Source organism: Streptopelia decaocto (assembly GCF_964273445.1).
Source record: "Streptopelia decaocto genome assembly, chromosome: 7".
Lineage (NCBI taxonomy): Eukaryota > Metazoa > Chordata > Aves > Columbiformes > Columbidae > Streptopelia > Streptopelia decaocto.
The window spans coordinates 48,646,201-48,718,289 of NC_138661.1; positions in this window are offsets into that span (position 1 = coordinate 48,646,201).

Sequence of the window (72,089 nt, forward strand, 5' to 3'; positions counted from 1 at the left end):
AGAATTTTGTTGGGGATTTAGAAAATTTCGTGAGAAAGTGAAAAGTTTCGCCAGGAATGTCAAAATGTTTGTCTGAACACTAAACATGTAAACCTTGATTTTGAGAAGCTCAACCGGACTTTCAGAGATTTTGACGTGAAAGTGTAAGAATTTTGTTGGGGATTTGGAAAATTTCTTGAGAACGTCAAAAGTTTCGTAAGGAATGCCAAAATGTTTGAGGGAACTCTAAACATGTCAACCTTGATTTTGAGAAGCTCAACCGGACTTTTAGAGATTTTGATGTGAAAGTGTAAGAATTTTGTTGGGGATTTAGAAAATTTCGTGAGAAAGTGAAAAGTTTCGCCAGGAATGTCAAAATGTTTGTCTGAACACTAAACATGTCAACCTTGATTTTGAGAAGCTCAACCAGAGTTTTAGAGATTTTGATGTGAAAGTGTAATAATTTTGTTGGGGATTTGGAAAATTTCGTGAGAACGTCAAAAGTTTCACCAGGAATGCCAAAATGTTTGAGGGAACTCTAAACATGTCAACCTTGATTTTGAGAAGCTCAACCGGACTTTTAGAGTTTTTGACGTCAAAATGTAAGAATTTTGTTGGGGATTTGGAAAATTGCGTGAGAACGTCAAAAGTTTCGCCAGGATTGCCAACATGTTCGAGATGATCGAGGGAACTCTAAACATGTCAACCTTGATTTTGAGAAGCTCAACAGGAGTTTTAGAGATTTTGATGTGAAAGTGTAAGAATTTTGTTTGGGATTAGGAAAATTTCATGAGACCGTCACAAGTTTCGCCAGGAATGCCAAAATGTCCAAGGGAACTCTAAACATGTCAACCTTGATTTTGAGAAGCTCAACCAGAGGTTTAGAGATTTTGACGTGAAAGTGTAGGAATTTTTTCGGGGATATGGAAAATTTCCTGAGAACGTCAAAAGTTTCGCCAGGATTGCCAAAACGTTCGAGGGAACTCTAAACATGTCAACCTTGATTTTGAGAAGCTCAACCAGAGTTTTAGAGATTTTGACGTGAATGTGTAGGAATTTTTTCGGGGATATGGAAAATTTCCTGAGAACGTCAAAAGTTTCGCCAGGATTGCCAAAACGTTCGAGGGAACTCTAAACATGTCAACCTTGATTTTGAGAAGCTCAACCAGAGTTTTAGAGATTTTGACGTGAATGTGTAGGAATTTTTTCGGGGATTTGGAAAATTTCCTGAGAACGTCAAAAGTTTCGCCAGGATTGCCAAAATATTCGAGGGAACTCTAAACATGTCAACCTTAATTTTGAGAAGCTCAGCCGGACTTTTAGAGATTTTGATGTGAAAGTGTAAGAATTTTGTTGGGGATTTGGAAAATTTTGTGAGAATGTCAAAAGTTTCACACGTATTGCCAAAATGTTCGAGGGAACTCTAAACATGTCAACCTTGATTTTGAGAAGCTCAACCGGACTTTCAGAGATTTTGACGTGAAAGTGTAAGAATTTTGTTGGGGATTTGGAAAATTTCTTGAGACCGTCAAAAGTTTCCCCAGGATTGCCAAAATGTTTGAGGGAACTCTAAACATGTCAACCTTGATTTTGAGAAGCTCAACCGAACTTTTAGAGATTTTGATGTGAAAGTGTAAGAATTTTGTTGGGGATTTGGAAAATTTCCTGAGACCGTCAAAAGTTTCCCCAGGATTGCCAAAATGTTCGAGGGAACTCTAAACATGTCAACCTTGATTTTGAGAAGCTCAACTGGAGTTTTAGAGATTTTGATGTGAAAGTGTAAAAATTTTGGCAGAGATTTGGAGAATTTCGTGAGAACGTCAAAAGTTTCGCAAGGAACGCCAAAATGTTCGAGGGAACTCTAAACATGTCAACCTTGATTTTGAGAAGCTCAACCGGACTTTTAGAGATTTTGACATGAAAGTGTAGGAATTTTGTCGGGGATTTGGAAAATTTCTTGAGAACGTCGAAGTTTCTCACGAATTGCCAAAATGTTTGAGGGAACTCTAAACATGTCAAGCTTGATTTTGAGAAGCTCAACCGGACTTTCAGAGATTTTGACGTGAAAGTGTAAGAATTTTGTTGGGGATTTGGAAAATTTCTTGAGAACGTCAAAATTTTCGTAAGGAACGCCAAAATGTTCGTGGGAACTCTAAACATGTCACCCTTGATTTTGAGAATCTCAACAGGAGTTTTAGAGATTTTGATGTGAAAGTGTAAGAATTTTGTTGGGGATTTAGAAAATTTCGTGAGAAAGTGAAAAGTTTCGCCAGGAATGTCAAAATGTTTGTCTGAACACTAAACATGTAAACCTTGATTTTGAGAAGCTCAACCAGAGTTTTAGAGATTTTGATGTGAAAGTGTAAGAATTTTGTTTGGGATTTGTAAAATTTCGTGAGAACGTCAAAAGTTTCGCCAGGATTGCCAAAATGTTCGAGGGAACTCTAACGATTGTCCACCTTTATTTTGAGAAGATCAACCTGAGTTTTAGAGATTTTGATGTGAAAGTGTAAGAATTTTGTTTGGGATTTGGAAAATTTCGTGAGAACGTCAAAAGTTTCACCAGGAATGCCAAAATGTTTGAGGGAACTCTAAACATGTCAACCTTGATTTTGAGAAGCTCAACCGGACTTTTAGAGTTTTTGACGTCAAAATGTAAGAATTTTGTTGGGGATTTGGAAAATTGCGTGAGAACGTCAAAAGTTTCGCCAGGATTGCCAACATGTTCGAGATGTTCGAGGGAACTCTAAACATGTCAACCTTGATTTTGAGAAGCTCAACAGGAGTTTTAGAGATTTTGACGTGAAAGTGTAAGAATTTTGTTTGGGATTAGGAAAATTTCATGAGACCGTCAAAAGTTTCGCCAGGAATGCCAAAATGTTTGAGGGAACTCTAAACATGTCAACCTTGATTTTGAGAAGCTCAACCGGACTTTTAGAGATTTTGATGTGAAAGTGTAAGAATTTTGTTGGGGATTTGGAAAATTTCTTGAGAACGTCAAAAGTTTCGCCAGGATTGCCAAAATGTCCGAGGGAACTCTAAACATGTCAACCTTGATTTTGAGAAGCTCAACCGGACTTTTAGAGATTTTGACGTCAAAGTGTAAGAATTTTTTCAGGGATATGGAAAATTTCATGAAAGCGTCAAAAGTTTCGCCAGAATTGCCAAAATGTCCGCGGGAACTCTAAACATGTCAACCTTGATTTTGAGAAGCTCAACCGGAGTTTTAGAGATTTTGATGTGAAAGTGTAAGAATTTTGTTGGGGATTTGGAAAATTTCCTGAGAACGTCAAAAGTTTCGCCAGGATTGCCAAAATGTTCGAGGGAACTCTAAACATGTCAACCTTGATTTTGAGAAGCTCAACTGGAGTTTTAGAGATTTTGATGTGAAAGTGTAAAAATTTTGGCAGAGATTTGGAGAATTTCGTGAGAACGTCAAAAGTTTCGCAAGGAACGCCAAAATGTTCGAGGGAACTCTAAACATGTCAACCTTGATTTTGAGAAGCTCAACCGGACTTTTAGAGATTTTGACATGAAAGTGTAGGAATTTTGTCGGGGATTTGGAAAATTTCGTGAGAACGTCAAAAGTTTCACCTGGATTGCCAAAATGTTTGAGGGAACTCTAAACATGTCCACCTTGATTTTGAGAAGCTCAACCAGAGTTTTAGAGATTTTGATGTGAAAGTGTAAGAATTTTGTTGGGGATTTGGAAAATTTCGTGAAACCGTCAAAAGTTTCGCCAGGATTGCCAAAACGTTTGAGGGAACTCTAAACATGTCAACCTTGATTTTGAGAAGCTCAACCGGACTTTCAGAGATTTTGATGTGAAAGTGTAAGAATTTTGTTGGGGATTTGGAAAATTTCTTGAGAACGTCAAAAGTTTCGTAAGGAACGCCAAAATGTTCGTGGGAACTCTAAACATGTCAACCTTGATTTTGAGAAGCTCAACAGGAGTTTTAGAGATTTTGATGTGAAAGTGTAAGAATTTTGTTGGGGATTTAGAAAATTTCGTGAGAAAGTGAAAAGTTTCGCCAGGAATGTCAAAATGTTTGTCTGAACACTAAACATGTCAACCTTGATTTTGAGAAGCTCAACCAGAGTTTTAGAGATTTTGATGTGAAAGTGTAAGAATTTTCTTTGGGATTTGTAAAATTTCGTGAGAACGTCAAAAGTTTCGCCAGGATTGCCAAAATGTTCGAGGGAACTCTAACGATTGTCCACCTTTATTTTGAGAAGATCAACCTGAGTTTTAGAGATTTTGATGTGAAAGTGTAAGAATTTTGTTTGGGATTAGGAAAATTTCATGAGACCGTCAAAAGTTTCGCCAGGAATGCCAAAATGTTTGAGGGAACTCTAAACATGTCAACCTTGATTTTGAGAAGCTCAACCGGACTTTTAGAGATTTTGATGTGAAAGTGTAAGAATTTTGTTGGGGATTTGGAAAATTTCTTGAGAACGTCAAAAGTTTCGCCAGGATTGCCAAAATGTCCGAGGGAACTCTAAACATGTCAACCTTGATTTTGAGAAGCTCAACCGGACTTTTAGAGATTTTGATGTGAAAGTGTAAGAATTTTGTTGGGGATTTGGAAAATTTCCTGAGAACGTCAAAAGTTTCGCCAGGATTGCCAAAATGTTTGAGGGAACTCTAAACATGTCCACCTTGATTTTGAGAAGCTCAACCAGAGTTTTAGAGATTTTGATGTGAAAGTGTAAGAATTTTGTTGGGGATTTGGAAAATTTCGTGAAACCGTCAAAAGTTCCGCCAGGATTGCCAAAACGTTTGAGGGAACTCTAAACATGTCAACCTTGATTTTGAGAAGCTCAACCGGATTTTCAGAGATTTTGACGTGAAAGTGTAAGAATTTTGTTGGGGATTTAGAAAATTTCTTGAGAACGTCAAAAGTTTCGTAAGGAATGCCAAAATGTTTGAGGGAACTCTAAACATGTCAACCTTGATTTTGAGAAGCTCAACCGGACTTTTAGAGATTTTGATGTGAAAGTGTAAGAATTTTGTTTGGGATTTGGAAAATTTCGTGAGAACGTCAAAAGTTTCACCAGGAATGCCAAAATGTTTGAGGCAACTCTAAACATGTCAACCTTGATTTTGAGAAGCTCAACCGGACTTTTAGAGTTTTTGACGTCAAAATGTAAGAATTTTGTTGGGGATTTGGAAAATTGCGTGAGAACGTCAAAAGTTTCGCCAGGATTGCCAACATGTTCGAGATGTTCGAGGGAACTCTAAACATGTCAACCTTGATTTTGAGAAGCTCAACAGGAGTTTTAGAGATTTTGACGTGAAAGTGTAAGAATTTTGTTTGGGATTAGGAAAATTTCATGAGACCGTCAAAAGTTTCGCCAGGAATGCCAAAATGTTTGAGGGAACTCTAAACATGTCAACCTTGATTTTGAGAAGCTCAACCGGACTTTTAGAGATTTTGATGTGAAAGTGTAAGAATTTTGTTGGGGATTTGGAAAATTTCTTGAGAACGTCAAAAGTTTCGCCAGGATTGCCAAAATGTCCGAGGGAACTCTAAACATGTCAACCTTGATTTTGAGAAGCTCAACCGGACTTTTAGAGATTTTGACGTCAAAGTGTAAGAATTTTTTCAGGGATATGGAAAATTTCATGAAAGCGTCAAAAGTTTCGCCAGAATTGCCAAAATGTCCGCGGGAACTCTAAACATGTCAACCTTGATTTTGAGAAGCTCAACCGGAGTTTTAGAGATTTTGATGTGAAAGTGTAAGAATTTTGTTGGGGATTTGGAAAATTTCCTGAGAACGTCAAAAGTTTCGCCAGGATTGCCAAAATGTTCGAGGGAACTCTAAACATGTCAACCTTGATTTTGAGAAGCTCAACTGGAGTTTTAGAGATTTTGATGTGAAAGTGTAAAAATTTTGGCAGAGATTTGGAGAATTTCGTGAGAACGTCAAAAGTTTCGCAAGGAACGCCAAAATGTTCGAGGGAACTCTAAACATGTCAACCTTGATTTTGAGAAGCTCAACCGGACTTTTAGAGATTTTGACATGAAAGTGTAGGAATTTTGTCGGGGATTTGGAAAATTTCGTGAGAACGTCAAAAGTTTCACCTGGATTGCCAAAATGTTTGAGGGAACTCTAAACATGTCCACCTTGATTTTGAGAAGCTCAACCAGAGTTTTAGAGATTTTGATGTGAAAGTGTAAGAATTTTGTTGGGGATTTGGAAAATTTCGTGAAACCGTCAAAAGTTTCGCCAGGATTGCCAAAACGTTTGAGGGAACTCTAAACATGTCAACCTTGATTTTGAGAAGCTCAACCGGACTTTCAGAGATTTTGATGTGAAAGTGTAAGAATTTTGTTGGGGATTTGGAAAATTTCTTGAGAACGTCAAAAGTTTCGTAAGGAACGCCAAAATGTTCGTGGGAACTCTAAACATGTCAACCTTGATTTTGAGAAGCTCAACAGGAGTTTTAGAGATTTTGATGTGAAAGTGTAAGAATTTTGTTGGGGATTTAGAAAATTTCGTGAGAAAGTGAAAAGTTTCGCCAGGAATGTCAAAATGTTTGTCTGAACACTAAACATGTCAACCTTGATTTTGAGAAGCTCAACCAGAGTTTTAGAGATTTTGATGTGAAAGTGTAAGAATTTTCTTTGGGATTTGTAAAATTTCGTGAGAACGTCAAAAGTTTCGCCAGGATTGCCAAAATGTTCGAGGGAACTCTAACGATTGTCCACCTTTATTTTGAGAAGATCAACCTGAGTTTTAGAGATTTTGATGTGAAAGTGTAAGAATTTTGTTTGGGATTAGGAAAATTTCATGAGACCGTCAAAAGTTTCGCCAGGAATGCCAAAATGTTTGAGGGAACTCTAAACATGTCAACCTTGATTTTGAGAAGCTCAACCGGACTTTTAGAGATTTTGATGTGAAAGTGTAAGAATTTTGTTGGGGATTTGGAAAATTTCTTGAGAACGTCAAAAGTTTCGCCAGGATTGCCAAAATGTCCGAGGGAACTCTAAACATGTCAACCTTGATTTTGAGAAGCTCAACCGGACTTTTAGAGATTTTGATGTGAAAGTGTAAGAATTTTGTTGGGGATTTGGAAAATTTCCTGAGAACGTCAAAAGTTTCGCCAGGATTGCCAAAATGTTTGAGGGAACTCTAAACATGTCCACCTTGATTTTGAGAAGCTCAACCAGAGTTTTAGAGATTTTGATGTGAAAGTGTAAGAATTTTGTTGGGGATTTGGAAAATTTCGTGAAACCGTCAAAAGTTCCGCCAGGATTGCCAAAACGTTTGAGGGAACTCTAAACATGTCAACCTTGATTTTGAGAAGCTCAACCGGATTTTCAGAGATTTTGACGTGAAAGTGTAAGAATTTTGTTGGGGATTTGGAAAATTTCTTGAGAACGTCAAAAGTTTCGTAAGGAATGCCAAAATGTTTGAGGGAACTCTAAACATGTCAACCTTGATTTTGAGAAGCTCAACCGGACTTTTAGAGATTTTGATGTGAAAGTGTAAGAATTTTGTTGGGGAATTAGAAAATTTCGTGAGAAAGTGAAAAGTTTCGCCAGGAATGTCAAAATGTTTGTCTGAACACTAAACATGTCAACCTTGATTTTGAGAAGCTCAACCAGAGTTTTAGAGATTTTGATGTGAAAGTGTAATAATTTTGTTGGGGATTTGGAAAATTTCGTGAGAACGTCAAAAGTTTCACAAGGAATGCCAAAATGTTTGAGGGAACTCTAAACATGTCAACCTTGATTTTGAGAAGCTCAACCGGACTTTTAGAGTTTTTGACGTCAAAATGTAAGAATTTTGTTGGGGATTTGGAAAATTGCGTGAGAACGTCAAAAGTTTCGCCAGGATTGCCAACATGTTCGAGATGATCGAGGGAACTCTAAACATGTCAACCTTGATTTTGAGAAGCTCAACAGGAGTTTTAGAGATTTTGATGTGAAAGTGTAAGAATTTTGTTTGGGATTAGGAAAATTTCATGAGACAGTCACAAGTTTCGCCAGGAATGCCAAAATGTTTGAGGGAACTCTAAACATGTCAACCTTGATTTTGAGAAGCTCAACCGGACTTTTAGAGATTTTGATGTGAAAGTGTAAGAATTTTGTTTGGGATTTGTAAAATTTCGTGAGAACGTCAAAAGTTTCGCCAGGATTGCCAAAATGTTCGAGGGAACTCTAACGATTGTCCACCTTTATTTTGAGAAAATCAACCTGAGTTTTAGAGATTTTGATGTGAAAGTGTAAGAATTTTGTTTGGGATTAGGAAAATTTCATGAGACCGTCAAAAGTTTCGCCAGGAATGCCAAAATGTTTGAGGGAACTCTAAACATGTCAACCTTGATTTTGAGAAGCTCAACCGGACTTTTAGAGATTTTGATGTGAAAGTGTAAGAATTTTGTTGGGGATTTGGAAAATTTCTTGAGAACGTCAAAAGTTTCGCCAGGATTGCCAAAACGTTTGAGGGAACTCTAAACATGTCAACCTTGATTTTGAGAAGCTCAACCGGACTTTTAGAGATTTTGACGTCAAAGTGTAAGAATTTTTTCAGGGATATGGAAAATTTCATGAAAGCGTCAAAAGTTTCGCCAGAATTGCCAAAATGTCCGCGGGAACTCTAAACATGTCAACCTTGATTTTGAGAAGCTCAACCGGACTTTTAGAGATTTTGATGTGAAAGTGTAAGAATTTTGTTGGGGATTTGGAAAATTTCCTGAGAACGTCAAAAGTTTCGCCAGGATTGCCAAAATGTTTGAGGGAACTCTAAACATGTCCACCTTGATTTTGAGAAGCTCAACCAGAGTTTTAGAGATTTTGATGTGAAAGTGTAAGAATTTTGTTGGGGATTTGGAAAATTTCGTGAAACCGTCAAAAGTTCCGCCAGGATTGCCAAAACGTTTGAGGGAACTCTAAACATGTCAACCTTGATTTTGAGAAGCTCAACCGGATTTTCAGAGATTTTGACGTGAAAGTGTAAGAATTTTGTTGGGGATTTAGAAAATTTCTTGAGAACGTCAAAAGTTTCGTAAGGAATGCCAAAATGTTTGAGGGAACTCTAAACATGTCAACCTTGATTTTGAGAAGCTCAACCGGACTTTTAGAGATTTTGATGTGAAAGTGTAAGAATTTTGTTTGGGATTTGGAAAATTTCGTGAGAACGTCAAAAGTTTCACCAGGAATGCCAAAATGTTTGAGGGAACTCTAAACATGTCAACCTTGATTTTGAGAAGCTCAACCGGACTTTTAGAGTTTTTGACGTCAAAATGTAAGAATTTTGTTGGGGATTTGGAAAATTGCGTGAGAACGTCAAAAGTTTCGCCAGGATTGCCAACATGTTCGAGATGTTCGAGGGAACTCTAAACATGTCAACCTTGATTTTGAGAAGCTCAACAGGAGTTTTAGAGATTTTGACGTGAAAGTGTAAGAATTTTGTTTGGGATTAGGAAAATTTCATGAGACCGTCAAAAGTTTCGCCAGGAATGCCAAAATGTTTGAGGGAACTCTAAACATGTCAACCTTGATTTTGAGAAGCTCAACCGGACTTTTAGAGATTTTGATGTGAAAGTGTAAGAATTTTGTTGGGGATTTGGAAAATTTCTTGAGAACGTCAAAAGTTTCGCCAGGATTGCCAAAATGTCCGAGGGAACTCTAAACATGTCAACCTTGATTTTGAGAAGCTCAACCGGACTTTTAGAGATTTTGACGTCAAAGTGTAAGAATTTTTTCAGGGATATGGAAAATTTCATGAAAGCGTCAAAAGTTTCGCCAGAATTGCCAAAATGTCCGCGGGAACTCTAAACATGTCAACCTTGATTTTGAGAAGCTCAACCGGAGTTTTAGAGATTTTGATGTGAAAGTGTAAGAATTTTGTTGGGGATTTGGAAAATTTCCTGAGAACGTCAAAAGTTTCGCCAGGATTGCCAAAATGTTCGAGGGAACTCTAAACATGTCAACCTTGATTTTGAGAAGCTCAACTGGAGTTTTAGAGATTTTGATGTGAAAGTGTAAAAATTTTGGCAGAGATTTGGAGAATTTCGTGAGAACGTCAAAAGTTTCGCAAGGAACGCCAAAATGTTCGAGGGAACTCTAAACATGTCAACCTTGATTTTGAGAAGCTCAACCGGACTTTTAGAGATTTTGACATGAAAGTGTAGGAATTTTGTCGGGGATTTGGAAAATTTCGTGAGAACGTCAAAAGTTTCACCTGGATTGCCAAAATGTTTGAGGGAACTCTAAACATGTCCACCTTGATTTTGAGAAGCTCAACCAGAGTTTTAGAGATTTTGATGTGAAAGTGTAAGAATTTTGTTGGGGATTTGGAAAATTTCGTGAAACCGTCAAAAGTTTCGCCAGGATTGCCAAAACGTTTGAGGGAACTCTAAACATGTCAACCTTGATTTTGAGAAGCTCAACCGGACTTTCAGAGATTTTGATGTGAAAGTGTAAGAATTTTGTTGGGGATTTGGAAAATTTCTTGAGAACGTCAAAAGTTTCGTAAGGAACGCCAAAATGTTCGTGGGAACTCTAAACATGTCAACCTTGATTTTGAGAAGCTCAACAGGAGTTTTAGAGATTTTGATGTGAAAGTGTAAGAATTTTGTTGGGGATTTAGAAAATTTCGTGAGAAAGTGAAAAGTTTCGCCAGGAATGTCAAAATGTTTGTCTGAACACTAAACATGTCAACCTTGATTTTGAGAAGCTCAACCAGAGTTTTAGAGATTTTGATGTGAAAGTGTAAGAATTTTCTTTGGGATTTGTAAAATTTCGTGAGAACGTCAAAAGTTTCGCCAGGATTGCCAAAATGTTCGAGGGAACTCTAACGATTCTCCACCTTTATTTTGAGAAGATCAACCTGAGTTTTAGAGATTTTGATGTGAAAGTGTAAGAATTTTGTTTGGGATTAGGAAAATTTCATGAGACCGTCAAAAGTTTCGCCAGGAATGCCAAAATGTTTGAGGGAACTCTAAACATGTCAACCTTGATTTTGAGAAGCTCAACCGGACTTTTAGAGATTTTGATGTGAAAGTGTAAGAATTTTGTTGGGGATTTGGAAAATTTCTTGAGAACGTCAAAAGTTTCGCCAGGATTGCCAAAATGTCCGAGGGAACTCTAAACATGTCAACCTTGATTTTGAGAAGCTCAACCGGACTTTTAGAGATTTTGATGTGAAAGTGTAAGAATTTTGTTGGGGATTTGGAAAATTTCCTGAGAACGTCAAAAGTTTCGCCAGGATTGCCAAAATGTTTGAGGGAACTCTAAACATGTCCACCTTGATTTTGAGAAGCTCAACCAGAGTTTTAGAGATTTTGATGTGAAAGTGTAAGAATTTTGTTGGGGATTTGGAAAATTTCGTGAAACCGTCAAAAGTTCCGCCAGGATTGCCAAAACGTTTGAGGGAACTCTAAACATGTCAACCTTGATTTTGAGAAGCTCAACCGGATTTTCAGAGATTTTGACGTGAAAGTGTAAGAATTTTGTTGGGGATTTGGAAAATTTCTTGAGAACGTCAAAAGTTTCGTAAGGAATGCCAAAATGTTTGAGGGAACTCTAAACATGTCAACCTTGATTTTGAGAAGCTCAACCGGACTTTTAGAGATTTTGATGTGAAAGTGTAAGAATTTTGTTGGGGAATTAGAAAATTTCGTGAGAAAGTGAAAAGTTTCGCCAGGAATGTCAAAATGTTTGTCTGAACACTAAACATGTCAACCTTGATTTTGAGAAGCTCAACCAGAGTTTTAGAGATTTTGATGTGAAAGTGTAATAATTTTGTTGGGGATTTGGAAAATTTCGTGAGAACGTCAAAAGTTTCACAAGGAATGCCAAAATGTTTGAGGGAACTCTAAACATGTCAACCTTGATTTTGAGAAGCTCAACCGGACTTTTAGAGTTTTTGACGTCAAAATGTAAGAATTTTGTTGGGGATTTGGAAAATTGCGTGAGAACGTCAAAAGTTTCGCCAGGATTGCCAACATGTTCGAGATGATCGAGGGAACTCTAAACATGTCAACCTTGATTTTGAGAAGCTCAACAGGAGTTTTAGAGATTTTGATGTGAAAGTGTAAGAATTTTGTTTGGGATTAGGAAAATTTCATGAGACAGTCACAAGTTTCGCCAGGAATGCCAAAATGTTTGAGGGAACTCTAAACATGTCAACCTTGATTTTGAGAAGCTCAACCGGACTTTTAGAGATTTTGATGTGAAAGTGTAAGAATTTTGTTTGGGATTTGTAAAATTTCGTGAGAACGTCAAAAGTTTCGCCAGGATTGCCAAAATGTTCGAGGGAACTCTAACGATTGTCCACCTTTATTTTGAGAAAATCAACCTGAGTTTTAGAGATTTTGATGTGAAAGTGTAAGAATTTTGTTTGGGATTAGGAAAATTTCATGAGACCGTCAAAAGTTTCGCCAGGAATGCCAAAATGTTTGAGGGAACTCTAAACATGTCAACCTTGATTTTGAGAAGCTCAACCGGACTTTTAGAGATTTTGATGTGAAAGTGTAAGAATTTTGTTGGGGATTTGGAAAATTTCTTGAGAACGTCAAAAGTTTCGCCAGGATTGCCAAAACGTTTGAGGGAACTCTAAACATGTCAACCTTGATTTTGAGAAGCTCAACCGGACTTTTAGAGATTTTGACGTCAAAGTGTAAGAATTTTTTCAGGGATATGGAAAATTTCATGAAAGCGTCAAAAGTTTCGCCAGAATTGCCAAAATGTCCGCGGGAACTCTAAACATGTCAACCTTGATTTTGAGAAGCTCAACCGGAGTTTTAGAGATTTTGATGTGAAAGTGTAAGAATTTTGTTGGGGATTTGGGAAATTTCGTGAGAAAGTCAAAAGTTTCACCAGGAATGCCAAACTGTTCGAGGGAACTCTAAAGATGTCCACCTTGATTTTGAGAAGCTCAACCGGACTTTCAGAGATTTTGACGTGAAATTGTAAGAATTTTGTTGGGGATTTGGAAAATTTCTTGAGAACATCAAAATTTCACAAGGATTGCCAAAATGTTTGAGGGAACTCTAAACATGTCAACCTTGATTTTGAGAAGCTCAACCGGACTTTTAGAGATTTTGATGTGAAAGTGTAAGAATTTTGTTGGGGATTTGGAAAATTTCCTGAGAACGTCAAAAGTTTCGCCAGGATTGCCAAAATGTCCGCGGGAACTCTAAACATGTCAACCTTGATTTTGAGAAGCTCAACCGGACTTTTAGAGATTTTGATGTGAAAGTGTAAGAATTTTGTTGGGGATTTAGAAAATTTCGTGAGAAAGTGAAAAGTTTCGCCAGGAATGTCAAAATGTTTGTCTGAACACTAAACATGTCAACCTTGATTTTGAGAAGCTCAACCAGAGTTTTAGAGATTTTGATGTGAAAGTGTAAGAATTTTGTTTGGGATTTGGAAAATTTCGTGAGAACGTCAAAAGTTTCACCAGGAATGCCAAAATGTTTGAGGGAACTCTAAACATGTCAACCTTGATTTTGAGAAGCTCAACCGGACTTTTAGAGTTTTTGACGTCAAAATGTAAGAATTTTGTTGGGGATTTGGAAAATTGCGTGAGAACGTCAAAAGTTTCGCCAGGATTGCCAACATGTTCGAGATGTTCGAGGGAACTCTAAACATGTCAACCTTGATTTTGAGAAGCTCAACAGGAGTTTTAGAGATTTTGATGTGAAAGTGTAAGAATTTTGTTTGGGATTAGGAAAATTTCATGAGACCGTCAAAAGTTTCGCCAGGAATGCCAAAATGTCCAAGGGAACTCTAAACATGTCAACCTTGATTTTGAGAAGCTCAACCAGAGGTTTAGAGATTTTGACGTGAAAGTGTAGGAATTTTTTCGGGGATATGGAAAATTTCCTGAGAACGTCAAAAGTTTCACCTGGATTGCCAAAATGTTTGAGGGAACTCTAAACATGTCCACCTTGATTTTGAGAAGCTCAACCAGAGTTTTAGAGATTTTGATGTGAAAGTGTAAGAATTTTGTTGGGGATTTGGAAAATTTCGTGAAACCGTCAAAAGTTTCGCCAGGATTGCCAAAACGTTTGAGGGAACTCTAAACATGTCAACCTTGATTTTGAGAAGCTCAACCGGAGTTTTAGAGATTTTGACGTGAAAGTGTAAGAATTTTGTTGGGGATTTGGAAAATTTCTTGAGAACGTCAAAAGTTTCGTAAGGAACGCCAAAATGTTCGTGGGAACTCTAAACATGTCAACCTTGATTTTGAGAATCTCAACAGGAGTTTTAGAGATTTTGATGTGAAAGTGTAAGAATTTTGTTGGGGATTTAGAAAATTTCGTGAGAAAGTGAAAAGTTTCGCCAGGAATGTCAAAATGTTTGTCTGAACTCTAAACATGTAAACCTTGATTTTGAGAAGCTCAACCAGAGTTTTAGAGATTTTGATGTGAAAGTGTAAGAATTTTGTTTGGGATTTGGAAAATTTCGTGAGAACGTCAAAAGTTTCGCCAGGATTGCCAAAATGTTCGAGGGAACTCTAAAGATTGTCCAACTTTATTTTGAGAAGATCAACCTGAGTTTTAGAGATTTTGATGTGAAAGTGTAAGAATTTTGTTTGGGATTAGGAAAATTTCATGAGACTGTCAAAAGTTTCGCCAGGAATGCCAAAATGTTTGAGGGAACTCTAAACATGTCAACCTTGATTTTGAGAAGCTCAACCGGACTTTTAGAGATTTTGATGTGAAAGTGTAAGAATTTTGTTGGGGATTTGGAAAATTGCGTGAGAACGTCAAAAGTTTCGCCAGGATTGCCAACATGTTCGAGATGTTCGAGGGAACTCTAAACATGTCAACCTTGATTTTGAGAAGCTCAACCGGAGTTTTAGAGATTTTGACGTGAAAGTGTAAGAATTTTGTTTGGGATTAGGAAAATTTCATGAGACCGTCAAAAGTTTCGCCAGGAATGCCAAAATGTTTGAGGGAACTCTAAACATGTCGACCTTGATTTTGAGAACCTCAACCGGACTTTTAGAGATTTTGATGTGAAAGTGTAAGAATTTTGTTGGGGATTTGGAAAATTTCCTGAGAACGTCAAAAGTTTCGCCAGGATTGCCAAAATGTTTGAGGGAACTCTAAACATGTCAACCTTGATTTTGAGAAGCTCAACCAGAGTTTTAGAGATTTTGATGTGAAAGTGTAAGAATTTTGTTGGGGATTTGGAAAATTTCGTGAAACCGTCAAAAGTTTCGCCAGGATTGCCAAAACGTTTGAGGGAACTCTAAACATGTCCACCTTGATTTTGAGAAGCTCAACCAGAGTTTTAGAGATTTTGATGTGAAAGTGTAAGAATTTTGTTGGGGATTTGGAAAATTTCGTGAAACCGTCAAAAGTTTCGCCAGGATTGCCAAAACGTTTGAGGGAACTCTAAACATGTCAACCTTGATTTTGAGAAGCTCAACCGGAGTTTTAGAGATTTTGACGTGAAAGTGTAAGAATTTTGTTGGGGATTTGGAAAATTTCTTGAGAACGTCAAAAGTTTCGTAAGGAACGCCAAAATGTTCGTGGGAACTCTAAACATGTCAACCTTGATTTTGAGAATCTCAACAGGAGTTTTAGAGATTTTGATGTGAAAGTGTAAGAATTTTGTTGGGGATTTAGAAAATTTCGTGAGAAAGTGAAAAGTTTCGCCAGGAATGTCAAAATGTTTGTCTGAACACTAAACATGTCAACCTTGATTTTGAGAAGCTCAACCAGAGTTTTAGAGATTTTGATGTGAAAGTGTAAGAATTTTGTTTGGGATTTGTAAAATTTCGTGAGAACGTCAAAAGTTTCGCCAGGATTGCCAAAATGTTCGAGGGAACTCTAAAGATTGTCCAACTTTATTTTGAGAAGATCAACCTGAGTTTTAGAGATTTTGATGTGAAAGTGTAAGAATTTTGTTTGGGATTAGGAAAATTTCATGAGACCGTCAAAAGTTTCGCCAGGAATGCCAAAATGTCCGCGGGAACTCTAAACATGTCAACCTTGATTTTGAGAAGCTCAACCGGACTTTTAGAGTTTTTGACGTCAAAATGTAAGAATTTTGTTGGGGATTTGGAAAATTGCGTGAGAACGTCAAAAGTTTCGCCAGGATTGCCAACATGTTCGAGATGTTCGAGGGAACTCTAAACATGTCAACCTTGATTTTGAGAAGCTCAACCGGAGTTTTAGAGATTTTGACGTGAAAGTGTAAGAATTTTGTTTGGGATTAGGAAAATTTCATGAGACCGTCAAAAGTTTCGCCAGGAATGCCAAAATGTTTGAGGGAACTCTAAACATGTCGACCTTGATTTTGAGAACCTCAACCGGACTTTTAGAGATTTTGATGTGAAAGTGTAAGAATTTTGTTGGGGATTTGGAAAATTTCCTGAGAACGTCAAAAGTTTCGCCAGGATTGCCAAAATGTTTGAGGGAACTCTAAACATGTCAACCTTGATTTTGAGAAGCTCAACCAGAGTTTTAGAGATTTTGATGTGAAAGTGTAAGAATTTTGTTGGGGATTTGGAAAATTTCGTGAAACCGTCAAAAGTTTCGCCAGGATTGCCAAAACGTTTGAGGGAACTCTAAACATGTCAACCTTGATTTTGAGAAGCTCAACCGGATTTTCAGAGATTTTGACATGAAAGTGTAAGAATTTTGTTGGGGATTTGGAAAATTTCTTGAGAACGTCAAAAGTTTCGTAAGGAATGCCAAAATGTTTGAGGGAACTCTAAACATGTCAACCTTGATTTTGAGAAGCTCAACCGGACTTTTAGAGATTTTGATGTGAAAGTGTAAGAATTTTGTTGGGGATTTAGAAAATTTCGTGAGAAAGTGAAAAGTTTCGCCAGGAATGTCAAAATGTTTGTCTGAACACTAAACATGTCAACCTTGATTTTGAGAAGCTCAACCAGAGTTTTAGAGATTTTGATGTGAAAGTGTAAGAATTTTGTTTGGGATTTGGAAAATTTCGTGAGAACGTCAAAAGTTTCACCAGGAATGCCAAAATGTTCGAGGGAACTCTAAACATGTCAACCTTGATTTTGAGAAGCTCAACCGGACTTTTAGAGTTTTTGACGTCAAAATGTAAGAATTTTGTTGGGGATTTGGAAAATTGCGTGAGAACGTCAAAAGTTTCGCCAGGATTGCCAACATGTTCGAGATGTTCGAGGGAACTCTAAACATGTCAACCTTGATTTTGAGAAGCTCAACAGGAGTTTTAGAGATTTTGATGTGAAAGTGTAAGAATTTTGTTTGGGATTAGGAAAATTTCATGAGACCGTCAAAAGTTTCGCCAGGAATGCCAAAATGTCCAAGGGAACTCTAAACATGTCAACCTTGATTTTGAGAAGCTCAACCAGAGTTTTAGAGATTTTGACGTGAATGTCTAGGAATTTTTTCGGGGATTTGGAAAATTTCCTGAGAACGTCAAAAGTTTCGCCAGGATTGCCAAAATATTCGAGGGAACTCTAAACATGTCAACCTTAATTTTGAGAAGCTCAGCCGGACTTTTAGAGATTTTGATGTGAAAGTGTAAGAATTTTGTTGGGGATTTGGAAAATTTTGTGAGAATGTCAAAAGTTTCACACGTATTGCCAAAATGTTCGAGGGAACTCTAAACATGTCAACCTTGATTTTGAGAAGCTCAACCGGACTTTTAGAGATTTTGACATGAAAGTGTAGGAATTTTGTCGGGGATTTGGAAAATTTCCTGAGAACGTCAAAAGTTTCGCCAGGATTGCCAAAATATTCGAGGGAACTCTAAACATGTCAACCTTAATTTTGAGAAGCTCAGCTGGACTTTAGAGATTTTGATGTGAAAGTGTAAGAATTTTGTTGGGGATTTGGAAAATTTTGTGAGAATGTCAAAAGTTTCACACGTATTGCCAAAATGTTCGAGGGAAATCTAAACATGTCAACCTTGATTTTGAGAAGCTCAACAGGAGTTTTAGAGATTTTGATGTGAAAGTGTAAGAATTCTGTTGGGGATTTAGAAAATTTCGTGAGAAAGTGAAAAGTTTCGCCAGGAATGTCAAAATGTTTGTCTGAACACTAAACATGTAAACCTTGATTTTTTAGAAGCTCAACAGGAGTTTCAGAGATTTTGACGTGAAAGTGTAAGAATTCTGTTGGGGATTTGGAAAATTTCTTGAGAAAGTCAAAAGTTTCACAAGGATTGCCAAAATGTCCGCGGGAACTCTAAACATGTCAACCTTGATTTTGAGAAGCTCAACAGGAGTTTTAGAGATTTTGATGTGAAAGTGTAAGAATTTTGTTTGGGATTTGTAAAATTTCGTGAGAACGTCAAAAGTTTCGCCAGGATTGCCAAAATGTTCGACAGAACTCTAAACATGTCAACCTTGATTTTGAGAAGCTCAACCGGACTTTTAGAGTTTTTGACGTCAAAATGTAAGAATTTTGTTTGGGATTTGTAAAATTTCGTGAGAACGTCAAAAGTTTCGCCAGGATTGCCAACATGTTCGAGATGTTCGAGGGAACTCTAAACATGTCAACCTTGATTTTGAGAAGCTCAACCGGACTTTTAGAGATTTTGACATGAAAGTGTAGGAATTTTGTTGGGGAGTTGGAAAATTTCGTGAGAACGTCAAAAGTTTCACCTGGATTGCCAAAATGTTTGAGGGAACTCTAAACATGTCCACCTTGATTTTGAGAAGCTCAACCAGAGTTTTAGAGATTTTGATGTGAAAGTGTAAGAATTTTGTTTGGGATTTGGAGAATTTCGTGAAACCGTCAAAAGTTTCGCCAGGATTGCCAAAATGTTCGACAGAACTCTAAACATGTCAACCTTGATTTTGAGAAGCTCAACAGGAGTTTTAGAGATTTTGATGTGAAAGTGTAAGAATTCTGTTGGGGATTTAGAAAATTTCGTGAGAAAGTGAAAAGTTTCGCCAGGAATGTCAAAATGTTTGTCTGAACACTAAACATGTAAACCTTGATTTTGAGAAGCTCAACCGGACTTTCAGAGATTTTGACGTGAAAGTGTAAGAATTTTGTTGGGGATTTGGAAAATTTCTTGAGAACGTCAAAAGTTTCGTAAGGAACGCCAAAATGTTCGTAGGAACTCTAAACATGTCAACCTTGATTTTGAGAATCTCAACAGGAGTTTTAGAGATTTTGATGTGAAAGTGTAAGAATTTTGTTGGGGATTTAGAAAATTTCGTGAGAAAGTGAAAAGTTTCGCCAGGAATGTCAAAATGTTTGTATGAGCACTAAACATGTAAACCTTGATTTTGAGAAGCTCAACCAGAGTTTTAGAGATTTTGATGTGAAAGTGTAAGAATTTTGTTTGGGATTTGTAAAATTTCGTGAGAACGTCAAAAGTTTCGCCAGGATTGCCAAAATGTTCGAGGGAACTCTAACGATTGTCCACCTTTATTTTGAGAAAATCAACCTGAGTTTTAGAGATTTTGATGTGAAAGTGTAAGTATTTTGTTTGGGATTTGGAAAATTTCGTGAGAACGTCAAAAGTTTCACCAGGAATGCCAAAATGTTTGAGGGAACTCTAAACATGTCAACCTTGATTTTGAGAAGCTCAACCGGACTTTTAGAGTTTTTGACGTCAAAATGTAAGAATTTTGTTGGGGATTTGGAAAATTGCGTGAGAACGTCAAAAGTTTCGCCAGGATTGCCAACATGTTCGAGATGTTCGAGGGAACTCTAAACATGTCAACCTTGATTATGAGAAGCTCAACCGGAGTTTTAGAGATTTTGATGTGAAAGTGTAAGAATTTTGTTTGGGATTAGGAAAATTTCATGAGACCGTCAAAAGTTTCGCCAGGAATGCCAAAATGTTTGAGGGAACTCTAAACATGTCAACCTTGATTTTGAGAAGCTCAACCGGACTTTTAGAGATTTTGATGTGAAAGTGTAAGAATTTTGTTGGGGATTTGGAAAATTTCTTGAGAACGTCAAAAGTTTCGCCAGGATTGCCAAAATGTCCGAGGGAACTCTAAACATGTCAACCTTGATTTTGAGAAGCTCAACCGGACTTTTAGAGATTTTGACGTCAAAGTGTAAGAATTTTTTCAGGGATATGGAAAATTTCATGAAAGCGTCAAAAGTTTCGCCAGAATTGCCAAAATGTCCGCGGGAACTCTAAACATGTCAACCTTGATTTTGAGAAGCTCAACCGGAGTTTTAGAGATTTTGATGTGAAAGTGTAAGAATTTTGTTGGGGATTTGGGAAATTTCGTGAGAAAGTCAAAAGTTTCGCCAGGAATGCCAAACTGTTCGAGGGAACTCTAAAGATGTCCACCTTGATTTTGAGAAGCTCAACCGGACTTTCAGAGATTTTGACGTGAAAGTGTAAGAATTTTGTTGGGGATTTGGAAAATTTCTTGAGAACATCAAAATTTCACAAGGATTGCCAAAATGTTTGAGGGAACTCTAAACATGTCAACCTTGATTTTGAGAAGCTCAACCGGACTTTTAGAGATTTTGATGTGAAAGTGTAAGAATTTTGTTGGGGATTTGGAAAATTTCCTGAGAACGTCAAAAGTTTCGCCAGGATTGCCAAAATGTCCGCGGGAACTCTAAACATGTCAACCTTGATTTTGAGAAGCTCAACCGGACTTTTAGAGATTTTGATGTGAAAGTGTAAGAATTTTGTTGGGGATTTAGAAAATTTCGTGAGAAAGTGAAAAGTTTCGCCAGGAATGTCAAAATGTTTGTCTGAACACTAAACATGTAAACCTTGATTTTTTAGAAGCTCAACAGGAGTTTCAGCGATTTTGACGTGAAAGTGTAAGAATTCTGTTGGGGATTTGGAAAATTTCTTGAGAAAGTCAAAAGTTTCACAAGGATTGCCAAAATGTCCGCGGGAACTCTAAACATGTCAACCTTGATTTTGAGAAGCTCAACAGGAGTTTTAGAGATTTTGATGTGAAAGTGTAAGAATTTTGTTTGGGATTTGTAAAATTTCGTGAGAACGTCAAAAGTTTCGCCAGGATTGCCAAAATGTTCGACAGAACTCTAAACATGTCAACCTTGATTTTGAGAAGCTCAACCGGACTTTTAGAGTTTTTGACGTCAAAATGTAAGAATTTTGTTTGGGATTTGTAAAATTTCGTGAGAACGTCAAAAGTTTCGCCAGGATTGCCAACATGTTCGAGATGTTCGAGGGAACTCTAAACATGTCAACCTTGATTTTGAGAAGCTCAACCGGACTTTTAGAGATTTTGACATGAAAGTGTAGGAATTTTGTTGGGGAGTTGGAAAATTTCGTGAGAACGTCAAAAGTTTCACCTGGATTGCCAAAATGTTTGAGGGAACTCTAAACATGTCCACCTTGATTTTGAGAAGCTCAACCAGAGTTTTAGAGATTTTGATGTGAAAGTGTAAGAATTTTGTTTGGGATTTGGAGAATTTCGTGAAACCGTCAAAAGTTTCGCCAGGATTGCCAAAATGTTCGACAGAACTCTAAACATGTCAACCTTGATTTTGAGAAGCTCAACAGGAGTTTTAGAGATTTTGATGTGAAAGTGTAAGAATTCTGTTGGGGATTTAGAAAATTTCGTGAGAAAGTGAAAAGTTTCGCCAGGAATGTCAAAATGTTTGTCTGAACACTAAACATGTAAACCTTGATTTTGAGAAGCTCAACCGGACTTTCAGAGATTTTGACGTGAAAGTGTAAGAATTTTGTTGGGGATTTGGAAAATTTCTTGAGAACGTCAAAAGTTTCGTAAGGAACGCCAAAATGTTCGTAGGAACTCTAAACATGTCAACCTTGATTTTGAGAATCTCAACAGGAGTTTTAGAGATTTTGATGTGAAAGTGTAAGAATTTTGTTGGGGATTTAGAAAATTTCGTGAGAAAGTGAAAAGTTTCGCCAGGAATGTCAAAATGTTTGTATGAGCACTAAACATGTAAACCTTGATTTTGAGAAGCTCAACCAGAGTTTTAGAGATTTTGATGTGAAAGTGTAAGAATTTTGTTTGGGATTTGTAAAATTTCGTGAGAACGTCAAAAGTTTCGCCAGGATTGCCAAAATGTTCGAGGGAACTCTAACGATTGTCCACCTTTATTTTGAGAAAATCAACCTGAGTTTTAGAGATTTTGATGTGAAAGTGTAAGTATTTTGTTTGGGATTTGGAAAATTTCGTGAGAACGTCAAAAGTTTCACCAGGAATGCCAAAATGTTTGAGGGAACTCTAAACATGTCAACCTTGATTTTGAGAAGCTCAACCGGACTTTTAGAGTTTTTGACGTCAAAATGTAAGAATTTTGTTGGGGATTTGGAAAATTGCGTGAGAACGTCAAAAGTTTCGCCAGGATTGCCAACATGTTCGAGATGTTCGAGGGAACTCTAAACATGTCAACCTTGATTATGAGAAGCTCAACCGGAGTTTTAGAGATTTTGATGTGAAAGTGTAAGAATTTTGTTTGGGATTAGGAAAATTTCATGAGACCGTCAAAAGTTTCGCCAGGAATGCCAAAATGTTTGAGGGAACTCTAAACATGTCAACCTTGATTTTGAGAAGCTCAACCGGACTTTTAGAGATTTTGATGTGAAAGTGTAAGAATTTTGTTGGGGATTTGGAAAATTTCTTGAGAACGTCAAAAGTTTCGCCAGGATTGCCAAAATGTCCGAGGGAACTCTAAACATGTCAACCTTGATTTTGAGAAGCTCAACCGGACTTTTAGAGATTTTGACGTCAAAGTGTAAGAATTTTTTCAGGGATATGGAAAATTTCATGAAAGCGTCAAAAGTTTCGCCAGAATTGCCAAAATGTCCGCGGGAACTCTAAACATGTCAACCTTGATTTTGAGAAGCTCAACCGGAGTTTTAGAGATTTTGATGTGAAAGTGTAAGAATTTTGTTGGGGATTTGGGAAATTTCGTGAGAAAGTCAAAAGTTTCGCCAGGAATGCCAAACTGTTCGAGGGAACTCTAAAGATGTCCACCTTGATTTTGAGAAGCTCAACCGGACTTTCAGAGATTTTGACGTGAAAGTGTAAGAATTTTGTTGGGGATTTGGAAAATTTCTTGAGAACATCAAAATTTCACAAGGATTGCCAAAATGTTTGAGGGAACTCTAAACATGTCAACCTTGATTTTGAGAAGCTCAACCGGACTTTTAGAGATTTTGATGTGAAAGTGTAAGAATTTTGTTGGGGATTTGGAAAATTTCCTGAGAACGTCAAAAGTTTCGCCAGGATTGCCAAAATGTCCGCAGGAACTCTAAACATGTCAACCTTGATTTTGAGAAGCTCAACCGGACTTTTAGAGATTTTGATGTGAAAGTGTAAGAATTTTGTTGGGGATTTAGAAAATTTCGTGAGAAAGTGAAAAGTTTCGCCAGGAATGTCAAAATGTTTGTCTGAACACTAAACATGTAAACCTTGATTTTTTAGAAGCTCAACAGGAGTTTCAGCGATTTTGACGTGAAAGTGTAAGAATTCTGTTGGGGATTTGGAAAATTTCTTGAGAAAGTCAAAAGTTTCACAAGGATTGCCAAAATGTCCGCGGGAACTCTAAACATGTCAACCTTGATTTTGAGAAGCTCAACAGGAGTTTTAGAGATTTTGATGTGAAAGTGTAAGAATTTTGTTTGGGATTTGTAAAATTTCGTGAGAACGTCAAAAGTTTCGCCAGGATTGCCAAAATGTTCGACAGAACTCTAAACATGTCAACCTTGATTTTGAGAAGCTCAACCGGACTTTTAGAGTTTTTGACGTCAAAATGTAAGAATTTTGTTTGGGATTTGTAAAATTTCGTGAGAACGTCAAAAGTTTCGCCAGGATTGCCAACATGTTCGAGATGTTCGAGGGAACTCTAAACATGTCAACCTTGATTTTGAGAAGCTCAACCGGACTTTTAGAGATTTTGACATGAAAGTGTAGGAATTTTGTTGGGGAGTTGGAAAATTTCGTGAGAACGTCAAAAGTTTCACCTGGATTGCCAAAATGTTTGAGGGAACTCTAAACATGTCCACCTTGATTTTGAGAAGCTCAACCAGAGTTTTAGAGATTTTGATGTGAAAGTGTAAGAATTTTGTTTGGGATTTGGAGAATTTCGTGAAACCGTCAAAAGTTTCGCCAGGATTGCCAAAATGTTCGACAGAACTCTAAACATGTCAACCTTGATTTTGAGAAGCTCAACAGGAGTTTTAGAGATTTTGATGTGAAAGTGTAAGAATTCTGTTGGGGATTTAGAAAATTTCGTGAGAAAGTGAAAAGTTTCGCCAGGAATGTCAAAATGTTTGTCTGAACACTAAACATGTAAACCTTGATTTTGAGAAGCTCAACCGGACTTTCAGAGATTTTGACGTGAAAGTGTAAGAATTTTGTTGGGGATTTGGAAAATTTCTTGAGAACGTCAAAAGTTTCGTAAGGAACGCCAAAATGTTCGTAGGAACTCTAAACATGTCAACCTTGATTTTGAGAATCTCAACAGGAGTTTTAGAGATTTTGATGTGAAAGTGTAAGAATTTTGTTGGGGATTTAGAAAATTTCGTGAGAAAGTGAAAAGTTTCGCCAGGAATGTCAAAATGTTTGTCTGAGCACTAAACATGTAAACCTTGATTTTGAGAAGCTCAACCAGAGTTTTAGAGATTTTGATGTGAAAGTGTAAGAATTTTGTTTGGGATTTGTAAAATTTCGTGAGAACGTCAAAAGTTTCGCCAGGATTGCCAAAATGTTCGAGGGAACTCTAACGATTGTCCACCTTTATTTTGAGAAAATCAACCTGAGTTTTAGAGATTTTGATGTGAAAGTGTAAGTATTTTGTTTGGGATTTGGAAAATTGCGTGAGAACGTCAAAAGTTTCGCCAGGATTGCCAACATGTTCGAGATGTTCGAGGGAACTCTAAACATGTCAACCTTGATTATGAGAAGCTCAACCGGAGTTTTAGAGATTTTGATGTGAAAGTGTAAGAATTTTGTTTGGGATTAGGAAAATTTCATGAGACCGTCAAAAGTTTCGCCAGGAATGCCAAAATGTTTGAGGGAACTCTAAACATGTCAACCTTGATTTTGAGAAGCTCAACCGGACTTTTAGAGATTTTGATGTGAAAGTGTAAGAATTTTGTTGGGGATTTGGAAAATTTCTTGAGAACGTCAAAAGTTTCGCCAGGATTGCCAAAATGTCCGAGGGAACTCTAAACATGTCAACCTTGATTTTGAGAAGCTCAACCGGACTTTTAGAGATTTTGACGTCAAAGTGTAAGAATTTTTTCAGGGATATGGAAAATTTCATGAAAGCGTCAAAAGTTTCGCCAGAATTGCCAAAATGTCCGCGGGAACTCTAAACATGTCAACCTTGATTTTGAGAAGCTCAACCGGAGTTTTAGAGATTTTGATGTGAAAGTGTAAGAATTTTGTTGGGGATTTGGGAAATTTCGTGAGAAAGTCAAAAGTTTCGCCAGGAATGCCAAATTGTTCGAGGGAACTCTAAAGATGTCCACCTTGATTTTGAGAAGCTCAACCGGACTTTCAGAGATTTTGACGTGAAAGTGTAAGAATTTTGTTGGGGATTTGGAAAATTTCTTGAGAACATCAAAATTTCACAAGGATTGCCAAAATGTTTGAGGGAACTCTAAACATGTCAACCTTGATTTTGAGAAGCTCAACCGGACTTTTAGAGATTTTGATGTGAAAGTGTAAGAATTTTGTTGGGGATTTGGAAAATTTCCTGAGAACGTCAAAAGTTTCGCCAGGATTGCCAAAATGTCCGCGGGAACTCTAAACATGTCAACCTTGATTTTGAGAAGCTCAACCGGACTTTTAGAGATTTTGATGTGAAAGTGTAAGAATTTTGTTGGGGATTTAGAAAATTTCGTGAGAAAGTGAAAAGTTTCGCCAGGAATGTCAAAATGTTTGTCTGAACACTAAACATGTCAACCTTGATTTTGAGAAGCTCAACCGGAGTTTTAGAGATTTTGATGTGAAAGTGTAAGAATTTTGTTTGGGATTTGGAAAATTTCGTGAGAACGTCAAAAGTTTCACCAGGAATGCCAAAATGTTTGAGGGAACTCTAAACATGTCAACCTTGATTTTGAGAAGCTCAACCGGACTTTTAGAGTTTTTGACGTCAAAATGTAAGAATTTTGTTGGGGATTTGGAAAATTGCGTGAGAACGTCAAAAGTTTCGCCAGGATTGCCAACATGTTCGAGATGTTCGAGGGAACTCTAAACATGTCAACCTTGATTTTGAGAAGCTCAACAGGAGTTTTAGAGATTTTGATGTGAAAGTGTAAGAATTTTGTTTGGGATTAGGAAAATTTCATGAGACCGTCAAAAGTTTCGCCAGGAATGCCAAAATGTCCAAGGGAACTCTAAACATGTCAACCTTGATTTTGAGAAGCTCAACCAGAGGTTTAGAGATTTTGACGTGAAAGTGTAGGAATTTTTTCGGGGATATGGAAAATTTCCTGAGAACGTCAAAAGTTTCGCCAGGATTGCCAAAACGTTCGAGGGAACTCTAAACATGTCAACCTTGATTTTGAGAAGCTCAACCAGAGTTTTAGAGATTTTGACGTGAATGTCTAGGAATTTTTTCGGGGATTTGGAAAATTTCCTGAGAACGTCAAAAGTTTCGCCAGGATTGCCAAAATATTCGAGGGAACTCTAAACATGTCAACCTTAATTTTGAGAAGCTCAGCCGGACTTTTAGAGATTTTGACGTGAAAGTGTAAGAATTTTGTTGGGGATTTGGAAAATTTCTTGAGAAAGTCAAAAGTTTCGCCAGGATTGCCAAAATGTTTGAGGGAACTCTAAACATGTCAACCTTGATTTTGAGAAGCTCAACAGGAGTTTTAGAGATTTTGATGTGAAAGTGTAAGAATTCTGTTGGGGATTTAGAAAATTTCGTGAGAAAGTGAAAAGTTTCGCCAGGAATGTCAAAATGTTTGTCTGAACACTAAACATGTAAACCTTGATTTTGAGAAGCTCAACCAGAGTTTTAGAGATTTTGATGTGAAAGTGTAAGAATTTTGTTTGGGATTTGTAAAATTTCGTGAGAACGTCAAAAGTTTCGCCAGGATTGCCAAAATGTTCGAGGGAACTCTAACGATTGTCCACCTTTATTTTGAGAAGATCAACCTGAGTTTTAGAGATTTTGATGTGAAAGTGTAAGAATTTTGTTGGGGATTTGGAAAATTTCGTGAGAACGTCAAAAGTTTCACCAGGAATGCCAAAATGTTTGAGGGAACTCTAAACATGTCAACCTTGATTTTGAGAAGCTCAACCGGACTTTTAGAGTTTTTGACGTCAAAATGTAAGAATTTTGTTGGGGATTTGGAAAATTGCGTGAGAACGTCAAAAGTTTCGCCAGGATTGCCAACATGTTCGAGATGTTCGAGGGAACTCTAAACATGTCAACCTTGATTTTGAGAAGCTCAACCGGAGTTTTAGAGATTTTGACGTGAAAGTGTAGGAATTTTTTCGGGGATTTAGAAAATTTCCTGAGAACGTCAAAAGTTTCGCCAGGATTGCCAAAATGTTCGAGGGAACTCTAAACATGTCAACCTTGATTTTCAGAAGCTCAACCAGAGTTTTAGAGATTTTGACGTCAAAGTGTAAGATATTTGTCGGGGATTTGGAGAATTTCTTGAGAACGTCAAAAGTTTCACCAGGATTGCCAAAATGTTTGAGGGAACTCTAAACATGTCAACCTTGATTTTGAGAAGCTCAACCGGACTTTTAGAGATTTTGATGTGAAAGTGTAAGAATTTTGTTGGGGATTTGGAAAATTTCCTGAGAACGTCAAAAGTTTCGCCAGGATTGCCAAAATGTTCGAGGGAACTCTAAACATGTCAACCTTGATTTTGAGAAGCTCAACTGGAGTTTTAGAGATTTTGATGTGAAAGTGTAAAAATTTTGGCAGAGATTTGGAGAATTTCGTGAGAACGTCAAAAGTTTCGCAAGGAACGCCAAAATGTTCGAGGGAACTCTAAACATGTCAACCTTGATTTTGAGAAGCTCAACCGGACTTTTAGAGATTTTGACATGAAAGTGTAGGAATTTTGTCGGGGATTTGGAAAATTTCCTGAGAACGTCAAAAGTTTCGCCAGGATTGCCAAAATATTCGAGGGAACTCTAAACATGTCAACCTTAATTTTGAGAAGCTCAGCCGGACTTTTAGAGATTTTGATGTGAAAGTGTAAGAATTTTGTTGGGGATTTGGAAAATTTTGTGAGAATGTCAAAAGTTTCACACGTATTGCCAAAATGTTCGAGGGAAATCTAAACATGTCAACCTTGATTTTGAGAAGCTCAACAGGAGTTTTAGAGATTTTGATGTGAAAGTGTAAGAATTCTGTTGGGGATTTAGAAAATTTCGTGAGAAAGTGAAAAGTTTCGCCAGGAATGTCAAAATGTTTGTCTGAACACTAAACATGTAAACCTTGATTTTGAGAAGCTCAACAGGAGTTTCAGAGATTTTGACGTGAAAGTGTAAGAATTCTGTTGGGGATTTGGAAAATTTCTTGAGAAAGTCAAAAGTTTCACAAGGATTGCCAAAATGTCCGCGGGAACTCTAAACATGTCAACCTTGATTTTGAGAAGCTCAACAGGAGTTTTAGAGATTTTGACGTGAAAGTGTAAGAATTTTGTTTGGGATTTGTAAAATTTCGTGAGAACGTCAAAAGTTTCGCCAGGATTGCCAACATGTTCGAGGGAACTCTAAACATGTCAACCTTGATTTTGAGAAGCTCAACCGGACTTTTAGAGTTTTTGACGTCAAAATGTAAGAATTTTGTTGGGGATTTGGAAAATTGCGTGAGAACGTCAAAAGTTTCGCCAGGATTGCCAACATGTTCGAGATGTTCGAGGGAACTCTAAACATGTCAACCTTGATTTTGAGAAGCTCAACAGGAGTTTTAGAGATTTTGATGTGAAAGTGTAAGAATTCTGTTGGGGATTTAGAAAATTTCGTGAGAAAGTGAAAAGTTTCGCCAGGAATGTCAAAATGTTTGTCTGAACACTAAACATGTAAACCTTGATTTTGAGAAGCTCAACCGGACTTTCAGAGATTTTGACGTGAAAGTGTAAGAATTTTGTTGGGGATTTGGAAAATTTCTTGAGAAAGTCAAAAGTTTCACAAGGATTGCCAAAATGTTTGAGGGAACTCTAAACATGTCAACCTTGATTTTGAGAAGCTCAACAGGAGTTTTAGAGATTTTGATGTGAAAGTGTAAGAATTCTGTTGGGGATTTAGAAAATTTCGTGAGAAAGTGAAAAGTTTCGCCAGGAATGTCAAAATGTTTGTCTGAACACTAAACATGTAAACCTTGATTTTGAGAAGCTCAACCAGAGTTTTAGAGATTTTGATGTGAAAGTGTAAGAATTTTGTTTGGGATTTGTAAAATTTCGTGAGAACGTCAAAAGTTTCGCCAGGATTGCCAAAATGTTCGAGGGAACTCTAACGATTGTCCACCTTTATTTTGAGAAGATCAACCTGAGTTTTAGAGATTTTGATGTGAAAGTGTAAGAATTTTGTTGGGGATTTGGAAAATTTCGTGAGAACGTCAAAAGCTTCACCAGGAATGCCAAAATGTTTGAGGGAACTCTAAACATGTCAACCTTGATTTTGAGAAGCTCAACCGGACTTTTAGAGTTTTTGACGTCAAAATGTAAGAATTTTGTTGGGGATTTGGAAAATTGCGTGAGAACGTCAAAAGTTTCGCCAGGATTGCCAACATGTTCGAGATGTTCGAGGGAACTCTAAACATGTCAACCTTGATTTTGAGAAGCTCAACCGGAGTTTTAGAGATTTTGACGTGAAAGGGTAGGAATTTTTTCGGGGATTTGGAAAATTTCCTGAGAACGTCAAAAGTTTCGCCAGGATTGCCAAAATGTTCGAGGGAACTCTAAACATGTCAACCTTGATTTTGAGAAGCTCAACCAGAGTTTTAGAGATTTTGACGTCAAAGTGTAAGATATTTGTCGGGGATTTGGAGAATTTCTTGAGAACGTCAAAAGTTTCACCAGGATTGCCAAAATGTTTGAGGGAACTCTAAACATGTCAACCTTGATTTTGAGAAGCTCAACCGGACTTTTAGAGATTTTGATGTGAAAGTGTAAGAATTTTGTTGGGGATTTGGAAAATTTCCTGAGAACGTCAAAAGTTTCGCCAGGATTGCCAAAATGTTCGAGGGAACTCTAAACATGTCAACCTTGATTTTGAGAAGCTCAACCGGACTTTTAGAGATTTTGATGTGAAAGTGTAAGAATTTTGTTGGGGATTTAGAAAATTTCGTGAGAAAGTGAAAAGTTTCGCCAGGAATGTCAAAATGTTTGTCTGAACACTAAACATGTAAACCTTGATTTTGAGAAGCTCAACAGGAGTTTCAGAGATTTTGACGTGAAAGTGTAAGAATTCTGTTGGGGATTTGGAAAATTTCTTGAGAAAGTCAAAAGTTTCACAAGGATTGCCAAAATGTCCGCGGGAACTCTAAACATGTCAACCTTGATTTTGAGAAGCTCAACCAGAGTTTTAGAGATTTTGACGTGAATGTGTAGGAATTTTTTCGGGGATTTGGAAAATTTCCTGAGAACGTCAAAAGTTTCGCCAGGATTGCCAAAATGTTCGAGGGAACTCTAAACATGTCAACCTTGATTTTGAGAAGCTCAACCAGAGTTTTAGAGATTTTGACGTCAAGTGTAAGATATTTGTCGGGGATTTGGAGAATTTCTTGAGAACGTCAAAAGTTTCACCAGGATTGCCAAAATGTTTGAGGGAACTCTAAACATGTCAACCTTGATTTTGAGAAGCTCAGCCGGACTTTTAGAGATTTTGATGTGAAAGTGTAAGAATTTTGTTGGGGAATTGGAAAATTTTGTGAGAATGTCAAAAGTTTCACACGTATTGCCAAAATGTTCGAGGGAAATCTAAACATGTCAACCTTGATTTTGAGAAGCTCAACAGGAGTTTTAGAGATTTTGATGTGAAAGTGCAAGAATTCTGTTGGGGATTTAGAAAATTTCGTGAGAAAGTGAAAAGTTTCGCCAGGAATGTCAAAATGTTTGTCTGAACACTAAACATGTAAACCTTGATTTTGAGAAGCTCAACAGGAGTTTCAGAGATTTTGACGTGAAAGTGTAAGAATTTTGTTGGGGATTTGGAAAATTTCTTGAGAACGTCAAAAGTTTCGTAAGGAACGCCAAAATGTTCGTGGGAACTCTAAACATGTCAACCTTGATTTTGAGAATCTCAACAGGAGTTTTAGAGATTTTGATGTGAAAGTGTAAGAATTTTGTTGGGGATTTAGAAAATTTCGTGAGAAAGTGAAAAGTTTCGCCAGGAATGTCAAAATGTTTGTCTGAGCACTAAACATGTAAACCTTGATTTTGAGAAGCTCAACCAGAGTTTTAGAGATTTTGATGTGAAAGTGTAAGAATTTTGTTTGGGATTTGGAAAATTTCGTGAGAACGTCAAAAGTTTCGCCAGGAATGCCAAAATGTTTGAGGGAACTCTAAACATGTCAACCTTGATTTTGAGAAGCTCAACCGGACTTTTAGAGTTTTTGACGTCAAAATGTAAGAATTTTGTTGGGGATTTGGAAAATTGCGTGAGAACGTCAAAAGTTTCGCCAGGATTGCCAACATGTTCGAGATGTCCGAGGGAACTCTAAACATGTCAACCTTGATTTTGAGATGCTCAACCGGACTTTTAGAGATTTTGACGTCAAAGTGTAAGAATTTTTTCAGGGATATGGAAAATTTCATGAAAGCGTCAAAAGTTTCGCCAGAATTGCGAAAATGTCCGCGGGAACTCTAAACATGTCAACCTTGATTTTGAGAAGCTCAACCGGAGTTTTAGAGATTTTGATGTGAAAGTGTAAGAATTTTGTTGGGGATTTGGGAAATTTCGTGAGAAAGTCAAAAGTTTCGCCAGGAATGCCAAACTGTTCGAGGGAACTCTAAAGATGTCCACCTTGATTTTGAGAAGCTCAACCGGACTTTCAGAGATTTTGACGTGAAATTGTAAGAATTTTGTTGGGGATTTGGAAAATTTCTTGAGAACGTCAAAATTTCACAAGGATTGCCAAAATGTTTGAGGGAACTCTAAACATGTCAACCTTGATTTTGAGAAGCTCAACCGGACTTTTAGAGATTTTGATGTGAAAGTGTAAGAATTTTGTTGGGGATTTGGAAAATTTCCTGAGAACGTCAAAAGTTTCGCCAGGATTGCCAAAATGTTTGAGGGAACTCTAAACATGTCAACCTTGATTTTGAGAAGCTCAACCGGACTTTTAGAGATTTTGATGTGAAAGTGTAAAAATTTTGGCAGAGATTTGGAGAATTTCGTGAGAACGTCAAAAGTTTCGCAAGGAACGCCAAAATGTTCGAGGGAACTCTAAACATGTCAACCTTGATTTTGAGATGCTCAACCGGACTTTTAGAGATTTTGACATGAAAGTGTAGGAATTTTGTCGGGGATTTGGAAAATTTCCTGAGAACGTCAAAAGTTTCACCTGGATTGCCAAAATGTTTGAGGGAACTCTAAACATGTCCACCTTGATTTTGAGAAGCTCAACCGGACTTTCAGAGATTTTGACGTGAAAGTGTAAGAATTTTGTTGGGGATTTGGAAAATTTCTTGAGAAAGTCAAAAGTTTCACAAGGATTGCCAAAATGTTTGAGGGAACTCTAAACATGTCCACCTTGATTTTGAGAAGCTCAACAGGAGTTTTAGAGATTTTGATGTGAAAGTGTAAGAATTCTGTTGGGGATTTAGAAAATTTCGTGAGAAAGTGAAAAGTTTCGCCAGGAATGTCAAAATGTTTGTCTGAACACTAAACATGTCCACCTTGATTTTGAGAAGCTCAACCGGACTTTCAGAGATTTTGATGTGAAAGTGTAAGAATTTTGTTGGGGATTTGGAAAATTGCGTGAGAACGTCAAAAGTTTCGCCAGGATTGCCAACATGTTCGAGATGTTCGAGGGAACTCTAAACATGTCAACCTTGATTTTGAGAAGCTCAACCGGACTTTTAGAGATTTTGACATGAAAGTGTAGGAATTTTGTCGGGGATTTGGAAAATTTCCTGAGAACGTCAAAAGTTTCACCTGGATTGCCAAAATGTTTGAGGGAACTCTAAACATGTCCACCTTGATTTTGAGAAGCTCAACCGGACTTTCAGAGATTTTGACGTCAAAAATAAGAATTTTGTTGGGGATTTGGAAAATTGCGTGAGAACGTCAAAAGTTTCGCCAGGATTGCCAACATGTTCGAGATGTTCGAGGGAACTGTAAACATGTCAACCTTGATTTTGAGAAGCTCAACCGGAGTTTTAGAGATTTTGATGTGAAAGTGTAAGAATTTTGTTTGGGATTAGGAAAATTTCATGAGACCGTCAAAAGTTTCGCCAGGGATGCCAAAATGTCCGAGGGAACTCTAAACATGTCAACCTTGATTTTGAGAAGCTCAACCAGAGGTTTAGAGATTTTGACGTGAAAGTTTAGGAATTTTTTCAGGGATTTGGAAAATTTCCTGAGAACGTCAAAAGTTTCGCCAGGATTGCCAAAATGTTCGAGGGAACTCTAAACATGTCAACCTTGATTTTGAGAAGCTCAACCAGAGTTTTAGAGATTTTGACGTGAATGTGTAGGAATTTTTTCGGGGATTTGGAAAATTTCCTGAGAACGTCAAAAGTTTCGCCAGGATTGCCAAAATGTTCGAGGGAACTCTAAACATGTCAACCTTGATTTTGAGAAGCTCAACCAGAGTTTTAGAGATTTTGACGTCAAAGTGTAAGATATTTGTCGGGGATTTGGAGAATTTCTTGAGAACGTCAAAAGTTTCACCAGGATTGCCAAAATGTTTGAGGGAACTCTAAACATGTCAACCTTGATTTTGAGAAGCTCAACTGGAGTTTTAGAGATTTTGATGTGAAAGTGTAAAAATTTTGGCAGAGATTTGGAGAATTTCGTGAGAACGTCAAAAGTTTCGCAAGGAACGCCAAAATGTTCGAGGGAACTCTAAACATGTCAACCTTGATTTTGAGAAGCTCAACCAGAGTTTTAGAGATTTTGACATGAAAGTGTAGGAATTTTGTCGGGGATTTGGAAAATTTCCTGAGAACGTCAAAAGTTTCGCCAGGATTGCCAAAATATTCGAGGGAACTCTAAACATGTCAACCTTAATTTTGAGAAGCTCAGCCGGACTTTTAGAGATTTTGATGTGAAAGTGTAAGAATTTTGTTGGGGATTTGGAAAACTTTGTGAGAACGTCAAAAGTTTCACACGTATTGCCAAAATGTTCGAGGGAAATCTAAACATGTCAACCTTGATTTTGAGAATCTCAACAGGAGTTTTAGAGATTTTGATGTGAAAGTGTAAGAATTCTGTTGGGGATTTAGAAAATTTCGTGAGAAAGTGAAAAGTTTCGCCAGGAATGTCAAAATGTTTGTCTGAACACTAAACATGTCAACCTTGATTTTGAGAAGCTCAACCGGACTTTTAGAGATTTTGACATGAAAGTGTAGGAATTTTGTTTGGGATTTGGAAAATTTCGTGAGAACGTCAAAAGTTTCACCTGGATTGCCAAAATGTTTGAGGGAACTCTAAACATGTCCACCTTGATTTTGAGAAGCTCAACCAGAGTTTTAGAGATTTTGATGTGAAAGTGTAAGAATTTTGTTTGGGATTTGGAAAATTTCGTGAAACCGTCAAAAGTTTCGCCAGGATTGCCAAAACGTTTGAGGGAACTCTAAACATGTCAACCTTGATTTTGAGAAGCTCAACCGGACTTTCAGAGATTTTGACGTGAAAGTGTAAGAATTTTGTTGGGGATTTGGAAAATTTCTTGAGAACGTCAAAAGTTTCGTAAGGAGCGCCAAAATGTTCGTGGGAACTCTAAACATGTCAACCTTGATTTTGAGAATCTCAACAGGAGTTTTAGAGATTTTGATGTGAAAGTGTAAGAATTTTGTTGGGGATTTAGAAAATTTCGTGAGAAAGTGAAAAGTTTCGCCAGGAATGTCAAAATGTTTGTCTGAGCACAAAACATGTAAACCTTGATTTTGAGAAGCTCAACCAGAGTTTTAGAGATTTTGATGTGAAAGTGTAAGAATTTTGTTGGGGATTTGTAAAATTTCGTGAGAACGTCAAAAGTTTCGCCAGGATTGCCAAAATGTTCGAGGGAACTCTAACGATTGTCCACCTTTATTTTGAGAAAATCAACCTGAGTTTTAGAGATTTTGATGTGAAAGTGTAAGAATTTTGTTTGGGATTTGGAAAATTTCGTGAGAACGTCAAAAGTTTCACCAGGAATGCCAAAATGTTTGAGGGAACTCTAAACATGTCAACCTTGATTTTGAGAAGCTCAACCGGACTTTTAGAGTTTTTGACGTCAAAATGTAAGAATTTTGTTGGGGATTTGGAAAATTGCGTGAGAACGTCAAAAGTTTCGCCAGGATTGCCAACATGTTCGAGATGTTCGAGGGAACTCTAAACATGTCAACCTTGATTATGAGAAGCTCAACCGGAGTTTTAGAGATTTTGATGTGAAAGTGTAAGAATTTTGTTTGGGATTAGGAAAATTTCATGAGACCGTCAAAAGTTTCGCCAGGAATGCCAAAATGTTTGAGGGAACTCTAAACATGTCAACCTTGATTTTGAGAAGCTCAACCGGACTTTTAGAGATTTTGATGTGAAAGTGTAAGAATTTTGTTGGGGATTTGGAAAATTTCTTGAGAACGTCAAAAGTTTCGCCAGCATTGCCAAAATGTTCGAGGGAACTCTAAACATGTCAACCTTGATTTTGAGAAGCTCAACCGGACTTTTAGAGATTTTGACGTCAAAGTGTAAGAATTTTTTCAGGGATATGGAAAATTTCATGAAAGCGTCAAATTTTCGCCAGAATTGCCAAAATGTCCGCGGGAACTCTAAACATGTCAACCTTGATTTTGAGAAGCTCAACCGGAGTTTTAGAGATTTTGATGTGAAAGTGTAAGAATTTTGTTGGGGATTTGGGAAATTTCGTGAGAAAGTCAAAAGTTTCGCCAGGAATGCCAAACTGTTCGAGGGAACTCTAAAGATGTCCACCTTGATTTTGAGAAGCTCAACCGGACTTTCAGAGATTTTGACGTGAAATTGTAAGAATTTTGTTGGGGATTTGGAAAATTTCTTGATAACGTCAAAATTTCACAAGGATTGCCAAAATGTTTGAGGGAACTCTAAACATGTCAACCTTGATTTTGAGAAGCTCAACCGGACTTTTAGAGATTTTGATGTGAAAGTGTAAGAATTTTGTTGGGGATTTGGAAAATTTCCTGAGAACGTCAAAAGTTTCGCCACGATTGCCAAAATATTCGAGGGAACTCTAAACATGTCAACCTTGATTTTGAGAAGCTCAACCAGAGGTTTAGATATTTTGACGTGAAAGTGTAGGAAATTTTTCGGGGATATGGAAAATTTCCTGAGAACGTCAAAAGTTTCGCCAGGATTGCCAAAACGTTCGAGGGAACTCTAAACATGTCAACCTTGATTTTGAGAAGCTCAACCAGAGTTTTAGAGATTTTGACGTGAATGTCTAAGAATTTTTTCGGGGATTTGGAAAATTTCCTGAGAACGTCAAAAGTTTCGCCAGGATTGCCAAAATATTCGAGGGAACTCTAAACATGTCAACCTTAATTTTGAGAAGCTCAGCCGGACTTTTAGAGATTTTGATGTGAAAGTGTAAGAATTTTGTTGGGGATTTGGAAAATTTTGTGAGAATGTCAAAAGTTTCACACGTATTGCCAAAATGTTCGAGGGAACTCTAAACATGTCCACCTTGATTTTGAGAAGCTCAACAGGAGTTTTAGAGATTTTGATGTGAAAGTGTAAGAATTCTGTTGGGGATTTAGAAAATTTCGTGAGAAAGTGAAAAGTTTCGCCAGGAATGTCAAAATGTTTGTCTGAACACTAAACATGTAAACCTTGATTTTGAGAAGCTCAACCGGACTTTCAGAGATTTTGACGTGAAAGTGTAAGAATTTTGTTGGGGATTTGGAAAATTTCTTGAGAAAGTCAAAAGTTTCACAAGGATTGCCAAAATGTTTGAGGGAACTCTAAACATGTCAACCTTGATTTTGAGAAGCTCAACAGGAGTTTTAGAGATTTTGATGTGAAAGTGTAAGAATTCTGTTGGGGATTTAGAAAATTTCGTGAGAAAGTGAAAAGTTTCGCCAGGAATGTCAAAATGTTTGTCTGAACACTAAACATGTAAACCTTGATTTTGAGAAGCTCAACCAGAGTTTTAGAGATTTTGATGTGAAAGTGTAAGAATTTTGTTTGGGATTTGTAAAATTTCGTGAGAACGTCAAAAGTACCGCCAGGATTGCCAAAATGTTCGAGGGAACTCTAACGATTGTCCACCTTTATTTTGAGAAGATCAACCTGAGTTTTAGAGATTTTGATGTGAAAGTGTAAGAATTTTGTTTGGGATTTGTAAAATTTCGTGAGAACGTCAAAAGTTTCGCCAGGATTGCCAAAATGTTCGAGGGAACTCTAAACATGTCCACCTTGATTTTGAGAAGCTCAACCGGACTTTTAGAGTTTTTGACGTCAAAATGTAAGAATTTTGTTGGGGATTTGGAAAATTGCGTGAGAACGTCAAAAGTTTCGCCAGGATTGCCAACATGTTCGAGATGTTCGAGGGAACTCTAAACATGTCAACCTTGATTTTGAGAAGCTCAACCGGAGTTTTAGAGATTTTGATGTGAAAGTGTAAGAATTTTGTTTGGGATTAGGAAAATTTCATGAGACCGTCAAAAGTTTCGCCAGGAATGCCAAAATGTCCGAGGGAACTCTAAACATGTCAACCTTGATTTTGAGAAGCTCAACCAGAGGTTTAGAGATTTTGACGTGAAAGTTTAGGAATTTTTTCAGGGATTTGGAAAATTTCCTGAGAACGTCAAAAGTTTCGCCAGGATTGCCAAAATGTTCGAGGGAACTCTAAACATGTCAACCTTGATTTTGAGAAGCTCAACCAGAGTTTTAGAGATTTTGACGTCAAAGTGTAAGATATTTGTCGGGGATTTGGAGAATTTCTTGAGAACGTCAAAAGTTTCACCAGGATTGCCAAAATGTTTGAGGGAACTCTAAACATGTCAACCTTGATTTTGAGAAGCTCAACCGGACTTTTAGAGATTTTGATGTGAAAGTGTAAGAATTTTGTTGGGGATTTGGAAAATTTCCTGAGAACGTCAAAAGTTTCGCCAGGATTGCCAAAATGTTCGAGGGAACTCTAAACATGTCCACCTTGATTTTGAGAAGCTCAACTGGAGTTTTAGAGATTTTGATGTGAAAGTGTAAAAATTTTGGCAGAGATTTGGAGAATTTCGTGAGAACGTCAAAAGTTTCGCAAGGAACGCCAAAATGTTCGAGGGAACTCTAAACATGTCAACCTTGATTTTGAGAAGCTCAACCGGACTTTTAGAGATTTTGACATGAAAGTGTAGGAATTTTGTCGGGGATTTGGAAAATTTCCTGAGAACGTCAAAAGTTTCGCCAGGATTGCCAAAATATTCGAGGGAACTCTAAACATGTCAACCTTAATTTTGAGAAGCTCAGCCGGACTTTTAGAGATTTTGATGTGAAAGTGTAAGAATTTTGTTGGGGATTTGGAAAACTTTGTGAGAACGTCAAAAGTTTCACACGTATTGCCAAAATGTTCGAGGGAAATCTAAACATGTCAACCTTGATTTTGAGAATCTCAACAGGAGTTTTAGAGATTTTGATGTGAAAGTGTAAGAATTCTGTTGGGGATTTAGAAAATTTCGTGAGAAAGTGAAAAGTTTCGCCAGGAATGTCAAAATGTTTGTCTGAACACTAAACATGTAAACCTTGATTTTGAGAAGCTCAACAGGAGTTTCAGAGATTTTGACGTGAAAGTGTAAGAATTCTGTTGGGGATTTGGAAAATTTCTTGAGAAAGTCAAAAGTTTCACAAGGATTGCCAAAATGTCCGCGGGAACTCTAAACATGTCAACCTTGATTTTGAGAAGCTCAACAGGAGTTTTAGAGATTTTGATGTGAAAGTGTAAGAATTTTGTTTGGGATTTGTAAAATTTCGTGAGAACGTCAAAAGTTTCGCCCGGATTGCCAAAATGTTCGAGGGAACTCTAAACATGTCAACCTTGATTTTGAGAAGCTCAACCGGACTTTTAGAGTTTTTGACGTCAAAATGTAAGAATTTTGTTGGGGATTTGGAAAATTGCGTGAGAACGTCAAAAGTTTCGCCAGGATTGCCAACATGTTCGAGATGTTCGAGGGAACTCTAAACATGTCAACCTTGATTTTGAGAAGCTCAACCGGACTTTTAGAGATTTTGACATGAAAGTGTAGGAATTTTGTTGGGGATTTGGAAAATTTCGTGAGAACGTCAAAAGTTTCACCTGGATTGCCAAAATGTTTGAGGGAACTCTAAACATGTCCACCTTGATTTTGAGAAGCTCAACCGGACTTTTTGAGATTTTGATGTGAAAGTGTAAGAATTTTGTTTGGGATTTGGAAAATTTCGTGAAACCGTCAAAAGTTTCGCCAGGATTGCCAAAACGTTTGAGGGAACTCTAAACATGTCAACCTTGATTTTGAGAAGCTCAACCGGACTTTCAGAGATTTTGACGTGAAAGTGTAAGAATTTTGTTGGGGATTTGGAAAATTTCTTGAGAACGTCAAAAGTTTCGTAAGGAACGCCAAAATGTTCGTGGGAACTCTAAACATGTCAACCTTGATTTTGAGAATCTCAACAGGAGTTTTAGAGATTTTGATGTGAAAGTGTAAGAATTTTGTTGGGGATTTAGAAAATTTCGTGAGAAAGTGAAAAGTTTCGCCAGGAATGTCAAAATGTTTGTCTGAGCACAAAACATGTAAACCTTGATTTTGAGAAGCTCAACCAGAGTTTTAGAGATTTTGATGTGAAAGTGTAAGAATTTTGTTGGGGATTTGTAAAATTTCGTGAGAACGTCAAAAGTTTCGCCAGGATTGCCAAAATGTTCGAGGGAACTCTAACGATTGTCCACCTTTATTTTGAGAAAATCAACCTGAGTTTTAGAGATTTTGATGTGAAAGTGTAAGAATTTTGTTTGGGATTTGGAAAATTTCGTGAGAACGTCAAAAGTTTCACCAGGAATGCCAAAATGTTTGAGGGAACTCTAAACATGTCAACCTTGATTTTGAGAAGCTCAACCGGACTTTTAGAGTTTTTGACATGAAAATGTAAGAATTTTGTTGGGGATTTGGAAAATTGCGTGAGAACGTCAAAAGTTTCGCCAGGATTGCCAACATGTTCGAGATGTTCGAGGGAACTCTAAACATGTCAACCTTGATTATGAGAAGCTCAACCGGAGTTTTAGAGATTTTGATGTGAAAGTGTAAGAATTTTGTTTGGGATTAGGAAAATTTCATGAGACCGTCAAAAGTTTCGCCAGGAATGCCAAAATGTTTGAGGGAACTCTAAACATGTCAACCTTGATTTTGAGAAGCTCAACCGGACTTTTAGAGATTTTGATGTGAAAGTGTAAGAATTTTGTTGGGGATTTGGAAAATTGCGTGAGAACGTCAAAAGTTTCGCCAGCATTGCCAAAATGTCCGAGGGAACTCTAAACATGTCAACCTTGATTTTGAGAAGCTCAACCGGACTTTTAGAGATTTTGACGTCAAAGTGTAAGAATTTTTTCAGGGATATGGAAAATTTCATGAAAGCGTCAAAAGTTTCGCCAGAATTGCCAAAATGTCCGCGGGAACTCTAAACATGTCAACCTTGATTTTGAGAAGCTCAACCGGAGTTTTAGAGATTTTGATGTGAAAGTGTAAGAATTTTGTTGGGGATTTGGGAAATTTCGTGAGAAAGTCAAAAGTTTCGCCAGGAATGCCAAACTGTTCGAGGGAACTCTAAACATGTCCACCTTGATTTTGAGAAGCTCAACCGGACTTTCAGAGATTTTGACGTGAAATTGTAAGAATATTGTTGGGGATTTGGAAAATTTCTTGAGAACGTCAATATTTCACAAGGATTGCCAAAATGTTTGAGGGAACTCTAAACATGTCAACCTTGATTTTGAGAAGCTCAACCGGACTTTTAGAGATTTTGATGTGAAAGTGTAAGAATTTTGTTGGGGATTTGGAAAATTTCCTGAGAACGTCAACAGTTTCGCCAGGATTGCCAAAATGTTCGAGGGAACTCTAAACATGTCAACCTTGATTTTGAGAAGCTCAACTGGAGTTTTAGAGATTTTGATGTGAAAGTGTAAAAATTTTGGCAGAGATTTGGAGAATTTCGTGAGAACGTCAAAAGTTTCGCAAGGAACGCCAAAATGTTCGAGGGAACTCTAAACATGTCAACCTTGATTTTGAGAAGCTCAACCGGACTTTTAGAGATTTTGACATGAAAGTGTAGGAATTTTGTCGGGGATTTGGAAAATTTCGTGAGAACGTCAAAAGTTTCACCTGGATTGCCAAAATGTTTGAGGGAACTCTAAACATGTCCACCTTGATTTTGAGAAGCTCAACCGGACTTTCAGAGATTTTGACGTGAAAGTGTAAGAATTTTGTTGGGGATTTGGAAAATTTCTTGAGAAAGTCAAAAGTTTCACAAGGATTGCCAAAATGTTTGAGGGAACTCTAAACATGTCAACCTTGATTTTGAGAAGCTCAACAGGAGTTTTAGAGATTTTGATGTGAAAGTGTAAGAATTCTGTTGGGGATTTAGAAAATTTCGTGAGAAAGTGAAAAGTTTCGCCAGGAATGTCAAAATGTTTGTCTGAACACTAAACATGTCAACCTTGATTTTGAGAAGCTCAACCAGAGTTTTAGAGATTTTGATGTGAAAGTGTAAGAATTTTGTTTGGGATTTGTAAAATTTCGTGAGAACGTCAGAAGTTTCGCCAGGATTGCCAAAATGTTCGAGGGAACTCTAAACATGTCCACCTTGATTTTGAGAAGCTCAACCGGACTTTTAGAGTTTTTGACGTCAAAAATGTAAGAATTTTGTTGGGGATTTGGAAAATTGCGTGAGAACGTCAAAAGTTTCGCCAGGATTGCCAACATGTTCGAGATGTTCGAGGGATCTCTAAACATGTCAACCTTGATTTTGAGAAGCTCAACCGGACTTTTAGAGATTTTGACATGAAAGTGTAGGAATTTTGTTTGGGATTTGGAAAATTTCGTGAGAACGTCAAAAGTTTCACCTGGATTGCCAAAATGTTTGAGGGAACTCTAAACATGTCCACCTTGATTTTGAGAAGCTCAACCAGAGTTTTAGAGATTTTGATGTGAAAGTGTAAGAATTTTGTTTGGGATTTGGAAAATTTCGTGAAACCGTCAAAAGTTTCGCCAGGATTGCCAAAACGTTTGAGGGAACTCTAAACATGTCAACCTTGATTTTGAGAAGCTCAACCGGACTTTCAGAGATTTTGACGTGAAAGTGTAAGAATTTTGTTGGGGATTTGGAAAATTTCTTGAGAACGTCAAAAGTTTCGTAAGGAACGCCAAAATGTTCGTGGGAACTCTAAACATGTCAACCTTGATTTTGAGAATCTCAACAGGAGTTTTAGAGATTTTGATGTGAAAGTTTAAGAATTTTGTTGGGGATTTAGAAAATTTCGTGAGAAAGTGAAAAGTGTCGCCAGGAATGTCAAAATGTTTGTCTGAACACTAAACATGTCAACCTTGATTTTGAGAAGCTCAACCAGAGTTTTAGAGATTTTGATGTGAAAGTGTAAGAATTTTGTTTGGGATTTGTAAAATTTCGTGAGAACGTCAAAAGTTTCGCCAGGATTGCCAAAATGTTCGGGGGAACTCCAGCGATTGTCCACCTTTATTTTGAGAAGATCAACCTGAGTTTTAGAGATTTTGATGTGAAAGTGTAAGAATTTTGTTTGGGATTTGGAAAATTTCGTGAGAACGTCAAAAGTTTCACCAGGAATGCCAAAATGTCCGAGGGAACTCTAAACATGTCAACCTTGATTTTGAGAAGCTCAACCAGAGGTTTAGAGATTTTGACGTGAAAGTGTAGGAATTTTTTCGGGGATATGGAAAATTTCCTGAGAACGTCAAAAGTTTCGCCAGGATTGCCAAAATGTTCGAGGGAACTCTAAACATGTCCACCTTGATTTTGAGAAGCTCAACAGGAGTTTTAGAGATTTTGATGTGAAAGTGTAAGAATTCTGTTGGGGATTTAGAAAATTTCGTGAGAAAGTGAAAAGTTTCGCCAGGATTGCCAAAATGTTCGAGGGAACTCTAAACATGTCAACCTTGATTTTGAGAAGCTCAACCAGAGTTTTAGAGATTTTGATATGAAAGTGTAAGAATTTTGTTTGGGATTTGTAAAATTTCGTGAGAACGTCAAAAGTTTCGCCAGGATTGCCAAAATGTTCGAGGGAACTCTAAACATGTCAACCTTGATTTTGAGAAGCTCAACCGGACTTTTAGAGTTTTTGACGTCAAAAATGTAAGAATTTTGTTGGGGATTTGGAAAATTGCGTGAGAACGTCAAAAGTTTCGCCAGGATTGCCAACATGTTCGAGATGTTCGAGGGAACTCTAAACATGTCAACCTTGATTTTGAGAAGCTCAACCGGACTTTTAGAGATTTTGACATGAAAGTGTAGGAATTTTGTCGGGGATTTGGAAAATTTCGTGAGAACGTCAAAAGTTTCACCTGGATTGCCAAAATGTTTGAGGGAACTCTAAACATGTCCACCTTGATTTTGAGAAGCTCAACCAGAGTTTTAGAGATTTTGATGTGAAAGTGTAAGAATTTTGTTGGGGATTTGGAAAATTTCGTGAAACCGTCAAAAGTTTCGCCAGGATTGCCAAAACGTTTGAGGGAACTCTAAACATGTCAACCTTGATTTTGAGAAGCTCAACCGGACTTTCAGAGATTTTGACGTGAAAGTGTAAGAATTTTGTTGGGGATTTGGAAAATTTCTTGAGAACGTCAAAAGTTTCGTAAGGAACGCCAAAATGTTCGTGGGAACTCTAAACATGTCAACCTTGATTTTGAGAATCTCAACAGGAGTTTTAGAGATTTTGATGTGAAAGTGTAAGAATTTTGTTGGGGATTTAGAAAATTTCGTGAGAAAGTGAAAAGTTTCGCCAGGAATGTCAAAATGTTTGTCTGAGCACAAAACATGTAAACCTTGATTTTGAGAAGCTCAACCAGAGTTTTAGAGATTTTGATGTGAAAGTGTAAGAATTTTGTTGGGGATTTGTAAAATTTCGTGAGAACGTCAAAAGCTTCGCCAGGATTGCCAAAATGTTCGAGGGAACTCTAACGATTGTCCACCTTTATTTTGAGAAAATCAACCTGAGTTTTAGAGATTTTGATGTGAAAGTGTAAGAATTTTGTTTGGGATTTGGAAAATTTCGTGAGAACGTCAAAAGTTTCACCAGGAATGCCAAAATGTTTGAGGGAACTCTAAACATGTCAACCTTGATTTTGAGAAGCTCAACCGGACTTTTAGAGTTTTTGACATGAAAATGTAAGAATTTTGTTGGGGATTTGGAAAATTGCGTGAGAACGTCAAAAGTTTCGCCAGGATTGCCAACATGTTCGAGATGTTCGAGGGAACTCTAAACATGTCAACCTTGATTATGAGAAGCTCAACCGGAGTTTTAGAGATTTTGATGTGAAAGTGTAAGAATTTTGTTTGGGATTAGGAAAATTTCATGAGACTGTCAAAAGTTTCGCCAGGAATGCCAAAATGTTTGAGGGAACTCTAAACATGTCAACCTTGATTTTGAGAAGCTCAACCGGACTTTTAGAGATTTTGATGTGAAAGTGTAAGAATTTTGTTGGGGATTTGGAAAATTTCTTGAGAACGTCAAAAGTTTCGCCAGGATTGCCAAAATGTCCGAGGGAACTCTAAACATGTCAACCTTGATTTTGAGAAGCTCAACCGGACTTTTAGAGATTTTGACGTCAAAGTGTAAGAATTTTTTCAGGGATATGGAAAATTTCATGAAAGCGTCAAAAGTTTCGCCAGAATTGCCAAAATGTCCGCGGGAACTCTAAACATGTCAACCTTGATTTTGAGAAGCTCAACCGGAGTTTTAGAGATTTTGATGTGAAAGTGTAAGAATTTTGTTGGGGATTTGGGAAATTTCGTGAGAAAGTCAAAAGTTTCGCCAGGAATGCCAAACTGTTCGAGGGAACTCTAAAGATGTCCACCTTGATTTTGAGAAGCTCAACCGGACTTTCAGAGATTTTGACGTGAAAGTGTAAGAATTTTGTTGGGGATTTGGAAAATTTCTTGAGAACGTCAAAATTTCACAAGGATTGCCAAAATGTTTGAGGGAACTCTAAACATGTCAACCTTGATTTTGAGAAGCTCAACCGGACTTTTAGAGATTTTGATGTGAAAGTGTAAGAATTTTGTTGGGGATTTGGAAAATTGCGTGAGAACGTCAAAAGTTTCGCCAGGATTGCCAACATGTTCGAGATGTTCGAGGGAACTCTAAACATGTCAACCTTGATTTTGAGAAGCTCAACCGGACTTTTAGAGATTTTGACATGAAAGTGTAGGAATTTTGTCGGGGATTTGGAAAATTTCGTGAGAACGTCAAAAGTTTCACCTGGATTGCCAAAATGTTTGAGGGAACTCTAAACATGTCCACCTTGATTTTGAGAAGCTCAACCAGAGTTTTAGAGATTTTGATGTGAAAGTGTAAGAATTTTGTTGGGGATTTGGAAAATTTCGTGAAACCGTCAAAAGTTTCGCCAGGATTGCCAAAACGTTTGAGGGAACTCTAAACATGTCAACCTTGATTTTGAGAAGCTCAACCGGACTTTCAGAGATTTTGACGTGAAAGTGTAAGAATTTTGTTGGGGATTTGGAAAATTTCTTGAGAACGTCAAAAGTTTCGTAAGGAACGCCAAAATGTTCGTGGGAACTCTAAACATGTCAACCTTGATTTTGAGAATCTCAACAGGAGTTTTAGAGATTTTGATGTGAAAGTGTAAGAATTTTGTTGGGGATTTAGAAAATTTCGTGAGAAAGTGAAAAGTTTCGCCAGGAATGTCAAAATGTTTGTCTGAGCACAAAACATGTAAACCTTGATTTTGAGAAGCTCAACCAGAGTTTTAGAGATTTTGATGTGAAAGTGTAAGAATTTTGTTGGGGATTTGTAAAATTTCGTGAGAACGTCAAAAGCTTCGCCAGGATTGCCAAAATGTTCGAGGGAACTCTAACGATTGTCCACCTTTATTTTGAGAAAATCAACCTGAGTTTTAGAGATTTTGATGTGAAAGTGTAAGAATTTTGTTTGGGATTTGGAAAATTTCGTGAGAACGTCAAAAGTTTCACCAGGAATGCCAAAATGTTTGAGGGAACTCTAAACATGTCAACCTTGATTTTGAGAAGCTCAACCGGACTTTTAGAGTTTTTGACATGAAAATGTAAGAATTTTGTTGGGGATTTGGAAAATTGCGTGAGAACGTCAAAAGTTTCGCCAGGATTGCCAACATGTTCGAGATGTTCGAGGGAACTCTAAACATGTCAACCTTGATTATGAGAAGCTCAACCGGAGTTTTAGAGATTTTGATGTGAAAGTGTAAGAATTTTGTTTGGGATTAGGAAAATTTCATGAGACCGTCAAAAGTTTCGCCAGGAATGCCAAAATGTTTGAGGGAACTCTAAACATGTCAACCTTGATTTTGAGAAGCTCAACCGGACTTTTAGAGATTTTGATGTGAAAGTGTAAGAATTTTGTTGGGGATTTGGAAAATTTCTTGAGAACGTCAAAAGTTTCGCCAGGATTGCCAAAATGTCCGAGGGAACTCTAAACATGTCAACCTTGATTTTGAGAAGCTCAACCGGACTTTTAGAGATTTTGACGTCAAAGTGTAAGAATTTTTTCAGGGATATGGAAAATTTCATGAAAGCGTCAAAAGTTTCGCCAGAATTGCCAAAATGTCCGCGGGAACTCTAAACATGTCAACCTTGATTTTGAGAAGCTCAACCGGAGTTTTAGAGATTTTGATGTGAAAGTGTAAGAATTTTGTTGGGGATTTGGGAAATTTCGTGAGAAAGTCAAAAGTTTCGCCAGGAATGCCAAACTGTTCGAGGGAACTCTAAAGATGTCCACCTTGATTTTGAGAAGCTCAACCGGACTTTCAGAGATTTTGACGTGAAAGTGTAAGAATTTTGTTGGGGATTTGGAAAATTTCTTGAGAACGTCAAAATTTCACAAGGATTGCCAAAATGTTTGAGGGAACTCTAAACATGTCAACCTTGATTTTGAGAAGCTCAACCGGACTTTTAGAGATTTTGATGTGAAAGTGTAAGAATTTTGTTGGGGATTTGGAAAATTTCCTGAGAACGTCAAAAGTTTCGCCAGGATTGCCAACATGTTCGAGATGTTCGAGGGAACTCTAAACATGTCAACCTTGATTTTGAGAAGCTCAACCGGACTTTTAGAGATTTTGACATGAAAGTGTAGGAATTTTGTCGGGGATTTGGAAAATTTCGTGAGAACGTCAAAAGTTTCACCTGGATTGCCAAAATGTTTGAGGGAACTCTAAACATGTCCACCTTGATTTTGAGAAGCTCAACCAGAGTTTTAGAGATTTTGATGTGAAAGTGTAAGAATTTTGTTGGGGATTTGGAAAATTTCGTGAAACCGTCAAAAGTTTCGCCAGGATTGCCAAAACGTTTGAGGGAACTCTAAACATGTCAACCTTGATTTTGAGAAGCTCAACCGGACTTTCAGAGATTTTGACGTGAAAGTGTAAGAATTTTGTTGGGGATTTGGAAAATTTCTTGAGAACGTCAAAAGTTTCGTAAGGAACGCCAAAATGTTCGTGGGAACTCTAAACATGTCAACCTTGATTTTGAGAATCTCAACAGGAGTTTTAGAGATTTTGATGTGAAAGTGTAAGAATTTTGTTGGGGATTTAGAAAATTTCGTGAGAAAGTGAAAAGTTTCGCCAGGAATGTCAAAATGTTTGTCTGAGCACAAAACATGTAAACCTTGATTTTGAGAAGCTCAACCAGAGTTTTAGAGATTTTGATGTGAAAGTGTAAGAATTTTGTTGGGGATTTGTAAAATTTCGTGAGAACGTCAAAAGCTTCGCCAGGATTGCCAAAATGTTCGAGGGAACTCTAACGATTGTCCACCTTTATTTTGAGAAAATCAACCTGAGTTTTAGAGATTTTGATGTGAAAGTGTAAGAATTTTGTTTGGGATTTGGAAAATTTCGTGAGAACGTCAAAAGTTTCACCAGGAATGCCAAAATGTTTGAGGGAACTCTAAACATGTCAACCTTGATTTTGAGAAGCTCAACCGGACTTTTAGAGTTTTTGACATGAAAATGTAAGAATTTTGTTGGGGATTTGGAAAATTGCGTGAGAACGTCAAAAGTTTCGCCAGGATTGCCAACATGTTCGAGATGTTCGAGGGAACTCTAAACATGTCAACCTTGATTATGAGAAGCTCAACCGGAGTTTTAGAGATTTTGATGTGAAAGTGTAAGAATTTTGTTTGGGATTAGGAAAATTTCATGAGACCGTCAAAAGTTTCGCCAGGAATGCCAAAATGTTTGAGGGAACTCTAAACATGTCAACCTTGATTTTGAGAAGCTCAACCGGACTTTTAGAGATTTTGATGTGAAAGTGTAAGAATTTTGTTGGGGATTTGGAAAATTTCTTGAGAACGTCAAAAGTTTCGCCAGGATTGCCAAAATGTCCGAGGGAACTCTAAACATGTCAACCTTGATTTTGAGAAGCTCAACCGGACTTTTAGAGATTTTGACGTCAAAGTGTAAGAATTTTTTCAGGGATATGTAAAATTTCATGAAAGCGTCAAAAGTTTCGCCAGAATTGCCAAAATGTCCGCGGGAACTCTAAACATGTCAACCTTGATTTTGAGAAGCTCAACCGGAGTTTTAGAGATTTTGATGTGAAAGTGTAAGAATTTTGTTGGGGATTTGGGAAATTTCGTGAGAAAGTCAAAAGTTTCGCCAGGAATGCCAAACTGTTCGAGGGAACTCTAAAGATGTCCACCTTGATTTTGAGAAGCTCAACCGGACTTTCAGAGATTTTGACGTGAAAGTGTAAGAATTTTGTTGGGGATTTGGAAAATTTCTTGAGAACGTCAAAATTTCACAAGGATTGCCAAAATGTTTGAGGGAACTCTAAACATGTCAACCTTGATTTTGAGAAGCTCAACCGGACTTTTAGAGATTTTGATGTGAAAGTGTAAGAATTTTGTTGGGGATTTGGAAAATTTCCTGAGAACGTCAAAAGTTTCGCCAGGATTGCCAACATGTTCGAGATGTTCGAGGGAACTCTAAACATGTCAACCTTGATTTTGAGAAGCTCAACCGGACTTTTAGAGATTTTGACATGAAAGTGTAGGAATTTTGTCGGGGATTTGGAAAATTTCGTGAGAACGTCAAAAGTTTCACCTGGATTGCCAAAATGTTTGAGGGAACTCTAAACATGTCCACCTTGATTTTGAGAAGCTCAACCAGAGTTTTAGAGATTTTGATGTGAAAGTGTAAGAATTTTGTTGGGGATTTGGAAAATTTCGTGAAACCGTCAAAAGTTTCGCCAGGATTGCCAAAACGTTTGAGGGAACTCTAAACATGTCAACCTTGATTTTGAGAAGCTCAACCGGACTTTCAGAGATTTTGACGTGAAAGTGTAAGAATTTTGTTGGGGATTTGGAAAATTTCTTGAGAACGTCAAAAGTTTCGTAAGGAACGCCAAAATGTTCGTGGGAACTCTAAACATGTCAACCTTGATTTTGAGAATCTCAACAGGAGTTTTAGAGATTTTGATGTGAAAGTGTAAGAATTTTGTTGGGGATTTAGAAAATTTCGTGAGAAAGTGAAAAGTTTCGCCAGGAATGTCAAAATGTTTGTCTGAGCACAAAACATGTAAACCTTGATTTTGAGAAGCTCAACCAGAGTTTTAGAGATTTTGATGTGAAAGTGTAAGAATTTTGTTGGGGATTTGTAAAATTTCGTGAGAACGTCAAAAGCTTCGCCAGGATTGCCAAAATGTTCGAGGGAACTCTAACGATTGTCCACCTTTATTTTGAGAAAATCAACCTGAGTTTTAGAGATTTTGATGTGAAAGTGTAAGAATTTTGTTTGGGATTTGGAAAATTTCGTGAGAACGTCAAAAGTTTCACCAGGAATGCCAAAATGTTTGAGGGAACTCTAAACATGTCAACCTTGATTTTGAGAAGCTCAACCGGACTTTTAGAGTTTTTGACATGAAAATGTAAGAATTTTGTTGGGGATTTGGAAAATTGCGTGAGAACGTCAAAAGTTTCGCCAGGATTGCCAACATGTTCGAGATGTTCGAGGGAACTCTAAACATGTCAACCTTGATTATGAGAAGCTCAACCGGAGTTTTAGAGATTTTGATGTGAAAGTGTAAGAATTTTGTTTGGGATTAGGAAAATTTCATGAGACCGTCAAAAGTTTCGCCAGGAATGCCAAAATGTTTGAGGGAACTCTAAACATGTCAACCTTGATTTTGAGAAGCTCAACCGGACTTTTAGAGATTTTGATGTGAAAGTGTAAGAATTTTGTTGGGGATTTGGAAAATTTCCTGAGAACGTCAAAAGTTTCGCCAGGATTGCCAACATGTCCGAGGGAACTCTAAACATGTCAACCTTGATTTTGAGAAGCTCAACCGGACTTTTAGAGATTTTGACGTCAAAGTGTAAGAATTTTTTCAGGGATATGTAAAATTTCATGAAAGCGTCAAAAGTTTCGCCAGAATTGCCAAAATGTCCGCGGGAACTCTAAACATGTCAACCTTGATTTTGAGAAGCTCAACCGGAGTTTTAGAGATTTTGATGTGAAAGTGTAAGAATTTTGTTGGGGATTTGGGAAATTTCGTGAGAAAGTCAAAAGTTTCGCCAGGAATGCCAAACTGTTCGAGGGAACTCTAAAGATGTCCACCTTGATTTTGAGAAGCTCAACCGGACTTTCAGAGATTTTGACGTGAAAGTGTAAGAATTTTGTTGGGGATTTGGAAAATTTCTTGAGAACGTCAAAATTTCACAAGGATTGCCAAAATGTTTGAGGGAACTCTAAACATGTCAACCTTGATTTTGAGAAGCTCAACCGGACTTTTAGAGATTTTGATGTGAAAGTGTAAGAATTTTGTTGGGGATTTGGAAAATTTCCTGAGAACGTCAAAAGTTTCGCCAGGATTGCCAAAATGTTCGAGGGAACTCTAAACATGTCAACCTTGATTTTGAGAAGCTCAACTGGAGTTTTAGAGATTTTGATGTGAAAGTGTAAGAATTTTGTTGGGGATTTAGAAAATTTCGTGAGAAAGTGAAAAGTTTCGCCAGGAATGTCAAAATGTTTGTCTGAACACTAAACATGTAAACCTTGATTTTGAGAAGCTCAACCGAGTTTTAGAGATTTTGATGTGAAAGTGTAAGAATTTTGTTTGGGATTTGTAAAATTTCGTGAGAACGTCAAAAGTTTCACCAGGAATGCCAAAATGTTTGAGGGAACTCTAAACATGTCAACCTTGATTTTGAGAAGCTCAACCGGACTTTTAGAGTTTTTGACGTCAAAATGTAAGAATTTTGTTGGGGATTTGGAAAATTGCGTGAGAACGTCAAAAGTTTCGCCAGGATTGCCAACATGTTCGAGATCTTCGAGGGAACTCTAAACATGTCAACCTTGATTTTGAGAAGCTCAACCGGACTTTTAGAGATTTTGACGTCAAAGTGTAACAATTTTTTCAGGGATATGGAAAATTTCATGAAAGCGTCAAAAGTTTCGCCAGAATTGCCAAAATGTCCGAGGGAACTCTAAACATGTCAACCTTGATTTTGAGAAGCTCAACTGGAGTTTTAGAGATTTTGATGTGAAAGTGTAAAAATTTTGGCAGAGATTTGGAGAATTTCATGACAACGTCAAAAGTTTCACAAGGATTGCCAAAATGTTTGTGGGAACTCTAAACATGTCAACCTTGATTTTGAGAAGCTCAACCGGACTTTTAGAGATTTTGATGTGAAAGTGTAAGAATTTTGTTGGGGATTTGGAAAATTTCCTGAGAACGTCAAAAGTTTCGCCTGGATTGCCAAAATGTTCGAGGGAACTCTAAACATGTCAACCTTGATTTTGAGAAGCTCAACTGGAGTTTTAGAGATTTTGATGTGAAAGTGTAAAAATTTTGGCAGAGATTTGGAGAATTTCGTGAGAACGTCAAAAGTTTCGCAAGGAACGCCAAAATGTTCGAGGGAACTCTAAACATGTCAACCTTGATTTTGAGAAGCTCAACCGGACTTTTAGAGATTTTGACATGAAAGTGTAGGAATTTTGTCGGGGATTTGGAAAATTTCGTGAGAACGTCAAAAGTTTCACCTGGATTGCCAAAATGTTTGAGGGAACTCTAAACATGTCCACCTTGATTTTGAGAAGCTCAACCGGACTTTCAGAGATTTTGACGTGAAAGTGTAAGAATTTTGTTGGGGATTTGGAAAATTTCTTGAGAAAGTCAAAAGTTTCACAAGGATTGCCAAAATGTTTGAGGGAACTCTAAACATGTCAACCTTGATTTTGAGAAGCTCAACAGGAGTTTTAGAGATTTTGATGTGAAAGTGTAAGAATTCTGTTGGGGATTTAGAAAATTTCGTGAGAAAGTGAAAAGTTTCGCCAGGAATGTCAAAATGTTTGTCTGAACACTAAACATGTCAACCTTGATTTTGAGAAGCTCAACCAGAGTTTTAGAGATTTTGATGTGAAAGTGTAAGAATTTTGTTTGGGATTTGTAAAATTTCGTGAGAACGTCAGAAGTTTCGCCAGGATTGCCAAAATGTTCGAGGGAACTCTAAACATGTCCACCTTGATTTTGAGAAGCTCAACCGGACTTTTAGAGTTTTTGACGTCAAAAATGTAAGAATTTTGTTGGGGATTTGGAAAATTGCGTGAGAACGTCAAAAGTTTCGCCAGGATTGCCAACATGTTCGAGATGTTCGAGGGAACTCTAAACATGTCAACCTTGATTTTGAGAAGCTCAACCGGACTTTTAGAGATTTTGACATGAAAGTGTAGGAATTTTGTTTGGGATTTGGAAAATTTCGTGAGAACGTCAAAAGTTTCACCTGGATTGCCAAAATGTTTGAGGGAACTCTAAACATGTCCACCTTGATTTTGAGAAGCTCAACCAGAGTTTTAGAGATTTTGATGTGAAAGTGTAAGAATTTTGTTTGGGATTTGGAAAATTTCGTGAAACCGTCAAAAGTTTCGCCAGGATTGCCAAAACGTTTGAGGGAACTCTAAACATGTCAACCTTGATTTTGAGAAGCTCAACCGGACTTTCAGAGATTTTGACGTGAAAGTGTAAGAATTTTGTTGGGGATTTGGAAAATTTCTTGAGAACGTCAAAAGTTTCGTAAGGAACGCCAAAATGTTCGTGGGAACTCTAAACATGTCAACCTTGATTTTGAGAATCTCAACAGGAGTTTTAGAGATTTTGATGTGAAAGTTTAAGAATTTTGTTGGGGATTTAGAAAATTTCGTGAGAAAGTGAAAAGTGTCGCCAGGAATGTCAAAATGTTTGTCTGAACACTAAACATGTCAACCTTGATTTTGAGAAGCTCAACCAGAGTTTTAGAGATTTTGATGTGAAAGTGTAAGAATTTTGTTTGGGATTTGTAAAATTTCGTGAGAACGTCAAAAGTTTCGCCAGGATTGCCAAAATGTTCGGGGGAACTCCAGCGATTGTCCACCTTTATTTTGAGAAGATCAACCTGAGTTTTAGAGATTTTGATGTGAAAGTGTAAGAATTTTGTTTGGGATTTGGAAAATTTCGTGAGAACGTCAAAAGTTTCACCAGGAATGCCAAAATGTCCGAGGGAACTCTAAACATGTCAACCTTGATTTTGAGAAGCTCAACCAGAGGTTTAGAGATTTTGACGTGAAAGTGTAGGAATTTTTTCGGGGATATGGAAAATTTCCTGAGAACGTCAAAAGTTTCGCCAGGATTGCCAAAATGTTCGAGGGAACTCTAAACATGTCCACCTTGATTTTGAGAAGCTCAACAGGAGTTTTAGAGATTTTGATGTGAAAGTGTAAGAATTCTGTTGGGGATTTAGAAAATTTCGTGAGAAAGTGAAAAGTTTCGCCAGGATTGCCAAAATGTTCGAGGGAACTCTAAACATGTCAACCTTGATTTTGAGAAGCTCAACCAGAGTTTTAGAGATTTTGATATGAAAGTGTAAGAATTTTGTTTGGGATTTGTAAAATTTCGTGAGAACGTCAAAAGTTTCGCCAGGATTGCCAAAATGTTCGAGGGAACTCTAAACATGTCAACCTTGATTTTGAGAAGCTCAACCGGACTTTTAGAGTTTTTGACGTCAAAAATGTAAGAATTTTGTTGGGGATTTGGAAAATTGCGTGAGAACGTCAAAAGTTTCGCCAGGATTGCCAACATGTTCGAGATGTTCGAGGGAACTCTAAACATGTCAACCTTGATTTTGAGAAGCTCAACCGGACTTTTAGAGATTTTGACATGAAAGTGTAGGAATTTTGTCGGGGATTTGGAAAATTTCGTGAGAACGTCAAAAGTTTCACCTGGATTGCCAAAATGTTTGAGGGAACTCTAAACATGTCCACCTTGATTTTGAGAAGCTCAACCAGAGTTTTAGAGATTTTGATGTGAAAGTGTAAGAATTTTGTTGGGGATTTGGAAAATTTCGTGAAACCGTCAAAAGTTTCGCCAGGATTGCCAAAACGTTTGAGGGAACTCTAAACATGTCAACCTTGATTTTGAGAAGCTCAACCGGACTTTCAGAGATTTTGACGTGAAAGTGTAAGAATTTTGTTGGGGATTTGGAAAATTTCTTGAGAACGTCAAAAGTTTCGTAAGGAACGCCAAAATGTTCGTGGGAACTCTAAACATGTCAACCTTGATTTTGAGAATCTCAACAGGAGTTTTAGAGATTTTGATGTGAAAGTGTAAGAATTTTGTTGGGGATTTAGAAAATTTCGTGAGAAAGTGAAAAGTTTCGCCAGGAATGTCAAAATGTTTGTCTGAGCACAAAACATGTAAACCTTGATTTTGAGAAGCTCAACCAGAGTTTTAGAGATTTTGATGTGAAAGTGTAAGAATTTTGTTGGGGATTTGTAAAATTTCGTGAGAACGTCAAAAGCTTCGCCAGGATTGCCAAAATGTTCGAGGGAACTCTAACGATTGTCCACCTTTATTTTGAGAAAATCAACCTGAGTTTTAGAGATTTTGATGTGAAAGTGTAAGAATTTTGTTTGGGATTTGGAAAATTTCGTGAGAACGTCAAAAGTTTCACCAGGAATGCCAAAATGTTTGAGGGAACTCTAAACATGTCAACCTTGATTTTGAGAAGCTCAACCGGACTTTTAGAGTTTTTGACATGAAAATGTAAGAATTTTGTTGGGGATTTGGAAAATTGCGTGAGAACGTCAAAAGTTTCGCCAGGATTGCCAACATGTTCGAGATGTTCGAGGGAACTCTAAACATGTCAACCTTGATTATGAGAAGCTCAACCGGAGTTTTAGAGATTTTGATGTGAAAGTGTAAGAATTTTGTTTGGGATTAGGAAAATTTCATGAGACTGTCAAAAGTTTCGCCAGGAATGCCAAAATGTTTGAGGGAACTCTAAACATGTCAACCTTGATTTTGAGAAGCTCAACCGGACTTTTAGAGATTTTGATGTGAAAGTGTAAGAATTTTGTTGGGGATTTGGAAAATTTCTTGAGAACGTCAAAAGTTTCGCCAGGATTGCCAAAATGTCCGAGGGAACTCTAAACATGTCAACCTTGATTTTGAGAAGCTCAACCGGACTTTTAGAGATTTTGACGTCAAAGTGTAAGAATTTTTTCAGGGATATGGAAAATTTCATGAAAGCGTCAAAAGTTTCGCCAGAATTGCCAAAATGTCCGCGGGAACTCTAAACATGTCAACCTTGATTTTGAGAAGCTCAACCGGAGTTTTAGAGATTTTGATGTGAAAGTGTAAGAATTTTGTTGGGGATTTGGGAAATTTCGTGAGAAAGTCAAAAGTTTCGCCAGGAATGCCAAACTGTTCGAGGGAACTCTAAAGATGTCCACCTTGATTTTGAGAAGCTCAACCGGACTTTCAGAGATTTTGACGTGAAAGTGTAAGAATTTTGTTGGGGATTTGGAAAATTTCTTGAGAACGTCAAAATTTCACAAGGATTGCCAAAATGTTTGAGGGAACTCTAAACATGTCAACCTTGATTTTGAGAAGCTCAACCGGACTTTTAGAGATTTTGATGTGAAAGTGTAAGAATTTTGTTGGGGATTTGGAAAATTGCGTGAGAACGTCAAAAGTTTCGCCAGGATTGCCAACATGTTCGAGATGTTCGAGGGAACTCTAAACATGTCAACCTTGATTTTGAGAAGCTCAACCGGACTTTTAGAGATTTTGACATGAAAGTGTAGGAATTTTGTCGGGGATTTGGAAAATTTCGTGAGAACGTCAAAAGTTTCACCTGGATTGCCAAAATGTTTGAGGGAACTCTAAACATGTCCACCTTGATTTTGAGAAGCTCAACCAGAGTTTTAGAGATTTTGATGTGAAAGTGTAAGAATTTTGTTGGGGATTTGGAAAATTTCGTGAAACCGTCAAAAGTTTCGCCAGGATTGCCAAAACGTTTGAGGGAACTCTAAACATGTCAACCTTGATTTTGAGAAGCTCAACCGGACTTTCAGAGATTTTGACGTGAAAGTGTAAGAATTTTGTTGGGGATTTGGAAAATTTCTTGAGAACGTCAAAAGTTTCGTAAGGAACGCCAAAATGTTCGTGGGAACTCTAAACATGTCAACCTTGATTTTGAGAATCTCAACAGGAGTTTTAGAGATTTTGATGTGAAAGTGTAAGAATTTTGTTGGGGATTTAGAAAATTTCGTGAGAAAGTGAAAAGTTTCGCCAGGAATGTCAAAATGTTTGTCTGAGCACAAAACATGTAAACCTTGATTTTGAGAAGCTCAACCAGAGTTTTAGAGATTTTGATGTGAAAGTGTAAGAATTTTGTTGGGGATTTGTAAAATTTCGTGAGAACGTCAAAAGCTTCGCCAGGATTGCCAAAATGTTCGAGGGAACTCTAACGATTGTCCACCTTTATTTTGAGAAAATCAACCTGAGTTTTAGAGATTTTGATGTGAAAGTGTAAGAATTTTGTTTGGGATTTGGAAAATTTCGTGAGAACGTCAAAAGTTTCACCAGGAATGCCAAAATGTTTGAGGGAACTCTAAACATGTCAACCTTGATTTTGAGAAGCTCAACCGGACTTTTAGAGTTTTTGACATGAAAATGTAAGAATTTTGTTGGGGATTTGGAAAATTGCGTGAGAACGTCAAAAGTTTCGCCAGGATTGCCAACATGTTCGAGATGTTCGAGGGAACTCTAAACATGTCAACCTTGATTATGAGAAGCTCAACCGGAGTTTTAGAGATTTTGATGTGAAAGTGTAAGAATTTTGTTTGGGATTAGGAAAATTTCATGAGACCGTCAAAAGTTTCGCCAGGAATGCCAAAATGTTTGAGGGAACTCTAAACATGTCAACCTTGATTTTGAGAAGCTCAACCGGACTTTTAGAGATTTTGATGTGAAAGTGTAAGAATTTTGTTGGGGATTTGGAAAATTTCTTGAGAACGTCAAAAGTTTCGCCAGGATTGCCAAAATGTCCGAGGGAACTCTAAACATGTCAACCTTGATTTTGAGAAGCTCAACCGGACTTTTAGAGATTTTGACGTCAAAGTGTAAGAATTTTTTCAGGGATATGGAAAATTTCATGAAAGCGTCAAAAGTTTCGCCAGAATTGCCAAAATGTCCGCGGGAACTCTAAACATGTCAACCTTGATTTTGAGAAGCTCAACCGGAGTTTTAGAGATTTTGATGTGAAAGTGTAAGAATTTTGTTGGGGATTTGGGAAATTTCGTGAGAAAGTCAAAAGTTTCACCAGGAATGCCAAACTGTTCGAGGGAACTCTAAAGATGTCCACCTTGATTTTGAGAAGCTCAACCGGACTTTCAGAGATTTTGACGTGAAAGTGTAAGAATTTTGTTGGGGATTTGGAAAATTTCTTGAGAACGTCAAAATTTCACAAGGATTGCCAAAATGTTTGAGGGAACTCTAAACATGTCAACCTTGATTTTGAGAAGCTCAACCGGACTTTTAGAGATTTTGATGTGAAAGTGTAAGAATTTTGTTGGGGATTTGGAAAATTTCCTGAGAACGTCAAAAGTTTCGCCAGGATTGCCAACATGTTCGAGATGTTCGAGGGAACTCTAAACATGTCAACCTTGATTTTGAGAAGCTCAACCGGACTTTTAGAGATTTTGACATGAAAGTGTAGGAATTTTGTCGGGGATTTGGAAAATTTCGTGAGAACGTCAAAAGTTTCACCTGGATTGCCAAAATGTTTGAGGGAACTCTAAACATGTCCACCTTGATTTTGAGAAGCTCAACCAGAGTTTTAGAGATTTTGATGTGAAAGTGTAAGAATTTTGTTGGGGATTTGGAAAATTTCGTGAAACCGTCAAAAGTTTCGCCAGGATTGCCAAAACGTTTGAGGGAACTCTAAACATGTCAACCTTGATTTTGAGAAGCTCAACCGGACTTTCAGAGATTTTGACGTGAAAGTGTAAGAATTTTGTTGGGGATTTGGAAAATTTCTTGAGAACGTCAAAAGTTTCGTAAGGAACGCCAAAATGTTCGTGGGAACTCTAAACATGTCAACCTTGATTTTGAGAATCTCAACAGGAGTTTTAGAGATTTTGATGTGAAAGTGTAAGAATTTTGTTGGGGATTTAGAAAATTTCGTGAGAAAGTGAAAAGTTTCGCCAGGAATGTCAAAATGTTTGTCTGAGCACAAAACATGTAAACCTTGATTTTGAGAAGCTCAACCAGAGTTTTAGAGATTTTGATGTGAAAGTGTAAGAATTTTGTTGGGGATTTGTAAAATTTCGTGAGAACGTCAAAAGCTTCGCCAGGATTGCCAAAATGTTCGAGGGAACTCTAACGATTGTCCACCTTTATTTTGAGAAAATCAACCTGAGTTTTAGAGATTTTGATGTGAAAGTGTAAGAATTTTGTTTGGGATTTGGAAAATTTCGTGAGAACGTCAAAAGTTTCACCAGGAATGCCAAAATGTTTGAGGGAACTCTAAACATGTCAACCTTGATTTTGAGAAGCTCAACCGGACTTTTAGAGTTTTTGACATGAAAATGTAAGAATTTTGTTGGGGATTTGGAAAATTGCGTGAGAACGTCAAAAGTTTCGCCAGGATTGCCAACATGTTCGAGATGTTCGAGGGAACTCTAAACATGTCAACCTTGATTATGAGAAGCTCAACCGGAGTTTTAGAGATTTTGATGTGAAAGTGTAAGAATTTTGTTTGGGATTAGGAAAATTTCATGAGACCGTCAAAAGTTTCGCCAGGAATGCCAAAATGTTTGAGGGAACTCTAAACATGTCAACCTTGATTTTGAGAAGCTCAACCGGACTTTTAGAGATTTTGATGTGAAAGTGTAAGAATTTTGTTGGGGATTTGGAAAATTTCTTGAGAACGTCAAAAGTTTCGCCAGGATTGCCAAAATGTCCGAGGGAACTCTAAACATGTCAACCTTGATTTTGAGAAGCTCAACCGGACTTTTAGAGATTTTGACGTCAAAGTGTAAGAATTTTTTCAGGGATATGTAAAATTTCATGAAAGCGTCAAAAGTTTCGCCAGAATTGCCAAAATGTCCGCGGGAACTCTAAACATGTCAACCTTGATTTTGAGAAGCTCAACCGGAGTTTTAGAGATTTTGATGTGAAAGTGTAAGAATTTTGTTGGGGATTTGGGAAATTTCGTGAGAAAGTCAAAAGTTTCGCCAGGAATGCCAAACTGTTCGAGGGAACTCTAAAGATGTCCACCTTGATTTTGAGAAGCTCAACCGGACTTTCAGAGATTTTGACGTGAAAGTGTAAGAATTTTGTTGGGGATTTGGAAAATTTCTTGAGAACGTCAAAATTTCACAAGGATTGCCAAAATGTTTGAGGGAACTCTAAACATGTCAACCTTGATTTTGAGAAGCTCAACCGGACTTTTAGAGATTTTGATGTGAAAGTGTAAGAATTTTGTTGGGGATTTGGAAAATTGCGTGAGAACGTCAAAAGTTTCGCCAGGATTGCCAACATGTTCGAGATGTTCGAGGGAACTCTAAACATGTCAACCTTGATTTTGAGAAGCTCAACCGGACTTTTAGAGATTTTGACATGAAAGTGTAGGAATTTTGTCGGGGATTTGGAAAATTTCGTGAGAACGTCAAAAGTTTCACCTGGATTGCCAAAATGTTTGAGGGAACTCTAAACATGTCCACCTTGATTTTGAGAAGCTCAACCAGAGTTTTAGAGATTTTGATGTGAAAGTGTAAGAATTTTGTTGGGGATTTGGAAAATTTCGTGAAACCGTCAAAAGTTTCGCCAGGATTGCCAAAACGTTTGAGGGAACTCTAAACATGTCAACCTTGATTTTGAGAAGCTCAACCGGACTTTCAGAGATTTTGACGTGAAAGTGTAAGAATTTTGTTGGGGATTTGGAAAATTTCTTGAGAACGTCAAAAGTTTCGTAAGGAACGCCAAAATGTTCGTGGGAACTCTAAACATGTCAACCTTGATTTTGAGAATCTCAACAGGAGTTTTAGAGATTTTGATGTGAAAGTGTAAGAATTTTGTTGGGGATTTAGAAAATTTCGTGAGAAAGTGAAAAGTTTCGCCAGGAATGTCAAAATGTTTGTCTGAGCACAAAACATGTAAACCTTGATTTTGAGAAGCTCAACCAGAGTTTTAGAGATTTTGATGTGAAAGTGTAAGAATTTTGTTGGGGATTTGTAAAATTTCGTGAGAACGTCAAAAGCTTCGCCAGGATTGCCAAAATGTTCGAGGGAACTCTAACGATTGTCCACCTTTATTTTGAGAAAATCAACCTGAGTTTTAGAGATTTTGATGTGAAAGTGTAAGAATTTTGTTTGGGATTTGGAAAATTTCGTGAGAACGTCAAAAGTTTCACCAGGAATGCCAAAATGTTTGAGGGAACTCTAAACATGTCAACCTTGATTTTGAGAAGCTCAACCGGACTTTTAGAGTTTTTGACATGAAAATGTAAGAATTTTGTTGGGGATTTGGAAAATTGCGTGAGAACGTCAAAAGTTTCGCCAGGATTGCCAACATGTTCGAGATGTTCGAGGGAACTCTAAACATGTCAACCTTGATTATGAGAAGCTCAACCGGAGTTTTAGAGATTTTGATGTGAAAGTGTAAGAATTTTGTTTGGGATTAGGAAAATTTCATGAGACCGTCAAAAGTTTCGCCAGGAATGCCAAAATGTTTGAGGGAACTCTAAACATGTCAACCTTGATTTTGAGAAGCTCAACCGGACTTTTAGAGATTTTGATGTGAAAGTGTAAGAATTTTGTTGGGGATTTGGAAAATTTCTTGAGAACGTCAAAAGTTTCGCCAGGATTGCCAAAATGTCCGAGGGAACTCTAAACATGTCAACCTTGATTTTGAGAAGCTCAACCGGACTTTTAGAGATTTTGACGTCAAAGTGTAAGAATTTTTTCAGGGATATGTAAAATTTCATGAAAGCGTCAAAAGTTTCGCCAGAATTGCCAAAATGTCCGCGGGAACTCTAAACATGTCAACCTTGATTTTGAGAAGCTCAACCGGAGTTTTAGAGATTTTGATGTGAAAGTGTAAGAATTTTGTTGGGGATTTGGGAAATTTCGTGAAAAAGTCAAAAGTTTCGCCAGGAATGCCAAACTGTTCGAGGGAACTCTAAAGATGTCCACCTTGATTTTGAGAAGCTCAACCGGACTTTCAGAGATTTTGACGTGAAAGTGTAAGAATTTTGTTGGGGATTTGGAAAATTTCTTGAGAACGTCAAAATTTCACAAGGATTGCCAAAATGTTTGAGGGAACTCTAAACATGTCAACCTTGATTTTGAGAAGCTCAACCGGACTTTTAGAGATTTTGATGTGAAAGTGTAAGAATTTTGTTGGGGATTTGGAAAATTTCCTGAGAACGTCAAAAGTTTCGCCAGGATTGCCAAAATGTTCGAGGGAACTCTAAACATGTCAACCTTGATTTTGAGAAGCTCAACTGGAGTTTTAGAGATTTTGATGTGAAAGTGTAAGAATTTTGTTGGGGATTTAGAAAATTTCGTGAGAAAGTGAAAAGTTTCGCCAGGAATGTCAAAATGTTTGTCTGAACACTAAACATGTAAACCTTGATTTTGAGAAGCTCAACCGAGTTTTAGAGATTTTGATGTGAAAGTGTAAGAATTTTGTTTGGGATTTGTAAAATTTCGTGAGAACGTCAAAAGTTTCACCAGGAATGCCAAAATGTTTGAGGGAACTCTAAACATGTCAACCTTGATTTTGAGAAGCTCAACCGGACTTTTAGAGTTTTTGACGTCAAAATGTAAGAATTTTGTTGGGGATTTGGAAAATTGCGTGAGAACGTCAAAAGTTTCGCCAGGATTGCCAACATGTTCGAGATCTTCGAGGGAACTCTAAACATGTCAACCTTGATTTTGAGAAGCTCAACCGGACTTTTAGAGATTTTGACGTCAAAGTGTAACAATTTTTTCAGGGATATGGAAAATTTCATGAAAGCGTCAAAAGTTTCGCCAGAATTGCCAAAATGTCCGAGGGAACTCTAAACATGTCAACCTTGATTTTGAGAAGCTCAACTGGAGTTTTAGAGATTTTGATGTGAAAGTGTAAAAATTTTGGCAGAGATTTGGAGAATTTCATGACAACGTCAAAAGTTTCACAAGGATTGCCAAAATGTTTGTGGGAACTCTAAACATGTCAACCTTGATTTTGAGAAGCTCAACCGGACTTTTAGAGATTTTGATGTGAAAGTGTAAGAATTTTGTTGGGGATTTGGAAAATTTCCTGAGAACGTCAAAAGTTTCGCCAGGATTGCCAAAATGTTCGAGGGAACTCTAAACATGTCAACCTTGATTTTGAGAAGCTCAACTGGAGTTTTAGAGATTTTGATGTGAAAGTGTAAAAATTTTGGCAGAGATATGGAGAATTTCGTGAGAACGTCAAAAGTTTCGCAAGGAACGCCAAAATGTTCGAGGGAACTCTAAACATGTCAACCTTGATTTTGAGAAGCTCAACCGGACTTTTAGAGATTTTGACATGAAAGTGTAGGAATTTTGTCGGGGATTTGGAAAATTTCGTGAGAACGTCAAAAGTTTCACCTGGATTGCCAAAATGTTTGAGGGAACTCTAAACATGTCCACCTTGATTTTGAGAAGCTCAACCGGAGTTTTAGAGTTTTTGACGTCAAAATGTAAGAATTTTGTTTGGGATTAGGAAAATTTCATGAGACCGTCAAAAGTTTCGCCAGGAATGCCAAAATGTCCGCGGGAACTCTAAACATGTCAACCTTGATTTTGAGAAGCTCAACCAGAGGTTTAGAGATTTTGACGTGAAAGTGTAGGAATTTTTTCGGGGATATGGAAAATTTCCTGAGAACGTCAAAAGTTTCGCCAGGATTGCCAAAATGTTCGAGGGAACTCTAAACATGTCAACCTTGATTTTGAGAAGCTCAACCAGAGGTTTAGAGATTTTGACGTGAAAGTGTAGGAATTTTTTCGGGGATATGGAAAATTTCCTGAGAACGTCAAAAGTTTCGCCAGGATTGCCAAAATGTTCGAGGGAACTCTAAACATGTCAACCTTGATTTTGAGAAGCTCAACCAGAGTTTTAGAGATTTTGACGTGAATGTGTAGGAATTTTTTCGGGGATTTGGAAAATTTCCTGAGAACGTCAAAAGTTTCGCCAGGATTGCCAAAATGTTCGAGGGAACTCTAAACATGTCAACCTTGATTTTGAGAAGCTCAACCAGAGTTTTAGAGATTTTGACGTCAAAGTGTAAGATATTTGTCGGGGATTTGGAGAATTTCTTGAGAACGTCAAAAGTTTCACCAGGATTGCCAAAATGTTTGAGGGAACTCTAAACATGTCAACCTTGATTTTGAGAAGCTCAACCGGACTTTTAGAGATTTTGACGTGAAAGTGTAGGAATTTTGTTGGGGATTTGGAAAATTGCGTGAGAACGTCAAAAGTTTCGCCAGGATTGCCAAAATATTCGAGGGAACTCTAAACATGTCAACCTTAATTTTGAGAAGCTCAGCCGGACTTTTAGAGATTTTGATTTGAAAGTGTAAGAATTTTGTTGGGGATTTGGAAAATTTTGTGAGAATGTCAAAAGTTTCACACGTATTGCCGAAATGTTCGAGGGAAATCTAAACATGTCAACCTTGATTTTGAGAAGCTCAACAGGAGTTTTAGAGATTTTGATGTGAAAGTGTAAGAATTCTGTTGGGGATTTAGAAAATTTCGTGAGAAAGTGAAAAGTTTCGCCAGGAATGTCAAAATGTTTGTCTGAACACTAAACATGTAAACCTTGATTTTGAGAAGCTCAACCAGAGTTTTAGAGATTTTGATGTGAAAGTGTAAGAATTTTGTTTGGGATTTGTAAAATTTCGTGAGAACGTCAAAAGTTTCGCCAGGATTGCCAAAATGTTCGAGGGAACTCTAAACATGTCCACCTTGATTTTGAGAAGCTCAACCGGACTTTTAGAGTTTTTGACGTCAAAATGTAAGAATTTTGTTGGGGATTTGGAAAATTGCGTGAGAACGTCAAAAGTTTCGCTAGGATTGCCAACATGTTCGAGATGTTCGAGGGAACTCTAAACATGTCAACCTTGATTTTGAGAAGCTCAACCGGACTTTTAGAGATTTTGACATGAAAGTGTAGGAATTTTGTTGGGGATTTGGAAAATTTCGTGAGAACGTCAAAAGTTTCACCTGGATTGCCAAAATGTTCGAGGGAACTCTAAACATGTCAACCTTGATTTTGAGAAGCTCAACCGGACTTTTAGAGTTTTTGACGTCAAAATGTAAGAATTTTGTTGGGGATTTGGAAAATTGCGTGAGAACGTCAAAAGTTTCGCCAGGATTGCCAACATGTTCGAGATGTTCGAGGGAACTCTAAACATGTCAACCTTGATTTTGGGAAGCTCAACCGGAGTTTTAGAGATTTTGACATGAAAGTGTAGGAATTTTGTTGGGGATTTGGAAAATTTCGTGAGAACGTCAAAAGTTTCGCACGAATTGCCAAAATGTTTGAGGGAACTCTAAACATGTCCACCTTGATTTTGAGAAGCTCAACTGGAGTTTTAGAGATTTTGATGTGAAAGTGTAAAAATTTTGGCAGAGATTTAGAGAATTTCGTGAGAACGTCAAAAGTTTCGCAAGGAACGCCAAAATGTTCGAGGGAACTCTAAACATGTCAACCTTGATTTTGAGAAGCTCAACCGGACTTTTAGAGATTTTGACATGAAAGTGTAGGAATTTTGTCGGGGATTTGGAGAATTTCTTGAGAACGTCAAAAGTTTCACCAGGATTGCCAAAATGTTTGAGGGAACTCTAAACATGTCAACCTTGATTTTGAGAAGCTCAACCGGAGTTTTAGAGATTTTGACGTCAAAGTGTAAGAGTTTTTTTCAGGGATATGGAAAATTTCATGAAAGCGTCAAAAGTTTCGCCAGAATTGCCAAAATGTCCGCGGGAACTCTACACATGTCCACCTTGATTTTGAGAAGCTCAACCAGAGTTTTAGAGATTTTGATGTGAAAGTGTAAGAATTTTGTTGGGGATTTGGAAAATTTCGTGAAACCGTCAAAAGTTTCGCCAGGATTGCCAAAATGTCCGAGGGAACTCTAAACATGTCAACCTTGATTTTGAGAAGCTCAACCGGAGTTTTAGAGATTTTGATGTGAAAGTGTAAGAATTTTGTTGGGGATTTGGAAAATTTCGTGAGAAAGTCAAAAGTTTCGCCAGGAATGTCAAAATGTTTGAGGGAACTCTAAACATGTCAACCTTAATTTTGAGAAGCTCAACCGGACTTTTAGAGATTTTGACGTGAAAGTGTAAGAATTTTGTTTGGGATTAGGAAAATTTCATGAGACCGTCAAAAGTTTCGCCAGGAATGCCAAAATGTTTGAGGGAACTCTAAACATGTCAACCTTGATTTTGAGAAGCTCAACCGGAGTTTTAGAGATTTTGATGTGAAAGTGAAAGAATTTTGTTGGGGATTTGGAAAATTTCTTGAGAACGTCAAAAGTTTCGCCAGGATTGCCAAAATGTCCGAGGGAACTCTAAACATGTCAACCCTGATTTTGAGAAGCTCAACCGGAGTTTTTGAGATTTTGACGTGAAAGTGCAGGAATTTTTTCGGGGAACTGGAAAATTTCCTGAGAACGTCAACAGTTTCGCCAGGATTGCCAAAATGTCCGAGGGAACTCTAAACATGTCCACCTTGATTTTGAGAAGCTCAACCGGAGTTTTAGAGATTTTGACGTCAAAGTGTAAGAATTTTGTTGGGGAATTGGAAAATTTCGTGAGAACGTCAAAAGTTTCACACGAATTGCCAAAATGTTTGAGGGAACTCTAAACATGTCAAGCTTGATTTTGAGAAGCTCAACCGGACTTTTAGAGATTTTGACGTCAAAGTGTAAGAATTTTTTTGGGATTTGGAGAATTTCTTGAGAACGTCAAAAGTTTCACCAGGATTGCCAAAATGTTTGAGGGAACTCTAAACATGTCAACCTTGATTTTGCGAAGCTCAACCGGAGTTTTAGAGTTTTTGACGTCAAAATGTAAGAATTTTGTCGGGGATATGGAAAATCTTGTGAGAAAGTCAAAAGTTTTAACAGGATTGCCAAAATGTTCGAGGGAACTCTAAACATGTCCACCTTGATTTTGAGAAGCTCAACCGGACTTTTAGAGATTTTGACGTCAAAGTGTAAGAATTTTTTCAGGGATATGGAAAATTTCATGAAAGCGTCAAAAGTTTCGCCAGAATTGCCAAAATGTCCGCGGGAAATCTAAACATGTCAACCTTGATTTTGAGAAGCTCAACCGGAGTTTTAGAGATTTTGATGTGAAAGTGTAAGAATTTTGTTGGGGATTTGGAAAATTTCTTGAGAACGTCAAAAGTTTCGTAAGGAACGCCAAAATGTTCGTGGGAACTCTAAACATGTCAACCTTGATTTTGAGAATCTCAACAGGAGTTTTAGAGATTTTGATGTGAAAGTGTAAGAATTTTGTTGGGGATTTAGAAAATTTCGTGAGAAAGTGAAAAGTTTCGCCAGGAATGTCAAAATGTTTGTCTGAACACTAAACATGTAAACCTTGATTTTGAGAAGCTCAACCAGAGTTTTAGAGATTTTGATGTGAAAGTGTAAGAATTTTGTTTGGGATTTGTAAAATTTCGTGAGAACGTCAAAAGTTTCGCCAGGATTGCCAACATGTTCGAGGGAACTCTAACGATTGTCCACCTTTATTTTGAGAAGATCAACCTGAGTTTTAGAGATTTTGATGTGAAAGTGTAAGAATTTTGTTTGGGATTTGGAAAATTTCGTGAGAACGTCAAAAGTTTCACCAGGAATGCCAAAATGTTTGAGGGAACTCTAAACATGTCAACCTTGATTTTGAGAAGCTCAACCGGACTTTTAGAGTTTTTGACGTCAAAATGTAAGAATTTTGTTGGGGATTTGGAAAATTGCGTGAGAACGTCAAAAGTTTCGCCAGGATTGCTACATGTTCGAGATGTTCGAGGGAACTCTAAACATGTCAACCTTGATTTTGAGAAGCTCAACCGGAGTTTTAGAGATTTTGATGTGAAAGTGTAAGAATTTTGTTTGGGATTAGGAAAATTTCGTGAAACCGTCAAAAGTTTCGCCAGGATTGCCAAAACGTTTGAGGGAACTCTAAACATGTCAACCTTGATTTTGAGAAGCTCAACCGGACTTTTAGAGATTTTGACGTGAAAGTGTAAGAATTTTGTTGGGGATTTGGAAAATTTCGTGAGAACGTCAAAAGTTTCGTAAGGAACGCCAAAATGTTCGTGGGAACTCTAAACATGTCAACCTTGATTTTGAGAATCTCAACAGGAGTTTTAGAGATTTTGATGTGAAAGTGTAAGAATTTTGTTGGGGATTTAGAAAATTTCGTGAGAAAGTGAAAAGTTTCGCCAGGAATGTCAAAATGTTTGTCTGAACACTAAACATGTAAACCTTGATTTTGAGAAGCTCAACCGAGTTTTAGAGATTTTGATGTGAAAGTGTAAGAATTTTGTTTGGGATTTGTAAAATTTCGTGAGAACGTCAAAAGTTTCACCAGGAATGCCAAAATGTTTGAGGGAACTCTAAACATGTCAACCTTGATTTTGAGAAGCTCAACCGGACTTTTAGAGTTTTTGACGTCAAAATGTAAGAATTTTGTTGGGGATTTGGAAAATTGCGTGAGAACGTCAAAAGTTTCGCCAGGATTGCCAACATGTTCGAGATCTTCGAGGGAACTCTAAACATGTCAACCTTGATTTTGAGAAGCTCAACCGGACTTTTAGAGATTTTGACGTCAAAGTGTAACAATTTTTTCAGGGATATGGAAAATTTCATGAAAGCGTCAAAAGTTTCGCCAGAATTGCCAAAATGTCCGAGGGAACTCTAAACATGTCAACCTTGATTTTGAGAAGCTCAACTGGAGTTTTAGAGATTTTGATGTGAAAGTGTAAAAATTTTGGCAGAGATTTGGAGAATTTCGTGACAACGTCAAAAGTTTCACAAGGATTGCCAAAATGTTTGTGGGAACTCTAAACATGTCAACCTTGATTTTGAGAAGCTCAACCGGACTTTTAGAGATTTTGATGTGAAAGTGTAAGAATTTTGTTGGGGATTTGGAAAATTTCCTGAGAACGTCAAAAGTTTCGCCAGGATTGCCAAAATGTTCGAGGGAACTCTAAACATGTCAACCTTGATTTTGAGAAGCTCAACTGGAGTTTTAGAGATTTTGATGTGTAAAGTGTAAAAATTTTGGCAGAGATTTGGAGAATTTCGTGAGAATGTCAAAAGTTTCGCAAGGAACGCCAAAATGTTCGAGGGAACTCTAAACATGTCAACCTTGATTTTGAGAAGCTCAACCGGACTTTTAGAGATTTTGACATGAAAGTGTAGGAATTTTGTCGGGGATTTGGAAAATTTTGTGAGAACGTCAAAAGTTTCACCTGGATTGCCAAAATGTTTGAGGGAACTCTAAACATGTCAACCTTGATTTTGAGAAGCTCAACCGGACTTTTAGAGTTTTTGACGTCAAAAATGTAAGAATTTTGTTGGGGATTTGGAAAATTTCGTGAGAACGTCAAAAGTTTCGCCAGGATTGCCAACATGTTCGAAATGTTCGAGGGAACTCTAAACATGTCCACCTTGATTTTGAGAAGCTCAACCGGAGTTTTAGAGTTTTTGACGTCAAAATGTAAGAATTTTGTTTGGGATTAGGAAAATTTCATGAGACCGTCAAAAGTTTCGCCAGGAATGCCAAAATGTTTGAGGGAACTCTAAACATGTCAACCTTGATTTTGAGAAGCTCAACCAGAGGTTTAGAGATTTTGACGTGAAAGTGTAGGAATTTTTTCGGGGATATGGAAAATTTCCTGAGAACGTCAAAAGTTTCGCCAGGATTGCCAAAATGTTCGAGGGAACTCTAAACATGTCAACCTTGATTTTGAGAAGCTCAACCAGAGGTTTAGAGATTTTGACGTGAAAGTGTAGGAATTTTTTCGGGGATATGGAAAATTTCCTGAGAACGTCAAAAGTTTCGCCAGGATTGCCAAAATGTTCGAGGGAACTCTAAACATGTCAACCTTGATTTTGAGAAGCTCAACCAGAGTATTAGAGATTTTGACGTGAATGTGTAAGATATTTGTCGGGGATTTGGAGAATTTCTTGAGAACGTCAAAAGTTTCACCAGGATTGCCAAAATGTTTGAGGGAACTCTAAACATGTCAACCTTGATTTTGAGAAGCTCAACCGGACTTTTAGAGATTTTGACGTGAAAGTGTAGGAATTTTGTTGGGGATTTGGAAAATTGCGTGAGAACGTCAAAAGTTTCGCCAGGATTGCCAAAATATTCGAGGGAACTCTAAACATGTCAACCTTAATTTTGAGAAGCTCAGCCGGACTTTTAGAGATTTTGATGTGAAAGTGTAAGAATTTTGTTGGGGATTTGGAAAATTTTGTGAGAATGTCAAAAGTTTCACACGTATTGCCGAAATGTTCGAGGGAAATCTAAACATGTCAACCTTGATTTTGAGAAGCTCAACAGGAGTTTTAGAGATTTTGATGTGAAAGTGTAAGAATTCTGTTGGGGATTTAGAAAATTTCGTGAGAAAGTGAAAAGTTTCGCCAGGAATGTCAAAATGTTTGTCTGAACACTAAACATGTAAACCTTGATTTTGAGAAGCTCAACCAGAGTTTTAGAGATTTTGATGTGAAAGTGTAAGAATTTTGTTTGGGATTTGTAAAATTTCGTGAGAACGTCAAAAGTTTCGCCAGGATTGCCAAAATGTTCGAGGGAACTCTAAACATGTCCACCTTGATTTTGAGAAGCTCAACCGGACTTTTAGAGTTTTTGACGTCAAAATGTAAGAATTTTGTTGGGGATTTGGAAAATTGCGTGAAACCGTCAAAAGTTTCGCCAGGATTGCCAACATGTTCGAGATGTTCGAGGGAACTCTAAACATGTCAACCTTGATTTTGAGAAGCTCAACCGGACTTTTAGAGATTTTGACATGAAAGTGTAGGAATTTTGTTGGGGATTTGGAAAATTTCGTGAGAACGTCAAAAGTTTCACCTGGATTGCCAAAATGTTCGAGGGAACTCTAAACATGTCAACCTTGATTTTGAGAAGCTCAACCGGACTTTTAGAGTTTTTGACGTCAAAATGTAAGAATTTTGTTGGGGATTTGGAAAATTGCGTGAGAACGTCAAAAGTTTCGCCAGGATTGCCAACATGTTCGAGATGTTCGAGGGAACTCTAAACATGTCAACCTTGATTTTGAGAAGCTCAACCGGACTTTTAGAGATTTTGACATGAAAGTGTAGGAATTTTGTTGGGGATTTGGAAAATTTCGTGAGAACGTCAAAAGTTTCGCACGAATTGCCAAAATGTTTGAGGGAACTCTAAACATGTCCACCTTGATTTTGAGAAGCTCAACTGGAGTTTTAGAGATTTTGATGTGAAAGTGTAAAAATTTTGGCAGAGATTTGGAGAATTTCGTGAGAACGTCAAAAGTTTCGCAAGGAACGCCAAAATGTTCGAGGGAACTCTAAACATGTCAACCTTGATTTTGAGAAGCTCAACCGGACTTTTATAGATTTTGACATGAAAGTGTAGGAATTTTGTCGGGGATTTGGAAAATTTCGTGAGAACGTCAAAAGTTTCACCTGGATTGCCAAAATGTTTGAGGGAACTCTAAACATGTCAACCTTGATTTTGAGAAGCTCAACCGGACTTTTAGAGTTTTTGACGTCAAAAATGTAAGAATTTTGTCGGGGATTTGGAAAATTGAGTGAGAACGTCAAAAGTTTCGCCAGGATTGCCAACATGTTCGAGATTTTGAGAAGCTCAACCGGACTTTTAGAGATTTTGACGTCAAAGTGTAAGAATTTTTTCAGGGATATGGAAAATTTCATGAAAGCGTCAAAAGTTTCGCCAGAATTGCCAAAATGTCCGCGGGAACTCTAAACATGTCAACCTTGATTTTGAGAAGCTCAACCGGAGTTTTAGAGATTTTGATGTGAAAGTGTAAGAATTTTGTTGGGGATTTGGGAAATTTCGTGAGAAAGTCAAAAGTTTCGCCAGGAATGCCAAACTGTTCGAGGGAACTCTAAAGATGTCCACCTTGATTTTGAGAAGCTCAACCGGACTTTCAGAGATTTTGACGTGAAATTGTAAGAATTTTGTTGGGGATTTGGAAAATTTCTTGAGAACGTCAAAAGTTTCACAAGGATTGCCAAAATGTTTGAGGGAACTCTAAACATGTCAACCTTGATTTTGAGAAGCTCAACTGGAGTTTTAGAGATTTTGATGTGAAAGTGTAAAAATTTTGGCAGAGATTTGGAGAATTTCGTGAGAACGTCAAAAGTTTCGCAAGGAACGCCAAAATGTCCGAGGGAACTCTAAACATGTCAACCTTGATTTTGAGAAGCTCAACCGGACTTTTAGAGATTTTGATGTGAAAGTGTAAGATTTTTGTTTGGGATTAGGAAAATTTCATGAGACGGTCAAAATTTTCGCCAGGATTGCGAAAACGTTTGAGG